Source organism: Lotus japonicus, chromosome 6 (assembly GCF_012489685.1).
Source record: "Lotus japonicus ecotype B-129 chromosome 6, LjGifu_v1.2".
In the NCBI taxonomy this organism is placed as follows: domain Eukaryota; kingdom Viridiplantae; phylum Streptophyta; class Magnoliopsida; order Fabales; family Fabaceae; genus Lotus; species Lotus japonicus.
Genome location: NC_080046.1, coordinates 53,601,543 through 53,673,631, shown reverse-complemented (window position 1 = coordinate 53,673,631; position 72,089 = coordinate 53,601,543). Strand labels below are relative to the sequence as shown.

The following is a 72,089-nucleotide window of genomic DNA, read 5'->3' as shown; positions in this document are numbered from 1 at the left end:
TTTCTGGACCACAAGATAATTGCCTTCTAATTTCAAGCCATGAAACATACGAATCGCCTTCCATGCCTCATCATCGCTTTTGAATCTTATAAATCCAAAACGAAAGCGACGCAGATATTTCTTTTTCTGCTGAATGAAAACATCATGTAGCCTCCCTGCCTTCCCAAAAATTGCTCTTAATTTCTGTAAAGTTATCCTATCTCCTAATCCATCAACAAAAACCGCAAAGGATTCACCTTGTTGCTTGGTTTTGTGAATGGCAGGGCCTGTGGCCTAAAGGCGTGGATTGTGCTGCTGTTTCGAATTAGGGATAAAAGCACCCCTAGTATGAAACGTTGTTCCCCTAAGCACATATGGCTGTTGCTTCCGTTTCTGATCATAGCTCCCCCTAATTTGGCCCCCATCCTCTCCATATCTGCCATATCCCTGAACTGTACCTTGCTGCCACTGCCGAGAGAAACCAGACCCATTCCATTGCTGATGTGATCGATTAAAGCCCCAGCGGTAATTTGCAGATCTCTGTTTAGGACGTTGCACCTCCCAGTGACGTTCAAAGTTACTCTCTGATCGCCTCCATGGCCGCCGCCCTCGTGCCGGAGGTTACTTCGCAGAGCTTCTCATACCGCTGAGATCCTCATTGTGTACGGAAAGAGTCTCCTCTAAATTCTGTCAATTATAAGATAAAAATTCAGAACAATTCAGTACACTCAATTTCCATTGCAGTCATAATATGAATTTTGGAATCATGAATTGTAAAAAAAATTAATGGACGTTATTAAGGAATTAAAACTTATTTGAACTAACAATTTTTTATTAATAAATTACCATTATTAATGCATTAAATTTTTAATAATTAATTTAAAAAAAATTGATGAACTTTATGTTGGCTCGGCATTAATGCTATAACTAATTGAAATCTTGACTTTGTATTAATGTGTAATAAATTCCTTATAATTCAATTCAATTAAATGTCCTTTCAAGCTGTTAATACATGATAATAATTTTATATAGTAATTATTTAATTCTTTAATTTGTGCGTGGACATTTATACTCTCATCATACATTAAAAAAAACGTTTTGTATATGAAAATGGAAATAAAGATGGGATGTTTATTAAATAATTAATAGGTACATTGTTTAATTTTTTTAAAAAGTATGTTTTCTATTAACAAAAGGTAAAGAAGATCTCATTTTTATTAAATAATTATTAGTAGACTTAGAGTAAAGGTTTTTACATAGAAATGAATAAAGGTAAGTAAGTTACGAATTTTTTTTTTGAAAGTAAGTTACGAAATTATTAATAACTAATTCGAATTTCAAATTTAAGATTTTTGTAGCATGGTTTTTTTTACCGTAAAAAAAAGCATGACATTTTAAGAATTATTTTATTACACACTTAATAACATAATTAAGACATTAATTTGGAATAATGAATTTAAAAATTAACTACATAATTAAATGAAATTTTAACTAAGTATTAATGTGTAATAAATTTTCTTATAATGTAATTCAATTAAATGGCTTTTATAAAGCAGTTAATAAGTAATTTAATATGGAATTAATTTTTTTTAGAACAAAATGGTTTTATTGATAAGAAAGTACAGATCATGAGAACAATCCTCTCATGTGGAGTGAGAGAGAACATCTAACAGCCATATCCCGTCCTGCACTATTTGGTGATAAGCAGTAATATGGAATTAAATATTATTCCTTAACCCAAAGTTTCAGCCTCAATTTTTGAAAATAACACAAAACTACTAATTTGAACGAATGAAGATTTGAAAAAAAATGTAACTACTGCATTAAATTTGAAATCATTAATTTTAAAAATAAATGGACCTAATCTTGGCAAAGTATTATTGGTATAATTAATTGAATGTTTTACTGAGTATTAATGTGCAATGAATTTCTCATAATTCAATTCAATTACATGTCATTTTTTAAAGCAGTAAATACCTGATTATTGTTTTTAAATAGTTATTATTTAATTCTTTAATCACGTTATTATTTAACTCTCATAATTCAATTCAATTCCATCAGATTTTTTTTAATAAATTACGCTATGTATATACAAATGGAAAGAAAGATGAATTTTATCTTTTAAATAATCAATGGGGATACATTACATTTTTTTTTAAATACGTTTTGTATATGTAAAAGGAAAAGAAGATCACATTTTTATTAAGTAATTAATTGTTTAATTAAAACTAATTAAATATTATTAGAGTTAATGGTATAATCAATTGGAAATCTTTTTGAACGAAAAAATGGAAAATTAATTGAATATTTGACTGAATGTTGATGTGTAATTAATTTCACAAAATTCAACAAAAAATAATGCATTTTGAAACGCAGTAAATACATGATTATTAAATATAAACTAGCGGAATTACCCGTGCCCTGCACGGGTGACTTTTGTTATGTTTTCCAAAAATAGAAATATATATAAATGATGGAATAAGACATGAATACACAACCCTTAAGAAAGGTGAAAAGACCATCCAAAAATAAGTAAAATCAAGGACCATCCAACAAAACCAATTGTCCATCAAAACACGCATAAAAAGCGATATATAATGGTGAATCGAGAAGAATGAGTAAATAATAGGATCATGAAATAGGGGTATTCATAACCGAACCAAAGGAATTAAAACAGCTCAAACCGATCCAAAAAACCAAAACCGATAACCGCAAAAACCGATATTTTGTTAATGGATCGGTTTGGTTTTTAGTTCCCATGTTCAAAATCGAACCGATCCAAACCGAACCAAAAGTATTTACTTATTTAAGTTTTGACATGCATTATTACCCATTTAACCATACTTATAATGTTTTATTTCATGTATACTCAAACATTTACAGTAATGTGTTTAACCTTTTTCAAGTTAGGAGACATATGTTTTCTTTTCATTCAACGAAAGTGAAACCATCAATGTTCTACTTCTTTGCCTCTTACTCAAAACAATACGTTTGTAACATTGATTGATAATCAACTTAGATAGAGTTAATTAGATATTGTCCATGAAATGCAGTAATGTTACAAATTACAATCATCATATCAAAGCGTACTTAATTCATTTTTTACAATATTGATGATATCTTCTTTCTGAACTTTTCCAGTGCTTCTTGTTTTGTTTTATGATTTTATTTTCTATTTCGTTATTTATTTCAAGATTCTTAGTTTATTTAAAAAACTGAAATCCAATCTAATCCGATCCAAACTAATAAAAATTGGGTCGAATCAGATTGGATTTGGAAAAAAAAAGATTGAATGATTAAATTATAAAACTGAAACAATCGGATCGAATGAATTTTTCCTTTAAAACCGAACCGCGAGCACCCTATCATGAAACATGAAATAAATCATTTTACACAACAAATAAAAATGAGTGAATAAGAGGATAATAATAAACTAATAATATTGCGATCAGACAGTGGTGGTGGAGAATTATAAAATAAAAAATGGAATAAAACTCTGAAAACAATAAATCAAAATACTTATTAAACAATGTCACAAAGAACGGGTGAAAGAGAATGTTATAGATTAAAGAAATAATGTGAAAAATGTCTCAAAAGAGCAAATGAATTCTAAACAATGTGCATGTATAGCAAAATTAATTATTTTCGCATTAAGATAAAAAGCATTACCTTGCACAAGATTGATAAATTATTTTTTTCTATAGTTGTTTCAAATGAAAGAAAATTTGAAGGTGAAAGTTCATAAACATGAAATCGAATAACGAATTGAGAAATAGAAAAATGAAAGGGAGGAAAGAGTAGAGTATGGAAAATATGGAAGAAGGTTGAAAATACTTACCATGGAGTAGACGAACGGAGAAAAAAAAAACAGGATGAGTTTTTTTTTCATAAGAAATCCCAAAAATGGGAAGAAGAATTGTAGGATGAATACAAAAAGGAGGAAAATGGAAGTCTTTGTCTTGTTGCAGAGGAGATATGCACACACTGATGCTGAAATTGTTACTAATGCTATAAATTTAACATGTAATTTTATTTCATAAATTAATAATCTTGATTTATTAATGCTTAATTTTTTCCTAAAATGAAATATTCATTATTTGTCAATGAAAAATTAATCAGAAATTAAACATATCAACAAAATTGTAAGTATTAATGTTCTAAGGATTCATTAATTAAATTATATCAATTTATTTTCGAAAATGTGGAATATTCCATTTTGAAAATTCAATTCTTTAATTAATCTTGTCTAATATAATTAAATTTTTTCATTATTTATTAAAAAATATTTCATTGTTCCAATAAATTATCAATTCTTGAGCAACAACGTTTTTAAAATTTGAATTTCAAAAAGATAATGAATTATACTCATTAAATTTAGGAATTAATTAGAGGCATTAATTTCAATTATAAGAAATATAAATTAGGGGTGTAATCGGACTGGATTGGTTCGAATTTATGATTTTTACTTCTAACATGTTCGGATTGGTTCGGTCCGGATGGTCGGATTTGAAATAAAAAAAATATTATTTGGAAATATGCACGAAAATTATTCTAAAAACGTGAAAAATTATAAAAAAAACTATAGAAAAATCTATCATTTTCAAAGAACAGAACATTCAATAATGACATAATCCATATAATCTAAATAAAAATAACATTTCTAATACAAATATAAATATTTAATGTAATGGGCTGAAAGTGTTTCAATCCCCAAATATGATACCCGAACCGATGGTGATCAGATTCAGTAAAAAAATCTGAACCGAAATCAATGATCCAATCTAACCCATCATAATGTGTTTGGTTCGGATCAGTTTGATCGGGTTCATGGATTAGACCATACCCGTTTACACCCCTAATAAAAATTTTAGTATCTAAAATAGGAAGTATTTATTCAATTGGAAATTTTTTTGAAATTCAAAATAAAAAGTAATGATGCTGAAAATTTAAAAAATTCAATATTTATTTTTATTTGAAATAATTACGAAGATTTATTATTAGTATTTACTATATTATTAACTAAAATAAAAAAGGATTCCATTTTCATGAATCATATTTTCAAAGTTGTAATATTTTTTTTAATATTTGATATATCTTAAAAAAGAATTTAAGGGAAAATAAAAAATTGAATTTTTTTACAATCAGAATTGATTAATTTGCAAAAAAATTAAATCCAATAAAGATTTTTTATTCATGGATGAAATGAAATAGGTTCAGAGATGTTCATGTATTGTATCATCTTTTCAAAAATTTGGAGGGGCTGAAAATAATATTATTTGGAATTTATATCCTTACTTTGATAGTTTTTATAAGTATTACTTATGTTTTATTATTAAAAAAGAATTTACCTCGGAGTGTAACAAAAAATAAAATAAATGTGGTTACTGGTATGTGGCAATTTACTTTTGTTGATATATTATTATTTTTATAAACATTTTTAAAAATTATTAATGTATTGTGTATGTGGCCATAATATTATTAAACTTAGCAATTCATGTGATAAAAAAAGTTGAAATAATTTTTATTGTTTTCGAGGGAAAATAAATTTTTTAAGAGGAGACATGTGGCATAGGTCTTCTAGAAGAAAACATTCTTTTCATCTTTATATAGATATAGATAAATTATTATTTGGAAAACGTAGCTTTTAAAATAAACTCTGAAGGAAAGAATCACCTTCTTCAAAACATCTAGTTAATTATCATGAAGCATCTGCTACCTGGAAGAAACATTAAAGAGGAAAAATTTGTATGACACTAATTTTAGAGGTATATTGTCCAAGCAAAAACATTTTAAAGAAGTATCTATAGTAAATCAACTCTGCATATGAATGAAACTGTTGGAAATGGGTGAACATGAGTATGGTGGAGTGAATGAAAGGGGAAGAGAACGTGAGTGAAAAAGAATGTACCTTTAAGAAATTGTTATTGCATCTGAACAAACTCCTTAATGCAACCAAAGAGAAACATGAATGAGTAAAAATAATGAAGAAACGTGAGTTACAACGAATGGGAAGGTTTCGCGTTTATAATTTATAGTAAACATATAAAAATTACAATTTAAATTAGTGTGTCTTAATTGCTAACAAAAAATATATTCTGATTTGATTTTTTATTATATTATATTAATTAGAATAACCAAATAAGGAATTATTAATAGTTTATGATTAGGAGTTGATATCCATGAATAATGGAAAACATTTAAAAATGCATTTTTATAATTGAATCACAAAATTGATTGTGTTAAAGAAGTGATTTGAATTTGAAACACTTGTTAATTTAAAAGTTTAAAGTATTTATAAAATAAACTAAATAATTAAAATATGCGAAGTAGAGAACTTGAATACGGGGCATTACAATTTCTTGACCAATATATGCACATATATCTTTGTAAGAATAAGAGTCATAAATGTAGTAAAAAATATTTGGTTTAAATTGCTCTTTATATTCCTTAATTAACTAATTTGAATTCAAATTTGAAAAACTTTACTTATATAAATTATTTAATATTTATAAATTAATTAAAATAAATGATATAATATTTATATGTTGATATTTTCGAATTTCTTATTTTTCTTATAATATTTGATATATTTAAAAATATTTTCAAGTAAATTTTAAATTAAAAATATGAAATTTTATAATAGTAGAGGATATTAAATAGGGTGATAGATGATCATATGAAATAAAAAATGTGGGAGTACCAAAATTAAAACTTTAATTAAATAAGACAATAATAAATAGGGTGAGTCTTGATTGTATGTTGTGACAAAAAAATAGAAAGATTTTTTTTCTTAGAGGGAATATGGATGAATTTGGGGGTGCCATGTTGAAAACCATTAGAATTAGTATTCAATTGTTAATAACCACTGCATTAAAATACGTGTTTAAATTCTTTTAAAAAAAATCAATAAAAAAGAATCTAAGTTTCAATACTTTTTTTTGTTAATATCTCTTTTTACATAAAAAAAAACTTAAAATGAAAATTGTAATTAAATTAGCCGTATTGTTTAATTTTTTGAATGTTAGGCATGTGTTTTGTTTAGCATTGATGATTATTAAAAATAGGAAAACATTTCTAATTTAGGTAGAAACTTAATGAGTTTGGCGGTATTAACAATTGTTGTTTAGATTCAAAAAAAAGAAAAAAACAATGGTTGTTTAAAATAGGAATTTTTTTTAAATTATTTGAATGAATTTTTTTAATATAATTGTATTGCAAATCATCTTTTCTTTGGTATTATTTTAAAAGCTGTGCTGTATTTTTTTTTTTGTAAAATACAAATATAGGGTTTTTTTCTAATAAAAAACGGGGTTTTAACTTATAATTTTGCATTATTTATTTATAATGTTAAAACATTATGAAATTTTTATTTTAAAAGCTGTGTTGTAATAATTTTGTATAAAAAAAAGCTGGGTTTCAATATATTTTGCTGTGAAAAAAAAAATAATAAAAAAGAATTTGGGTTTCAATCCTTTTTTTGTTAATATCTCTTTTTACATAAAAAAAAGAAAACTGAAAATGAAAATTGTAATTAAATTAGCCGTATTGTTTAATTTTTTGAATGTTAGGCATGTGTTTTGCAATTGTTTCAAATTTATGATTACAAAAGAAAACTGAAAATGAAAATTGCAATTAAATTAGCCCACAACAATTATGGTGAGTCATGGTTTTATGTTGGGACAAAAAAGTAGGATGAGTTTTTTTTCTTGGAGGGAAAATAGAAGAATTCGGGGGTGTCATGTGTCATAGGTTTCTAGAAGAAAACCTTATTTTCATATATATACTAGTTGAATACCCGTGCACTGCACGGGTGACTTTATGATTAAATTTGTGTAGTATTATATTTTTTTAAGTTTTGTAATTTTAATTGCACAAATATTTTTTAAACAACTTTTTATTGCATAAATATATAAATGTTTGTTAGAAATATATATTTAATGAATTAAATCATAAAAAAAATTAGTTTGCTTATGAATTTATATATTAATATTTTCTGAAAAATAATAGATGTTAATGTTAATTTGAAAAGATCTTTAGGATGATAATTTTACGTATGATATTTCAATTTAATATCATAATAATAAAAAGAAATAAAATTAAGGGGTTAGAATGATAAACTTTCTTGGTAATTATTTTCATAATTATCAATATATAAAATTGATGTGTCCTGCATTTAAAAAAATCATAAGAGGAGCCCGTTTTGTCATTTGCTGACCACGTTAAGTTCCGTAGAGGACGAACAGGGGTTGATTTGCTAGTGTGAACATCTTTTAAAAAAATATATACATTTCTTTTGTTGAATATATAGTATTTTTTTGGTACATCGGAAAGTTAAATTACACTTGCGAGAGATTGATCGTAGAACCTTTCTAGCACTTACCACCTAAGCTAACATAATATGATGAAAAAATAAAATAAAATAAAATAAATTAAAAAGTAAGTTGTTTTCTTAATTTGATTTTCTAGGATAAAGTTTATTTTCGAAATGTTGAGAAACAACCCCAAATGGCAACACATAACTTTCATAAATCAACTAAGCTCATTCATCACTCATCAATCACCGCAATAACCACATGTTCTGGATTTGACCATCGAATTAAGCAATTACAGTAATCACACACCTGCCCCGACGTGACTAACCCCAAGAAACCATATTCGATCCCATGAAACTGCTTGAATTGCAGGAGCTTTGACGAAAATAACTGGGTAGCGACATCATTGTCGCAGTAACCGTGATTGATAAGTAGTGTTACTAACAATCTTTTTAAAAAGAAATGTAATCAATTATTTTTGTCCCTACTAAAATTAAATATGTATACGAATGTTCTTTTAAAAAAAAACAGTTTTTAATCTTTATTTGTTTTTTTAATGCAGATTTTGATTTGTTTTAGGTCGGTAGTGGGTTTTATATTTTGTTACAAAATCTTTAATTTTTTTTTCAATGATGTATACGGATGGTCTTTTTTTTTAAAATAGTTTTTAATCTTTATTTGTTTTTTTTATGAGAGTTTAATTTCTATGCACCGACGGTGTAAAGTTTTTTTACACCGTCAACCAACTAAATTTCAAGGATGTGAGAAAATTTCTCATTTTATTTAATTTCATTAATTGACGTGACACATCCTTGAAATCTGATTGGTTGACGGTGTAAAAAAACTTTACACCGTCGGTGCATCAAACTTTTTCTCATTTAAAATTGAAAAACATGCAGATTTAATATTGAAAAACAAAATTTGTATATTTTTTTTTGGGGATGATATGGGAGTTTGAATTTATGCTGTCTTGTTCACTCATTTAGCATATGAAAAAAAAAAGTACAAAAATAAGAAATATCAAGACAATCTCACATACACATAATGGAGGAGATGAATCCACCATGCTTCTGCTTCACATGCAATGATTTTGGTGATTCACAAATTGCCTGCCGAAGAAGTAAGCAACCTTTCAATCACCTGAAAAATAAAAAATAAATAGCATAAAAGGTGATATTCACATTTTTTATTTGAAATCGATATTCTGATTTTAGATTTAGTCAATATTTTTAATCTAATAAATAAGCTTATAGGTTCAAAGAATCAGAAAAATTTGGTCATTGTTATTACAACTTAATTTTTAAAAACAATAACATGGACTTTTTTATATATGATGAATTTTTGTTCAATATTTGGTTTTAAGATGAGTTTTAAAATGTTGAAACAAATATAAATAAAATATTCATAAATATTGCACTTTTTTATAAAATTATTTTTAATATTTATAAAAGAAATATGTATATCGAAGTTAAGAAAAAAATTGAATGCAAATTTAGTAGTGTTTTGATTTAATCCTTGCGATTTGTGAAAAGGTCAAGCCCTTTCTTTCCTTTCTACAAACAACCTTCAGCCAAAAACATTATTTTAACAACTCTACTCCATAATTTATTCAAGGAATCAGAACATCTCTGACTATTTAGGATCAACTTCATATTGAACTACCACGACATATTCCTTAAGCTGAATATGAGCAAAGACACTATTAACCAAGTAAACTACATTTTGACTATCTAGCTCAATTGCTTCTACATATAGACCATTTGCTTGGGCATTTTTGGACCTGAAAAATTGGGGAAAAGTGCATTAGTATACTTGATCATTTTGCTTTGCATTGTTTATAGAGCAATATAGATTATACCTATATAAGACTGAATAGACTTTATAAATGACATCAACAAAAAAATAAATGAATTTAACCATTCTTTCAAACTTAACCAAAACCGAAAAAGAGTATGAACTTCTGTGATTATCAATTAGCTCCTAAAAATGCTACATATCCTGAATAAGTTTAAATTTAACATGATAATGATGGCACCAGATTAATGTGCACTGACTTGTTAGAGCGAGGGTTGTGGTTGGTGCTCTAAAATAATAATGTTGTAAAATAAAAAATCTAATATTTCATTTTTAATCTAAATAATTATGATTATTTTAATAAAAATTTCGAAAATTTCAAAATTAAAAAAATAGTGATCCTGAAAATTGAAAAAATATATTTATTTGATATACAAATATTAATTTTCTCATTATACACACTTGAAAACCAATATAATATTAATCACACAATAAAGAAAAAGAAATCAAATGTAATAATGCTGTAAATAAAAGATCTAATATTTCATTTTCAAACTAAATAATTATGATTATTTTTAATAAAAATTTCGAAAATAAAAAAAAATAGTGATCCTGGAAATTGAAAAAATATTTATTTGATATACAAATATTCATTTGCTCATTATACGCACTTGAAGACCAATATAATACGAATCACACAATAAAGAAAAAGAAATCAAATGTATTTTAGAAAAAAAAAATTATATTATTTTGTGAAAATATAAGTAAAAAAACATGTAATCAATTCATTAAATTATAATTTTCTGCCTGATTTAACTATGTTTAAGAATTAATGTGTTCTTGTTTTTTTTGTTTTGGAAGGAATTAGGATGATATGAGGGTGCCACGTGGCAAAAAAATTGATATCATGGTCATTCTATAAAAAAATTGTCTTAAATTACTATAATTAAATTATATATACACAATTTATAGCATCATAATAAAAAAGATTAAAAACTCATGGTCAATTTAAAAGATTTTATCTTAAGTTACTATAATTAAAGAGATGAGAAGTTTATTTTGATACAAAATCATGATTAAAAACTCATGATCAATTTAAGAGATTTTATCTTAAATTACTATAATTAAAGAGATGAGAAGTTTATTTTGATACAAAATCATGTTCATCTATCATCTATATAAAACAAATTGCTTTTAGTATAATGAGATCATTGCTCAAAACATGTTTATTTATTGAATATGTGATTTTATTATATTTCCATCAAATTAATGTTAATAATTTCTTAAAATTAATATTTCAAAACGATTTGGGGGTGCCACGTGACAAAACCTTCTAGAAAAAAACCTTCCTTTAGTATATTATATAGATATAGATAGATATATATAAATATAATTTTGCTTATAAAAAAAATCAAATTATTTAAATGATTTAAGTATTTATAAAATTAACTAAATAATTACAATAGTTGAAGTAGAGAATTTGAATAGGGGGCATTAACAAAAGTTGAAAAACCTTGCTTTTATGTAAAATGTAATAAATATAATAATTAATAAAATAAAATTTTGTTATATTTAATTATTGGTATTTTTCTGAAAATATAGAAAATACTTTTAATTTAAATTCAAATTATTGCTTTTATGTATTTGCTTTTAATATGTGGATTGTATCCAGCTTCAGGAGGTGTTGCTTAGGAGTGGTGATGTATCGAGCTATCGGCACCGTGAGGAGATTCTCGCTGGAAGAGCTTTGCTAGCCAGGAATTGGAGCGTCACAGTAGTCCACGTCCCTCGGGAAAGGAATATGGTGCTGATGCAGTGGCTAAGATTGTCTTCACAGCGAACTGGGATTCGAAGGAATGGAAGATCCCGCCGTCGACTGTGGTTCCCCCTGCTTTGTTATGGTGTAGTTGTTTAGTTTCTTTATTCTTGTTTATTTTCCTATTGTAACAAAAAAAAGATACAAAAAATAATTTTAGTATTTGAGTTTATAGATTTATTAGAGAATACCCTATATTTTTTTTTTCATACGAATTTAATGCTTAATTGTCTATCTTATTTTGTAAGGATTTATTTAAAGCATGATTAATATTTCCATTTTACTCCATTAATATGTTTCAAATTTGAATCATGTTTTCTTGAAAAAAAATATTGGCAGATGATGTTATTCTTTTCTTGGTGGGATTTTTCCGTTAATCTTTTTTATTAAAAAAATGATGGAATTTTGAATTAATATTTCACTTTTTCTCATTAATATGTTTAAGATTTAAATTTCTTTTATTTTCTTGTATTATTTTTTATTGGTGGTTAAAATTAAAGTAAAATAGTAATTTCCTCACCAATCTATATATATTTGGTATTAATTTCTTTATACATTCCTTAAAAGCCTTCCTTAAATAGATATTTTGAATTCAAATTTGAAAAACTTTACTTATATAAATCATTTGGTGTTTGCTGCTGATGTTATTGCTGTCTTAGTTGCTGTTGCTGATTTCTGTTTTGCTGCTGCTGTTACTGGTATTTCTGTTGCTGTCGTTGCTATGCTGTTGCTGCTGTTGCTGTCGTAGATATCTATTCTGCTGCTGTTGTTGCTGATATTGCTGTTGCTGTCGTTGCTATGTTGTTGCTGACGGTGCTATCCTATCATTGATGTTTTTCCTTGCTGTCTTGCTGATGCAAACCGCTCCTGTTTGGTTTATGTGATTTTGCTGTTTGGTTTTGGAGTTTGTTTTATTGATGACTATTTCAAGTCTGCTACTCTGCAAAGGAATATCTACAGCGTCAGCATTAAATTCGAGCTTGTTAATTAGTTTTGGTTTAGTTGCAGTTTGGTTTTCCCATGTTGGTGGTACTCTTTTTCCTTGTTAGGTTTTTATCCCATTGGGTTTTTCCTAGCAAGGTTTTAATGAGGCTCCTTCTTGGGATTCTGTTATATGCCATTCTGTGGGTTGGTGGTGGGTTTGTGCACTTTCAATTTGCACCTTTGCTATTGTAATGATCTTTCTTGGACATCTTGTACTTCCTTCAATCTTGGGTCATATTTTAGGCTCAGGCTTTATTATTAATAATATACATTTCGCTTTCAAAAAAAAAAATAAATCATTTGGTAGTATATACTAATTATTGTTCCAGCATGTTGTCAACTAATCATGGAAATACATTCATAATATTTTGCTTAGATGACAAAAGGATGAAATAATAATGAGTGTTTTTAATATATTTATATTTCAATATTTTTTTAAAATATATGGATTTCTATCTATAGTTTTAATAATTTCTTTTAAAAAACAACATTATTCAATTATATATATTAAGATATTCATTTTCGTAATATTGTAAAAAAATATCTAGAATTCAATATATTTTTTTGTTAATATATATTTTTTTTATTAAGAAACAACATTATTTTATAATCTTTATTTTCGTAATATTGTTAAATGTAAAATTAAAAGTTTAATTTATTATTTTTGAAATATTTTCAATTATGATTTGAAGTTATGGTTACATAAAAAAACTGAAAATTAAAGTTTTAATTAAATTAGACCATATTAAATAAGGTGAGTCATGATTGTATTTTTGGACAAAAAAGTAGAATAACTTTTTTTTTCTTGGAGGGAAAATGGATGATTTTGGGGGTGCCATGTGTCATAGGCTTCTAGAAGAAAACCTTATTTTTATATATATAGATAGATAGTAATTATTAATACATTTTCTATTAATAAGGAAATGAATTGAATACAATTAAAATTTATTAAATAGCAATAATGTCATGTTTTATTATGTTATAAATAAGTAAAGAATTAAAAATAATTAAGACTAGTTAAATAATAAAACAGAGAGTTATTGCTCAATTTTGACTAACAATTAATTCGATATAAATATTTTCAAATTTGAATAATTATTAATTGTTTTAACGAAATCCAAAAATTAAAATTTGAATCACTAACTAATGTCGTCATTAATTTTGCTACAAATAAGGAAATGAATTGAATACAATTAAAATTGATTAAATAGCAATAATGTCGTGTTCTATTTTACTATCAATAATGAGTGTTTCTCCCAATCTTATATATTCATGTTTCGGAAGCCATCATCTCCATCTCTATTGATCTATTCACACTCACATATTTCGAGTTTTGATTCATTCGCACTTCATTTTCTCTTCCATCCCATTTCTATTCTCATTCTTTACCTATCTCATTTCTTTCCCTATCATATCACATATCATATATCTCATTTCTATTTCATTTCTTCCATTTCTTTCTTGAGTGCAATGGAAAATCAATTGTGAACAAACACTTCATCTTTTATCTCTCTTAACTAGATCCATGTTAGAGTTTAAAGAAATGGCTAGAGAACATATACCACAAGAGATAGTGATGAAAATCTTTGTTAGGCTCCCCGTAAAATCTGTGCTGCGATTCAGAACCTTAAGCAAATCCTACAATGCTCTCACTAGAGAAACCAGTTTCATCACTGAACATCTTTCTCACTCCATTGAAAAGGCAAAAAGCAAGCCTAACTTTCTGACGTTTCACCAAACAAACAAGTTTTTCATTTCATTGGTCTCTAAGGATGAACAATTAATACCCCATGCAATTGATCTGAAGCCACCATTCATCTTCATACACAATGTAAACAATATCACAGCCCATGCTCATTCCAATGGCATTTTCTACCTTGAATTGTTGGGTGGTGTTCCCCACAACCCCAATCCAAAGATTCTCTGGAATCCAGCCACAAGAGAGGTAAAGTTTCTTCCTTTCCCTCCTCCAACGAGACATGCACACAACACTTTCTTCCATGTGGCACACGGGTTCGGCTTTGATCCCAAAACAAACGACTACAAGGTTGTGAACATTGTAGTGGGTGCATATTTTTTCTTGAAGGAATATGAAAAGCTCAGTGTTCAAGTATACAGTCTTCGTTCCGATTCATGGAAAAAGATTAATGTTGGTGTCCTTGCTAAATACATAGCTAAGTCCATGTTTAATGCTTATCTGAATGGAGCTTATCATTGGTTAGCTGAATCTGATAATGTTGAATTTGTGCTATGTTTTGACATGAGTGATGATGTGTTTTGGAAAATGAACCTTCCCCAAGTTATATCTCAGGAGGAGAACAACAAATTTTACATTAGGCATTCAAATATTGTTGTTTTGAATGATCGTGTTGGTTATGTTAGGGAGTACATGCGTTCTGAGTTTCGTTTTGAGATTTGGATGATGAATGAATATGGCGTGGAAGGTTCTTGGGTGAGAATGTTTAACCTTGCCCGTGGACCTTGTCCTGAAATTCTTTTGGAGTTCTGGAATAAAGACGATGAAGATATTTTTGTACTAGGAGGAGATGAGTATCAACCGTTGGTTTTGCACAAGATTGGTAAACAAGAGGTGGTGAAAGAGTTTCCTCTTCGCTTAGGAATTGAGAATCGTGCTTTTAAATATGTGGAAAGTCTTGTTCCTCTATCTGGTTTGGTTCATGAGGAAGCTTGAAGTTATGCTTGGATCAGTTCATGATGACATTAATTTGATGATCTTTGTAATGATTTATGTTTTCATGTATCATGAAGATACATATGATTAACATAGTACTTTTATCATCAACTTTTATAGGGTGTTTCGTTTGCTGGCCTTCCAAAGGGTGTTTCGTTTTTTGTATTCTCTTCATGAGAGAGTTGTTCTCATGGGCTTCTTTATTATTCAATAAAATTAGTTTGTTTCTAAAAAAATTTAGTGGAAAAGGAAAAATCATCCATGGTGGAGTTTGGAAAAAAACTGAAGCGATTGAAGGAAAAATTTATCACTCGTGCAAGGTTCCTATAATGGAATATGATTGTGGTCATTTGTTAAAATATTAATTAAGCATTATTTGGAATATGAGGTCAAAAATATTTATTAATAAAGTCACTATAGACATGCTATATTATTTGATTTTAGTCCTCTAGTCTTAAATTTATGCTTCCACCACCACTCGATGTGAACTTGTTTTGTTGGCCGCGAGGTGGATGCAAATTATTAGCATTGGTTTAGCCGCCTTTAGGCCAACGCTACACATGTACCACAACGACTAACATTGGCGTCTTGCATTTACTCCAAAAATTACGACATAAGCATTAATCATGGAGAGCGCTAATTATGAAAAATGTAAACAAATTAAATAATTGTACCAAATAATATAAAAATCATAAATTGAAAAACACAACGAAATGATCTAGATGGATGGAAATAGGGGAAATACTATCTGAATAGGCTCAAATGCATTTGTAGGGAACACACCTTGACAACCAACATGTGACACATTATACAATATAATTATTTTATTGATATGATAGAAAAAAGAGAAATTTAGTGAAAAAGAAAAAATCATCCATGATGGAGTTTGGAAAAAAAAAAACTAAAGGGATGGAAGGAATTTTTTATTTTTGAAAATGAAAATTATTATTGAAATGCCAAAAGCTTGAGAACAACTCTCTCAAGAGTGGGAATTACAAATCATCAACTAGCTAAGAACAAACTACTCGCAATGGAATTATTCCATCACATTTTGTCTTAGCAAAAAGAAACCCAAAAGATAAGTTCTACAACCCCCAGATACTGCAACTGTCAGATGAAAGTCATCACTCCTAATCCAGCCCTCTCAATAGCATTTGACTTGCGATGTAGTTTGGTTGCTGAAACCAAAGATACGTGTAGGACCAAAGCTTGGATAGCATCAACCTCAAAATCACTTGCCCCAAAATCACTTATTTGGCTTTCTGGTTCCAAAGATAAATTGTTTTATCTCTCGTGCAAGGCAATAAATTCTCATAAAATCTATAGCCCAGCTATTCCCACTTGGGAGTTTTCTCTCTATTTATAGGCTCATGTGATTACATAGAGTAAATCATTTGCAAATTTGGGCGGGGGAGCACACAAGATGAAAGGAAAATTCACTCGCTTAATTGGTCATGACTATGAACCCAAAGAGTGAGGGTGGCATGGGGCTATGTTCCATAGCTTCAATTCTTTTAATGATGCCCTCTTAACTAAACAAGGTTGGTGATTGCTTACACAACCAAATTCTTTGATGGCCTAGTGTTTAAAGTTAAAATACTACCCCTGATCCAAATTTTTTCTAGCAAATTAGAAGGCTTGTGAGTTAAACTTGGCGATGAAGAAAGCAACATGAGTTGTTGCAACATGGAATTTTTTTGTGTCCTAACTCCTAATGACTCATCTACCGTTGAAGCAATGACGATACTTCTAGAAATGTCTTTTGCTTTAGAAATGACATTTTGCAACCTTGAAACAGAGACATGAATCCCTTGAGTTTGTTTCACAAGCCCTTCAGTCCAAGAAAGTATGCAAATCTTACTTTGGTTCTATTACACATAATTATCTGTGTTTAGAATTTATTTTTATTGAGATCAGTTTTGGTCATATAGGTAGAAAATAAAATAATGTCGCACATGGTTTAGCCAAGTTTTCATTTTAGTAACTCATATAGTCATATTATGTTTGGTTAGAACATCGAAGATCATCTTTAATAGATTTGAATTTGCTTCCACGCTAACACCCTAAATCCTCTAACTAATACATGATTCCATAACGGATCCATGCACAAATCCTCTTATTGCTCAGCAACAACAAAATAATTAATCACATACTAGTTTTTATAAATTTATTTTTCCATTGATTGATTGATGTTAACCATTTAATATAACAATAACAAAATATTTCACACTCAAGAGGATCTAATCAACTCTTCCATTTCTTTATTTAATACCAAAATCTAAACAATATAAATTAAAATGTCCCAGATAAATTTTTGTAAAAGTCAATAAAAAGTACACAACTAATAATGTACCTTTATGACAGTAATAACATCAATCATCAAATAAATATCACCATAAACTAATCTGATTCGAACATCAAGCTTCCTCATCAACCAAGCCAGACAAGCGAAGAAAACTTTCCACATATCTAACTACACGATGCTCAGCTCTGAAGCAAACATTAAACTCTTTCACCACCTGTTGTTGACCAATCTTGTACAAAACCAATGGATGATGTTCTTCCCCTCCAAGCACAACAACATCATCATCATTATCATCTTTCCAGATCTCCAAAATCTTGCCCAGACCGGTTCCACGCGCAATGTTAAACATTCTGACCCAGAAACCTTCCACCCCATAGTCATTCATCACCCAAATCTCAAACTGAATTTCAAAAGGCATGGTGTACTCCCTAACATAACCAATACGATCATTCAAAACAACAACATTATGATTGGATACGCACAATTCATTATTCTCCTCTTGGGATGGAAATTGGGGCAGGTTCATTTTCCAAAACACATCATCACTCATGTCAAAACATAGCACGAATTCAACATGATCACGTAGAGAAGATATGGCTAACCAATGATAAACCCCATTCAGATAAGCTTTAAACATGGATTTATATATGAAATAAGCAAGGACACCGGCATTAACCACTTTCCATGAATCAGAATGAAGGTTGTATACCTGACCAATGAGCTTTCTATCACCTCCATCCCAAATCTCTGCATCCACTATAATGTTTACGACCTTGAAGTCATTTGTTATGGGGTTAACACCGAACCCGTGTACCCCATGGAAGAGGGTAAAGAGCGTGGGTTTCATTTGAGGAAGGAAAGGTGGAAACCTTACTTCTCTGGTGGCTGGATTCCAGAGAATCTTTGGATTGGGTCTAAGAGGAACACCAAACAGTTCAAGGTAGATGATGCCATTGAAATGAGAGCAGGCTCCGATGTTGTTTACATGTACTGAGATGAATGGTGGATTCAGATAAATGGAATGGGGTTGTGATTGTTCATCTTCAGAGACTGTTGAATTGACAAGCTTGTTTGTTTGGTGAAAGATCATAAAGTTAGGATTTTTTTTTGCCTTTTCAATGGAGTGATAAAGATGTTTAGTGATGAAACTGGTTTCTCTGGTGAGAGCATTGTAGGATTTGTTTAAGGTTCGGAATCGCAGTATAGACTTTACGGGGAGCCTAACAAAGATTTTCATCACTAACTCTTCTGGTATATGTTCTTTAGACATTTCTTCAATCTCTAGCATGATGCTAAAAAAGATAGATAATATGAGTGAGGGTAAATCAAAACTCAGCTCATATCGAAAAAAAGATTAACAATGGCAGTGGCTTCCAAAACATGTATATATAGAACTGGTGGAATACGTATAGAAGAGAGAGAGGACAATGGATGTTTGCGAGGCTATAAAAATATTAATTTTTCATTTAATTCATATATTAATATTTTAGTTCTTTACAAAAGAAGATAATAATTAAATGCACTTATTGATATTAATGAAGGTTTGAAACTTTCAATCCATATACACCTTTAGGAATTTATTTGTGCAATCAATTAATAGCTGCTACTTTAAAATATTTAATTGATCATAAATATTTATCTATTACTTAAATATTTTCTAAAAGGCCATATTAATTTTGATCGTATCTTTACTTGTTTGGTGGACAGGATAAGCATATAAGATAAGATAGTCTAATCATATTTTATTCTTATATGTTGTTTGTTGTGCTAGCAGGATATGACAACTCATTCATGCCTCTTATCCAATCTTGTCCATCATGTGTAAAAGTTATTCTGATAGGATATGATAGTAGTTTGTTATTTTTTTATCACCTAACCATAAATTCAATTATTTCAATATTTATCTTTTTATACAATTTATAATAATAGTAATTAATAAATATAAAAATATTAATTTTAATAATATATTAATTTTATTATTTATCAATTACTAGTTATTATTTTTAAGTTAACATCATTATTTAGTTACTCATAAATTTAATTAAAAAATGAGCTAATTTTTTTTTTTTTTTGAAAGATGAATAATATTGATTGGAAAAAAGGCAAAGCCAAAGGATACAGACAAAGATAGAGTTCCAACGAAACCAAACAACAAGGGAAGAAAGATGAAAAACAATAACATAAAAGAAAGGGAGCACAAGGTGTGGCAGAGTCATCCAAGACCACCCGCATCACAGGAACCGCCACCCACCTCAGAACGAAAACGAAAAAACAACCAACCACTGTGAGACCGGGTCTTAATGGAATCCCTTAACGGTTTTCAGAGCACCACCACAGCGCATTCGATCTCCCGCACCCTGCTAATTTATTAATGGTGAAAATTTTGAATTTACTCATATAAAATAATTAAGTTATCATTATCACTTGCTACTACGCATTAGTCTTTATTTTCCCATTGATTGATTGATGTTAACCATTTAATATAACAATAACAAAAAAATTCACACTGAAGAGGATCTAATAAACTCTTCCATTTCTTTATTTAATACCAAAATCCAAACAGCATAATTAAAATGTCCCCGGATAAAATTTTGTAAAAGTCAATAAAAAGTACACAACTAATAATGTACCTTCATGATAGTAATAACATAAATCATCACAAAGATCATCAAATAAATATCACGATAAAATAATCCGACCTGAACATCAAGCTTACTCATCAACCAAGCTAGCCAGACAAGGGAAGAAAACTTTCCACATATCCAACTACACGATGCTCAGCTCATAAGCGAACATTAAACTCTTCCACCACCTGTTGTTGACCAATCTTGTACAAAACCAATGGATGATGTTCTTCCCCTCCCAGCACAACAATATCATCAATATTATCATCTTTCCAAATCTCCAAAATCTTTCCCAGACCGGTTCCATGCGCAATGTTAAACATTCTCACCCAGGAACCTTCCACCCCATAGTCATTCATCACCCAAATATCAAACTGAATTTCAAAAGGCATAGTGTACTCCCTAACATAACCAATACGATCATTCAAAACAACAACATTATGATTGGATACGCACAATTCGTTATTCTCCTCCTGAGACGGAAATTGGGGTAGGTTCATTTTCCAAAACACATCATCACTCATGTCAAAACATAGCACAAATTTGACATGATCACGTAGAGAAGATATGGCTAACCAATGATAAACCCCATTCAGATAAGCATTAAACATGGATTTATATATGAAATAAGCAAGGACACTAGCATTAACCACTTTCCATGATTCAGAACGAAGGCTATATACCTGACCAATGAGCTTTCTATCACTTCTATCCCAAATCTTTGAATCCACTACAATGTTTACGACCTTGAAGTCATTTGTTATGGGATTGACACCGAACCCGTGGACCCCATGGAAGAGGGTAAAGAGCGTGGGTTTCATTTGAGGAGGGAAAGGTAGAAACATTACTTCTATGGTGGCTGGATTCCAGAGAATCTTTGGATTGGGCCTAAGAGGAACACCAAACGGTTCAAGGTAGATGATGCCATTGAAATGAGAGCAAGCTCCGATGTTGTTTACATGTACTGAGATGAATGGTGTATTCAGATCAATTGCATGGGGTTGTGATTGCTTATCTTCAGAGACTGTTGAATTGACAAGCTTGTTTGTTTGGTGAAAGATCAGAAAGTTCGGATTGCTTTTTGCCTTTTCAATGGAGTGATAAAAATGTTGAGTGATGAAACTGGTTTCTCTGGTGAGAGCATTGTAGGATTTGTTTAAGGTTCGGAATCGCAGAACAGACTTTATAGGGAGCGTAACAAATATTTTCATCACTAACTCTGCTGGTATATGTTCTTTAGCCATTTCTTCAATCTATAGCATGATGCTAATCAAGATAGATAATATGAGTGTGGGTAAATCAAAACTCAGCTCATATCGAAAAAAAACTGACAATGGTGGTGGCTTCCAGAACATGTATATATAGAACTGGAAGGAATACATATAGAAGAGATAGAGAGGACAGTGGATGTGTGTAAGGCTATAAAAATATTAATTTTGCATTTAATTCATATATTAATATTTTAGTGTTTTACAAAAGAAGATAATAAATGCACTTTATTGATATTAATGAAGGTTTGAAACTTTAAATCCATATACACCTTTGGGCATTTATTTGTGCAATCAATTAATAGCTTCTACTTTAAAATATTTAATTGATCATAAATATTAATCTATTACTTAAATATTTGCTAAAATGCCATATTAATTTTGATCTTATCTTTACTCGTTTGGTGGACAAGATAAGCATATATGATAAGATAGTGTAATCATATTTTTATTCTTATATGTTGTTTATTGCGCTAGCCGGATATAATAACACATTCATGTCCCTTATCCAATCTTGTTCATCATGTGTAAAAGTTATTCTGATAGGGGAGCTATAATAGATTATTTTGATAGGATATGATAGTAGTTTCTGATTTTTTTATTACCTAACATAAATTCAATTATTTCAATATTTATATTTTTATACAGTTTATAATAATATTAATTAATAAATATAAAAATATTAATTTTAGTAATATATTAATTTTATTATTTATCAATTAAAATTTAATATTTTTAAGATAACATCATTCTTTAGTTACTCTTAAGTTTAATTAAAAAAATGAGCTAACTTATTAATGGTGAAAATATTGAATTTACTCATATAAAATAATTAAATTATCATTATGACTTGTTACTAATTTTTTTTTATAAAATCACTTGCTACTACTTAATTAGCATTATTCTTTATTAATTTATTAGAAGTAAATATATACTAATTTTATCAATTCCTATTTTTTAAAATTTTTTCACTACTTATATAATAATTTTAATTATTTTATATTTTCTATCACTTGCCACTACTAATTAAAAGTAATTGGTTCAATATATAATTTTTACTTTTACTTAAAATAGACTTCTGTTGGGAAAAAAATTAAAATAGGCTAATTAATAAAAATTAAATAAATTTTATTTAATTTTAAAATATAGGCTTTAGAAAATATTAAATTTAATATAATAAACAATTTAAAAAAAATTAATTTATAAAAAAATTATTTATTTATTATTTAAAGGAAAATTTGATATACTTTTCACTTTTTTATATTATATCCAAACATTATTATATCCACCTCAAACATATGATAAGATAAAAGTCTATCTTGCTCTTATCGTATCCCACCTTAATCCAACTCTTTATTCTATCTTGCTCTTATCCTATCTTGAGCAACAAGCGGACAATAAATGTTGAAATTCTGGTTCTCGCACAGGACAGATGTCGAACGCGATGTTGGGACAATCGGTTCGACAATTGCACAACAGTACAGAAATTAAGCCACAACGTTTAATACAGTAGAAACAACACAGTAGCAACAATAAATCACTAAAAAACACAGAGAATTGTTAACCCAGTTCGGTGCAACATCACCTACATCTGGAGGATACCAATCCAGGAGTCAATTCACTATCAAATAATAGCTCTCAGGTCACATGAAAGTCCCTCCTATACCTAAGTATTCCCCCTTAGTATAGAGCCTCTTCAATGTCTACCACTATTACATAAGTGAATCTAGCTTAGCCCTTCTCCTCTAAGCTATGAGGAAACTTCCTCTAACTCCTAATGACCACTGCCACAGCGATCAAGACATGTTTATCAATAAACAAGTTTGATGAGATTACAACTCAACTAAACAAACCAACTCTAAGCCATATGATTATCAATGGAGGCAGTAGAGAGGTGTACAAAATAACAGAACAAGGACTCACAAAACAAAACCCTAAAAACCCAATCCTTGGGTGCCCAACGCACACTTTGCAACTAGGGTTAAGCCTCCTTAAATAGTCATTCTTCAGGTCTTGATCTTCAATGGGCTTGCACGAAAATAGAGTCCACAAAACAGATCTGGAACAAATCTTTTAAACCAGTAACAAATCTTATCAAATAAGATTTGAACAAAAGATAGCAACTTTCACAATTTAAACCAAATCAAATCCTCTTCAACAGATTTGATTCCACTATATTATATTCCAGATAGCACAGAGAAGCTTCTTCAATAACCCTAACTTGATTATCACGAAATCCATCCAAAGCTTCTAGAAAAATCAGCCAAACACACAGCAGATCCGCAGGGACAAATGTCACAGCACGATGTTACAACATCAGCTTCGACATCAGGTTGTTTTTGAAAAAATGCAGACAACCAAAAGTAACAACAATCTCCCCCTTTGTCAAATTTTGTCTAAAACAACTTGAGATTCAGAGAAGATAAACATAACTCCCCCTCAGCAGCGGAACTCCCCCTCAAACGGTGCACATCATTGGGTTGCATATCAGAGACACAACATAAACAGCAGCAGATACATGAGATCACAAGATCAGATCTATTTATTGATCCCTCTTCCTTGGCGTTGTCCATGAAACCAGAATATATTCCCTGGAGCTCACCCAACAGAATTGGGTGCCTGCTCTGATACCAATTGAAATTCTGGTTCTCGCACATGACAGATGTCGAACGCGATGTTGGGACAATCGGTTCGACAATTGCACAACAGTACATAAATTAAGCCACAACGTTTAATACAGTAGAAACAGCACAGTAGCAACAATAAATCACTAAAAAAACACAGACAATTGTTAACCCAGTTCGGTGCAACATCACCTACATCTGGAGGATACCAATCCAGAGTCAATTCACTATCAAATAATAGCTCTCAGGTCACATGAAAGTCCCTCCTATACCTAAGTATTCCCCCTTAGTATAGAGCCTCTTCAATGTCTACCACTATTACATAAGTGAATCTAGCTTAGCCCTTCTCCTCTAAGCTATGAGGAAACTTCCTCTAACTCCTAATGACCACTGCCACAGCGATCAAGACATGTTTATCAATAAACAAGTTTGATGAGATTACAACTCAACTAAACAAACCAACTCTAAGCCATATGATTATCAATGGAGGCAGTAGAGAGGTGTACAAAATAACAGAACAAGAACTCACAAAACAAAACCCTAAAAACCCAATCCTTGGGTGCCCAACGCACACTTTGCAACTAGGGTTAAGCCTCCTTAAATAGTCATTCTTCAGGTCTTGATCTTCAATGGGCTTGCACGAAAATAGAGTCCACAAAACAGATCTGGAACAAATCTTTTAAACCAGTAACAAATCTTATCAAATAAGATTTGAACAAAAGATAACAACTTTCACAATTTAAACCAAATCAAATCCTCTTCAACAGATTTGATTCCACTATATTATATTCCAGATAGCACAGAGAAGCTTCTTCAATAACCCTAACTTGATTATCACGAAATCCATCCAAAGCTTCTAGAAAAATCAGCCAAACACACAGCAGATCCGCAGGGACAAATGTCACAGCACGATGTTACAACATCAGCTTCGACATCAGGTTGTTTTTGAAAAAATGCAGACAACCAAAAGTAACAACAAATGTGGTAGGAAATAAAGTAACTTTTTTTTATTTTTATCTTTAAAATAATTTTGTTGGATCACCAAGCACGTAGATAAACTCTTATGAATTGTTGAGAGTTTCCAGTAAGAAGGATATTTTTTATAGGCAATTATCATTAAAAGAGATTCAAGGGGTACTCCAACCCTAACAAAAGATCATATATAATGGTAAAGCATTGTTTACATCACCAACACCTTTGTCTTCCCATCATAGCAGATTATAAGGAATCGAAACATAAGACTGATTAACCATACCACTCCGAAATAGCATGGTGGAAGACTCTTTCCATCGCTTTGAGCCACACCTACGCCTTCAATCGGGCTAGCTCAAAGATGCTCCCAGGATCCATCGCCTCTTCTCAGAAGACCTTGGAGTTTCTTCCATTCCACAGCTGCCAAATCATAGCTAACCAGATCACTAAAAGGCCCAACCTTAGCTTAGTTGAACCATCCCCCATGAACTGAAGAAAGTGGTCATTTGTTGACTCTAGCAACACCACACACTGTCCCAACCAGTTTAATATTAAGGTCCACACCCGCCACGCAAATGAACAAGTAAAATAGAGATGGTTTGTGGGATTTAGGGATTTAGGGTTTAGGTTTAAGGTTGGACACCAAGTGGGATTTAGGGTTTAAGTCTTTGTCGGGTAAACTTTAGGGTTTTGGTCGTTATTAAGTCAGATTTAGGGTTTTGGTCGTCATTAAGTCAGATTTAGGGTTTAGGGCGGCGTCGAGGAAAATTTAGGGCTTAGGTTGATGTTGGGTTGGTTTATGGTTTTGGTCAACGCTAGGTCAAATTTAAGGCTTAAGTCACATGGTGCAATTGCTATGAACAACGTTAGATGAGAAGCCTTGGCCGATTGCAGAAGCGTGGTGCAGATTATGCCATGAACACGATGAGATGGTGTGATTCATGGAAGGGAGTGAGAGGGAAGACAACGCTATCTGAATGACCAGAAATTGGATGTCGCCGCGCGGAGGAGACATTGAATCTGTGCCTGGACGACAACTTTAGGGACGACACAAGGTGCATGGGCTGGGGCGGTGTGCTTCGCGACTCGCAAGGAAATTGGATGCTTGGGTTCCATGGTTATCAGGCGGGAGGAAATGCCCTGTTAGAAGAAGCTTATGCTCTCAAGTATAGCCTGCAATTGGTGTGGGACAAAGAATACAAGAAGGTAATTTGTAATGTGGATTGCAGAGATCTTCTTCAAGTCTTGCAAGATAAGGAAAGCATAATTTTCTTCCCCATTCTGGATGATATCCTTAAGTTGTTGGGGAAAAGGTGGTCGATGACAGTAAGTAGTATTGGTCGAGAGTGCAACAAACCGGCAAATTGGTTGGCAAAGAGAGGGGATTCGTCTTTGTTTAATGCCTGGTGCCTGATGAAGGATCCACCTGAGAATTTGAGATTCTCATTTTCAGGGATCGCTTAGATTTTGTGTCACTTTTCCTTTATCATTTAGTTTTCCAATGTATATAAAAAGGACATATAAACGGCAAACAAGACACCAAAACGCAATGTTAGAGCTGGTTTGCATTTCGATTCTTTTTTGGTTCTTCACATGCCACGACTCGTTTCTGATAAGGCTAGCTTTTTCGAAAATCCACCTGTAACCGCTCCCTCACTCACACACATAGCGTGAGCTCGTAATGCTAAACACGTCGTCGTTTCACCACTCAAACGCCATGAACATCGAGTGACAGGAGAATCACCGCCGTGAAACCACAAAACGACGACGAAGAATCTCATCTCAACAACGACGACGACGGCAACAAACAATGGCGTTTTGTATCAGTCCTTCATTGAGGTTGCGGTTACGACAGAAGAAGCTCTTGGGAAGACGAGCATTGTCGTCCAGCCTCTCCGTTCGCTGGCGGTCGCATTGTTTGGAGGTGGACGCCAAGGCCGCCGCCGGCACGGGGACGAGCAGTGAGAGCTGCGTCGTCACTAAGGAGGAATTCGCCGACGAGGAGGATTATGTTAAAGCTGGTGGCTCTGAACTTGTTTTCATTCAAATGCAGCAGAGGAAATCCATGGAAATGCAATCCAAGCAAAAGTTCAATTTGTACTTTTTTTTTTATATGCAAATGTTAGTTGTTCGTAAATTAGTAATTCCTAGCGGGTGCAATTTATCTTTTCGGTATACCAAAAAATTAGTACTAATTATCCCTCCTCAGAGTTCGAACCCTTCAACTGCAACTCAATTAGATTCTATCCTTTTGGAACAATTATTCGTTAATTCATTTTAAAATTAGTAGCTGCGTATAAATATATATGTAGTAAAACATTAATGCATAGGTATATTTAAAATTGTTATTTTTTAATGAATGGGATACATTCTTTACTATTTTTGGCACGGGTTGAAAATAATCAATTAATAAAAATCAAAGTATTCAAAAGACCGTCCCTAAGGTCTTAAATAGGGTAATTTTTTTTTGAAACTAAATATGGTAATATTTATAAAAAAATGCAATGAATGCGAGTATTAAATATGACTAATAATTAACAACTTTTAAAACCATTAATTAGGTGTATTAATGTTTTTTATCATTGAGGAAAATTTGAATGTTGTAAATCAAATAAATTTAATGTATCCATAATTTCGTTGACTAACAGTAATGTATTTACAAACATTAAATTATAATAAATTATAAACCCCATTTTAATTTAATTACACATGAATAAAAGAGTTAATTTGCATTTATAATTTTGAATTTAAATGTTTAAAAATGATATTTAAAATCATTTTTTTCCTAAAACGTAACAGAATAATCGAAATTAAAGTTTTGATCATTAACTAAAATTAATGTACTTTTAAACACAATAAATAGGTGTGGAAATTCATTTATTTTTAAGGAACGGATTTTCTGTAGTTAATGTTTTTATTTTTTATTGACTAATAATTAATGATTTTTAAAACCATTAAATAGGTGTATTAATGTTTTTTATCATTGACTAAAATTTGAATGTTGTTAATCAAATTAATTTCATTAATTTAATGTATACGTAATTTCGTTGACTAACAGTAATGTATTTACTAACATTAAATGATAATCAATTATAAACCCCATTTTAATTTGAATACACATGAATGAAGGACTTAATTTGTATTTATAATTTTAATTTAAATCATTAAAAATGATATATAAAATCGTTTTTTTTTTCTTAAAACGTAACAGAATAATCGAAATTAAAGTTTTGATCATTGACTAACATTAATATATTTTTAAAAACAATAAATAAGTGTGGAAATACATTTATTTGTAAAGAAGTGAGCTGATTTTCTGTAGTTAATGTTTTTGTTATTTATTGACTAATAATTAATGATTTTTAAAACCATTGAATAGGTGTATTAATGGATTTTATCAATGACCAAAATTTGAATGTTGTAAATCAAATTAATTTAATGTATACGTAATTTTGTTGGCTAACAGTAATATATTTACTAACATTAAATGACAATCAACTATAAACCTCATTTTAAATTAATTACACATGAATAAAGGAGTTAATTTATTTTATAAAGGAGTTAATTTCTTAAAACGTAACAGAATAATCAAAATTAAAGTTTTCTTAATTTAATGTGTTTTATGATTTTATTTAAGGAAAATTAATATAATTAAGTGGTTTATATAAGAAAATTGAAACAAATAAATAAATAATTTCAAAAATTAATTTCCATATATAAAAAGTGGATACCAAATTTAGAAAGTAATTAATAATTTTTGAATTTTTTCTATCATTTTAAAATTTGAAATTATTTTAAAACCAAGGTAAAGGAGATTCAAATCATTAATTTTTATATATAAGGAAATTGATTATTTAATACGTAATTAATTATGTAAATGTTTTTTTTGTCATTTTGAAAATGGAAATAATTTTCAAAAGATAGAAAACACGTTTCACGTAATTAATTGTTTTATATAAGAAAATAGAATGAATTATTCAATTAATTTTGAATAATATTTTCCTACCCTAACAAGTCAATGAATTAAATGTACTTAATTATTTTAAATGATGTTTAAAAGACACGAAAATAGCATTTATTCTATAAAGCATTTAATGTGTTTTATGATTTTATATATGGAAATTTATATTTTATATAATTAAGTGGTTTATATAAGGAAATTGAAGGAAATAAGTAAATAATTTCGAAAATTGATTTCCTTATATAAAACATGGCTATAGAATTTAGAAAGTAATTAATAATTTTTGAATTTTTTGTTCATTTGAAAATTTGAATTTATTTCAACGTTTTTTTTTTTTTCATTTTGAAAATGGAAATAATGTTAAAAGAAGGAAAACGCGTTTCATGAAATTAATTTTTTTATATAAGGAAATAGAACGATTTAATCAATTAATTTTGAATAACATTTTCATTATATAAATAGTCAATGCATTAAAATGTATTAAAAACTTTAAAATATAAAACATAATTTCTTTAGTCGTGAATTGACCAAAATGGCTAATACTCAAAGAGCAAGGTGAATCGGTAATTCCAAGTAATGTTCCTCATAGTCCTATATATTCATGTTTTAGAAGTGACTATCCCCATTGTTACAGTCTTTTTTTGATATGAGTGGAGTTTTGATTTACTCATATTCACTTGATCTCTCTTAATTAGCGCTATGTTAGAGATCAAAAAAATGGCTAGGGAACATATCCCAGAAGAGATAGTGATGAAAATCCTTGTTAGGCTCCCCGTAAAGTCCGTGATGCGGTGTAGAACCTTAAGCAAATCCTACAATGCTCTCACCAGAGAAACCAGTTTCATCATTGAACATCTTTCTCACTCCAATAAAAAGGCAAAAAGCAAGCCTAACTTTTTGATCTTTCACCAAACAAACAAGTTTTTCACTTCACTGGTCTTTGAGGATGAACAATCACAACCCCATGCAATTGATTTGAAGCCACCATTCATCTTCATACACAGTGTAAACAATATCACAACCCATGCACATTCCAATGGCATTATCTACCTTGAACTGTTGGGTGGTGTTCCCCACAACCCTAATCCAAAGATTCTCTGGAATCCAGCCACAAGAGAGGTAAAGTTTCTTCCTTTCCCTCCTCCAATGAGACACGCACACAATATGTGACGGCCAAACTCACACCCTACCTAAACTATAAAATAAGAATATCTTCAGAAAACAACACTTTTATTGATGAACTTTGAAAAAAGTACAAGACCTTTGGGTCAGAATTCATCGATGTCCAATTGATAGTCTGAGAACGTCTCCAGGAAAGTTAGTCGCGCTATGCGTCATTAAAAGCAATTCCTTTCCTTAGACAAGACGTCCCAGAGTCTCGCATGGACTCCTCTGAATCTTTCCCGATTACTTTGACAAACTTAATTACAAAAAAACCCACTGCTTTCATACTTATTTTACAGTCTGATAGAGTACGAGTCCAGTCGCACACGTCTTCTTCCATCGGCTAGTCTTTATTCTACTCGAACACTCTCGTATATTCACAACTATTTACGGCTCTTCCTGCCTTGGTCACTTTTTCATTCTAGTTCTTTCTCCTCGGTCTCCGTCCCTAAGTTGTTCAATTAGAACAACCAACCAAAACAAGAGGGGTGAGAAGCAATCCAACACACTCGAGCAAGAGGAATAGTGTAAAATAAATAAGCAAGTAAATCAAGTGAAAAGTAATAGCATAATCAAATAAATCATAAAAAAAATTTAATTAGAAATAGTTTCGGTCTCTAGATGAGGATGTGGGCCCAACATTCTCCAGGAAAGTCACCGAGAAGCCGCTCGGCTGGGACGATCATCAGGGGGCCTGTAGTGTGATTAGGTTCCGGATGGGACAAACCTCATCTCCAACCTGTTGGTAGGTCCCACCTAATCACACCCCAAGGACCGCAACCATAAAGGTATCCCTTAGATCTCACAGCGTTGTAAGATCAAGATTTGGTCATGTGGTACAACTCTATGTTTTGATGATAACAAGTATTTATTTGTGGATGAACAACTATGATACTCTAATGTTTGTCTTGAGTGTTTTGACAAACAGGTTCTGATTCTGACACCAGAAGATATATTCGTCAGAAGTTCTGAAGATCAGAGGATCTGAGGATCAGAGGATCTGAAGATCAGAAGATCTGAAGATAAGAGGATCAGAGGATTAGAGGATCAGAAGATCTGAGGATCAGAAGATCTGAGGATCAGAGGATCTGAAGATCAGAGGATCTGAAGACCAGAAGCTCTGAGGGACCAGAGGCTCTGAAGGTCCAGAAGCTCTGAAGGTCCAGAAGCAGAAGTTACGAAGGTCAGAGGATCCAAGCATCCCTCTGACTCTGATCACCAAGCTTCACAAGTTCCAACACGAAGCATAACTCTGATCAGAAGTCAATGGTTAAAGGCAAATGTCTCTATCAAGAAGTACAAGAGCAGTGTACTATTCTGAAAAGCCTACCTACCAAGGTTCAGCCACAGCAGGTTCTGGAAGTTCCAGAAATGCCCTCCAACGGTCATATTCTCTCAACAGAAATATCCTTTGCACCTTGGACTATAAAAGGCTGAAGAAAAAGAAGAAAGCCAAGAGAGAGATCAAGAGCTGCAATACAAGAAAAGATTCAAGCCTCTACTTTCTTCATCTGTTCTTATTTAGTTTACACTCAGCTTATTTAGAAGCAAACCTTTGTAAACACCAACCTCAAACAGTTGTTTGATTTTCCTTAAGGGGCCGGGTAGGTCAGTATCCTTAAGAAGACTAAGAGAGTGAATCTTAGTGGTGATTCCTTTAGGAGATCAAGGTTGATCGGATCCTAGAGAAGACTAAGAGAGTGAATCTTAGTGTGAGCTAAGTTAGTGTATTGTTAGTCACTTGTAGGTTTCAAGTGCAGTTGTAACAATTATCTGATTAGTGGATTGCCTTCATTCTAAGAAGGAAGAAATCACCTTAACGGGTGGACTGGATTAGCTTGAGGGATTTATCAAGTGAACCAGGATAAAATACTTGTGTGCTTTTCTCTTCTCTCTATCTTTATCCGCTGCACCATCTATCTCAGAGAAACCGAAAAGATTTACTTTAAATCTTAAGGGGAAAGTTTTTATATTCAAAACTCTATTCAACCCCCCCTTTTAGTAGTTTTTCACACCTTCAAGCGTTACCCAATGGCACAGCCTGGCCTTGACTGTCCAGTTGGGGCCACTGACCTTTCCTTTTTATAGAGTACCTGCAAGCCGTTAAAAATCTCTTGGAAATATTCTGGGAATTTATCAAATAATATTTTCTTTAAAAATCGGGATGCCTCGTAAAAAAATGTTTAAGAAAAGATTCGGAGGCTCCTATCGAATCAATTCCCAGAAATAAATCCTGTTTACAATAATCATATTTCAATAAAACAAATAGGGACCCAAGGGAGGTCCAACACCTATTTATTTACACTACACTCTCTCATGAGTTGAGCATTCTCCCCCCCTTACCTTTCTTCGGAAAAATCCTCCAATTAATGATTATCTGCAATAATAATATCGTAGGGCATTTTAGTCAATTTTTCACTTTAAAGTTATAAAATTCCATGTTATTCTTCATAATTTAATATTTAATTTCGTTTTTATTTTGTAAGAAATCAAATAATTAGGCAGCAAGGCCGACCATCATTATATAACTTTAAATAAGGCGGTATAGCTGACTATGTATTTTTGGTAAGGCGACAGAGCCGACCATTAGTTTTTAAATGAGGCGGCAGTGCCGGTCCTTTATATGTGTGTGGCGGCAGAGCCACCTTTATATTCATGCGGCGGCAGAGCCACCTTTATATTTATGCGGCGGCAGAGCCACCTTTAAATTCAAGCGACTTAACCAATTAAATAAGAAAATAAATTATAAAATTAACTATTTTAGCTTAAACTTAAAAATTTCTTAACTTTTGTTCTAGACCTCCAAAATTCATTCTGTTTCTTTCTAAATGTTCATTTTAATCCCATGAATCATAGTCAACTCTTACTTTGCATCGAATCATTAAGAATAGTGAGTTATAAGGCCGGGAAGTTGCATACCTTCTCTCCTCTTAAAACCTTATCAAACCAAGTTAATTTTTCCGAACCAAATATGTATATGGAACCTATGGAAGACAAGGATTCGAACTATGCAAGATAATCCAAGTTCTGAGCAGTTTACCGGTGAGCTCGCCGGAGAAGGTGGTGGTTGGCGGCGGAGCTCCGGCGGGAGGGTGGAGTTAAGGGTGGAAACCAGTTGGAAAAGCTTCCTCTCACTCCCAGGAGCTCAATGGTATAGGTGGGTAGCTGAGAAGGTCTCTGGTTTGGCCAAAACGATGAGCTCCATGAAGCTTTTCCGGCGAGGAGCTCGGCAACAATGGTAGAATACAATCTAGGCCTCCAAGCTTCAAAATTCTTGCACGAATAGTTTCCTGGTGAAATTATAAGCAAGATAGACTCTTGATTCGACAAAATTGATGGAGATTTGAGGGAGAACCGAGAGCTCAAAGTTTCAGAACTTCTTGAGCTCGGTTGGGCTATTTCAGGGCAATTTGAGCTTGGTTCTGGATTGGTTCACACTCTAATGGACTTAAGGAAGCTAATGGAACAAGAATTGGGAGGTGAATTGGTCTGGAACTCGATTATGCAAGGTTTGGCCGTGACTGGAATTTTGGCCGTTAACCACCGTCTCTGTGGTGATTGTTGGTGGCTGAGGGTGGTGGCTGAGGCTTCAGGGGGTGGAGGAGAAGGTTTATGCCAAGTTTCAAGGCTTGGGTTGCTCTAATTTGAGCTGGTTTGAACTTGAACTTCGTGGTGGTATTTATAGACAAAACCAGGGACCTGAATTTGAATTAAAACTATTTCTGATGTCACAGTTAGGTCCCTATAGAATAGGTCGGTTATTAACTTTGGTCCTTAAGAGTTAAGTCAGTTTGCAGTTTAGTCCTTCCTGAAATAATTTTTTATTCTCATCTTTATCCTTTGAATTCTCTAGAACTTCTAGGACTTGATTATTTATTTTAATTATTTATAATAATAATATTAATAATAATAATACTAATAATAATACTAATTAAAATACTCCTATTATTTCTAGTTGAGGGAAAAATTTAGGTCGTCACACAATACTTTCTTCCATGTGGCACACGGGTTCGGTTTTGATCCCAAAACAAACGACTACAAGGTTGTGAACATTGTAGTGGGTGCATATTTTTTCTTGAAGGAATATGAAAAGCTCAGTGTTCAAGTATACAGCCTTCGTTCTGATTCATGGAGAGAGGTTAATGTTGGTGTCCTTGCTAGATACATAGCTAAGTCCATGTTTAATGCTTATCTGAATGGAGCTTATCATTGGTTAGCTGAATCTGATAATGTTGAATTTGTGCTATGTTTTGACATGAGTGATGATGTGTTTTGGAAAATGAACCTTCCCCAAGTTATATCTCAGGAGGATAACAACAAATTTTACATTAGGCATTCAAATATTGTTGTATTGAATGATCGTGTTGGTTATGTTAGGGAGCACATACGTTCTGAATTTCATTTTGAGATTTGGATGATGAATGAATATGGCGTGGAAGGTTCTTGGGTGAGAATGTTTAACCTTGCCCGCAAACCTTGTCCTGAAATTCTTTTGGAGTTCTGGAATAAAGACGATGAAGATATTTTTGTACTAGGAGGAGATGAGTATCAACCGTTGGTTTTGCACAAGATTGGTAAACAAGAGGTGGTGAAAGAGTTTCCTCTTCGCTTAGGAATTGAGAATCGTGCTTTTAAATATGTGGAAAGTCTTGTTCCTCTATCTGGTTTGGTTCATGAGGAAGCATGAAGTTATGCTCGGATTAGTTCATGATGGCATTAATTTGATGATCTTTGTAATGATTTATATTTTCATGTATCATGAAGATACATATGATTAGCATAGTACTTTTATCATCAACTTTTATAGGACTATATATATTTCTGAATATTTTAGTTGATGCTCTTTGGTTGTTAATGTTTGAATGTTCAAGAATCATAGTTATTGTTTTGGCCCCCAAACTTTTTTTTACGTATAACTCACTATAGACATGCTATATTATTTTATTTTAGTCTCTGTAGTCTCAAATTTCTGCTTACGCCACTACTCGAAGCTAACTTGTTTTGTTGGCCACGAGGCTAATTCAAATTGTTAGCATCGGTTTAGCCGACTATAGGTCAACGCTACACATGTACAACAACGAGTAACGTTGTCTTCCTGCATTTACTCTAAACTTTACGACGTAAGCATCTTTCATGGCCAGCGCTAATTAGGAAAAAGTGTAATCAAATTAAATAACCGTAACAAATAATGTAAAAATCATAAATTGAAAAACTTAACAAAATTATCTAGATGGATGGAAATAGGGGAAATACTATCTCAATAGTGTCAAATGCATTTGTAGGGAACACAAACCTTGACAACCACCATGTGACACATTATACTTTACAATTATTTTATTGATATGATAGAAAAAAGAGAAATTTAGTGAAAAAGGAAAATTCATCCATGATGGAGTTTGAAGAAAAACCCAAGGGATTGAAGACTCTCCTACAATGGAATATAATTGTGGTCATTTGTTTTTTTGAAAATGAAAGTAATATTATTGATAATAAAGGATCAATCACGAGCAAAAAGTTCTCATGATAAAACATAGTACAAAAGATCACCCATCCAATGAAAACATAGTACAAAATATAACACTAATCCCCCCTGAGCTGACTTCCCCACGAAACGGCTTAAAGAAAATCTTAAGGAAGAGTCTCATAAAACCTTGTTAAGAAAAACCCTGTGGGAAAAATCTAGCAAGGAAAAAGAGTTATTAATTAAGAATTAATTGGAGTATGAGGTCAAAAAATATTTATTAATAAAGTCACTGTAAACACACTATGTTATATGATTTTAGTCCCACTAGTCTCAAATTTCTGCTTCCGCCACTATTCAATACCAACTTGTTTTGTTGGCGAGGCTGATGCAAATTGTTAGAATTGGTTTAGCTGTCTTTAGGGCAACGCTTTACATGCACCACAGCGACTAACGTTTTTGTTATGCATTTACTCCAAACTTTACGACATAATCATTGGTCATGGAGATCGCTAATTAGGAAAAGATGTAAACAAATTAAATAACCGTATCAAATAATATAAAAATCATAAATTGAAAAACATAACGAAATTATTTAGATGGATGGAAATAGGGGAAATACTATCTGAATAGGCTCAAATGCATTTGTAGGAAACACACCTTAACAACCACCATGTGATGATGGAGTTTGGAAAAAAAAAAGGGTGAAGAAAAAAAAATTCTCTAGTACAGGGCGAGAAAATCTCATAAAGTCTATGGCCCAAAGCCATTCCCACTTCTCATGGGTCTTTTCTTTCATGTAAGTACATAGAGCAAATCATCAGTAAACTCGAGTGGGAGAGCACAAAAGATGAAAGGAGAATTCATTAACTTAATTGGTCACGACTATGAACCCTAAAGAGTGAGGGTGGCATGGGGCTATGTTCCATAGCTTCAAATTTTAAATGATGCCCTCTTAACTAAACAAGGTTGGTGATTGCTTACACAACCAAATTCTTTGATGGCCTAGTGTTTAAAATAAATACTTCCCCTGACCCAATTTTTTTTTCTAGCAAATTATAACTTTAGAAGGCTTGTGAGTTAAACTTGGTGATGAAGAAAGCAACATGATAGTTGCTGCAACATGGAATTTTTTTGTGTTTTAATGACTCATCTACCACTGAAGCGATGACGATACTTCTCGTTCTAGGAATGTATTTTGCTTTAGATCGAAATGACATTTTGCAACCTTGAAATTGAGACATGAATTCCTTGAAATTGAGACATGAATTCCTTGAGGTTGCACATGCCCTTCAGTCCAAGAAAGTATGCAAGCCTTACTTTAATTTTACTACACATAATTATCTGTGTTTAAAATCTATTTTTATCGAGATCAATTTTGGTCATATAGGTAGATAATAAAATAATCCCGCACATGGTTTAGCCAAGTTTCCATTTTAGTAATCCATATTATATCAGGTTAGAACTTAGAACATAGAAGAGCATCTTTAATAGATTTGGATTTGCTCCAAGCTAACACCATAAATCATCCTAACTAATATACATGATTTTATAACGGGTCCATGCACAAATCATCTTGTTTTACAGCAACAACAAAACAATTAATCACATACAAGTTTTTATAAATTTATTTTTCCCATTGATTGATTGATGTTGACCATTTAATATAACAATAACAAAAAAATTCACACTGAAGAGGATCTAATAAACTCTTCCATTTCTTTATTTAATACCAAAATCCAAACAGCATAATTAAAATGTCCCCGGATAAAATTTTGTAAATGTAACACCCCGATTTCGGTGGCGTCACTTTAGTAACCAAAATAAACTTAATGCGGAAAAACGTGAACATATTTTTTTTTTTCGATAATAACTAAGACAAGACTGAATTAAATAAAACCCAAAAGCGAAAAGCAATAGAATTAATATACAATATATAAACAGCCCCCGCTGTAAGTAACAACCTCGTCACGAGTAACCTCCAGTGACGGAAAGAAAAGTGCGACGCCCGTAGGCAATATATACAAACCAAATGAAAAGGGTGAAGTGCCCGCAACACCATCCCTCAAAACTGAGAATCAGCTGACCCAATGGCCTGAAAATAAGACCTCCTAAGTCCAACCAACTCTCTGTGATTCCCGTAAGGAAACCACACAAAAAGCTATAGGCGGATCTACCCTGTCCCCTAAGTAACAAATGAAGCAAGACTGTCAGAGCTAAAACTCTACTCCTACACTAATCCTAACTCGAGGAGCTCATACCAACACTCAAAACTATGTGCTGGCATGATCGTCGTCTGAATCAGAATCCAGAACGACCAAGTCTACTAACCCTATCCGTCCTCCCCTCGCAACCGCAGTGCGCTCCGATGCTGGACTCACGGGCTTAGGGCCCGAACCCTGATCATCAATGATCGCAACAGAGGGTGCACTAGACCCTGCCGAAGGCACTCCCACTGGAATCTCCTCTGAGGGATCCTCCCCCTCTGAAGATGACGGTGGCGGCGGTGCTCCTCCGAATCCTGGTCCGCAGTGAACGCCCGGTGGCAAGTTGAAGCTGATAGAGCATCGCCTCAACACTCCTGACCTCAGAAGTCCTCCACTATCCACGTGATCCTCCATGATACGCCCCGAATACGTCGCTCGGTGGCTCGCGGGGTCAACCACCCACGACCCGGGGTCGTCCTGATCGATCATCTCATACCTAATCCCCCCGAAGGGTGGACCATGGTGTACCAGTCCGCAATATTCATCTGACAAAAGGCGTTGTCCGCCAAAACACACACAGAAGACGCGAGGGTCAACTCTAAAGAACTATGTAGATAATAAACCCAATAGGTACAAATAATAGATAGCCACTTAGGCTTATAACTAGAGATATCATTCCTAGGGTTGCATGTTCCACAAAATCATAACGACAATAATAACAATTAGCATGTTCCAAGTAAGTTTATCAAATAGCAACCACACTCATCAACTAAGTCAGTATGCATGTTGCGTGATATGTATGCAGGTTAACCCAGTCAACCAATATGCAATCCGGAACGGATGGACATCATCGGATCAGCCCTTCACCAGCCACGGTGGTGCCATTTCGGCCCGTGATGTCTCTTACTCCAACAGGGGTAGTCAGATCAGCAGTAAACCCGTAGGTCTGCCATTTCGGTCTGCTACAAGAGACGTCTACAAACGCTCTTTCACGGCATTCCGGGTCTTATGACCATTTTGGAAACCGACGAGGTCCAGAGTACGTCCTGTGTTAATACCTCATTAATGTTGCATGTATGCAAAATGATTAGTCAAACAACGTCTCCGACCTCACTCGACACGTCGCCACGTGTTCTAGGGAAGTTAAAGTCTCTAAAAGCTTACCCTAAGGTAAAGTCGATTCTGCGACCAAAAGACACACTTCAAAACGACACATAGCTGCTCCAACAGCACCACAACACACGCTGCTCCAACAGCACAATAACACACGCTGCTCCAACAGCACAACAATAAACGCTGCTCCAACAGCACAACACCAAACGCTGCTCCAACAGCACAACGACAACATACTCAACACTTGGATCCGACGACACTCCTCGTTTTCCAAAATTAAGATTTTACTTCCAATGCCTTCCTTCGAGGTTGTTATCATTACTTAAAGATTTAGAGGTTATTTAAGGTCTTATGAGTTTTCTTTATAAAATAGATTCCATTTGGTCTTATCGCAAGTCTTATACATTTGCAGGATCTCCCAATCCCAAGTCGCTTCCAGAGGATGTCTCGATCCACTAAACAAAATCAAGGCCCGAACCTCGTTCGTCCTATCAAACTTTCTCAAAACTCTCAAAATAAAATCGGCATGACCTGCCCGCTATTCTCACCATTCAGAATCTCAGATTTCCAGTATAAAGCATATTTAAATCATCACAATCAACAACATGTCATATATCAAGAAATCTAAACATTAACACTTAGCACTTAGCATATAAAGCATGCACCACACATCCTAGATTACCCACATAGCACATAGCATGTAAGTCAATCTTCAAAAACATTCAGTAGATGAATCATCTACATTGTCAGCCGAAGCCTCAGAAAACATTTTCAATCACACACAATCTCAGTGCATAAACAGTAAACAATGTCGAAACATCGACCCTAAGCATTAACTAGAGATTCAGTGAGAAGCCCTCACCTGAAAGTTCTCCAGAATGATCAACTAGTGCTTCCTCGCACTCAAAGTGTTGGTCCTCAGAGAAATCCTCAAAAGCACCTTTACAACAAAATCACAGAATACTATAAGAATCTATCGAAAACTAAGCTATCGATACTTACTAAGGTTACTCGAAGTAATCTATACTCTAAGGTACGATAATCTAGCGCGAAAAGACAAGTTTTCGGAAAAAGGAAATTTCTTCCTCCCCCTCTAATAGGGCTCGGCCACTTTGGCTAATTATGGGGCTCGATTTTTCTTCGATCAAACTTGGTTCCTATGCTTTCATAAGCCGTAACTAAGGGTATTCTGAACTCGGAAAAATTATCGGATCAAAAACTGTCGCAGGGGTATTTTGGTCATGATTTTTAACTTAGGATTTTCAAAACTGAAATCCCAAAAATAAAATTTTGCAGGGACGTCACCAACGACGTTTATGACAACTAATCCTACTAGCACTAAGCTAAGGCGATAGTTTTCAGCCTAAAGGTTGGAACTTTACTCAAAAACTACATAAATGGGTATTTTAGGTTAGAATTGATTCCGGCGGAATTCCGGCGACATAACGGAAAATCTAATCCGGCAGAAGTGATCTTGGGCACATATAGAAGAGGTTTAGAATCAGAAATGAAAGATTCAGGATAGTTTTGCAAAAACCCATAAACTATCCACTCAGAAAACTCTACAGAAAAGCTATGGAAAAAGCGATCGGAGGTAAGGATTAGCGACTATACCTCGAAGCCTTGAAGCAGCAACTGATTGATCGACGATCAAGCAAGGTTTGAACAAAAACTCTTCTTCCTTCTTCCTTGTTCTTGGCCGCGGGTTTGAAGAGAGAAAATGGAGGAGAATTTGAGTTTTTCTTCCTTTCTTTGCTATATATAAAGGTTGGAAATTCGCGGGAAAATGAAAGTTTCGCGAATCTGATTTTTACGGCGTCATTCTCCATGAATTATTAGATATGTTTTGGCAAAAGAATTCCAAAACTATAAAGAGGTCTCCTTGTATTTTTGGCAACTAAAGCATAGTCGGTATAAAACTATTTTACCCGATAAGTTGCTTTTTGCATCGAATGTCGGAATAGAAAACTTCCTTCGGAAGAAAGATTGAAATCATCAAGAGAAATGGGTGTACGCGTGTAGAATATTCATTTGAAGTTCTGAATAGATAAAGTCCCCATAGTCGGGTGATTCTAGGGTTTTGAAATACCAGGGATTCGGTTTCGGCAAACTTCCGATGATTGGAATCGGACGTTCGTAGATCTTAGAGTTTCGCCTCGAAACGATTGTGATATATGGAAGAAGAGAAATTCTAACATTTCTCTGAAGATTTTTGGAATTAACTGCCATCGTGCCTAAAAGTGAAAATTAGCTATATACTAGGGTTTCTGACCTAGGTTTAAGCGTGTAACGATCGTGCTATAACTTTTATCGATCATAATACAATCCTTGAACTTTTCCTGAACTTTCTCCTTCATAAATATATTTCATTTAATAAACTTTCGTTCAGGTTTCCCTTCACATTACATCAACCCTAATCGTGAATAAGAAGTTTATTCACTTAGCATGAACTTAAAAACTCGGGCCTTATAGTAAAAGTCAATAAAAAGTACACAACTAATAATGTACCTTCATGATAGTAATAACATAAATCATCACAAAGATCATCAAATAAATATCACGATAAAATAATCCGACTTGAACATCAAGCTTCCTCATCAACCAAGCTAGCTAGACAAGGGAAGAAAACTTTCCACATATCCAACTACACGATGCTCAGCTCATAAGCGAACATTAAACTCTTTCACCACCTGTTGTTGACCAATCTTGTACAAAACCAATGGATGATGTTCTTCCCCTCCCAGCACAACAACATCATCAATATTATCATCTTTCCAAATCTCCAAAATCTTTCCCAGACCGGTTCCACGCGCAATGTTAAACATTCTCACCCAGAAACCTTCCACCCCATAGTCATTCATCACCCAAATATCAAACTGAATTTCAAAATGCATAGTGTACTCCCTAACATAACCAATACGATCATTCAAAACAATAACATTATGATTGGATACGCACAATTCGTTATACTCCTCCTGGGACGGAAATTGGGGTAGGTTCATTTTCCAAAACACATCATCACTCATGTCAAAACATAGCACAAATTCGACATGATCACGTAGAGAAGATATGGCTAACCAATGATAAACCCCATTCAGATAAGCATTAAACATGGATTTATATATGAAATAAGCAAGGACACAAGCAATAACCATTTTCCATGATTCAGAACGAAGGTTATATACCTGACCAATGAGCTTTCTATCACTTCTATCCCAAATTTTTGCATCCACTACAATGTTTACGACCTTGAAGTCATTTGTTATGGGATTGACACCGAACCCGTGGACCCCATGGAAGAGGGTAAAGAGCGTGGGTTTCATTTGAGGAGGGAAAGGTAGAAACCTTACTTCTATGGTGGCTGGATTCCGGAGAATCTTTGGATTGGGCCTAAGAGGAACACCAAATAGTTCAAGGTAGATGATGCTATTGAAATGAGAGCAAGCTCCGATGTTGTTTACATGTACTGAGATGAATGGTGTATTCAGATCAATTGCATGGGGTTGTGATTGCTTATCTTCAGAGACTGTTGAATTGACAAGCTTGTTTGTTTGGTAAAAGATCAGAAAGTTCGGATTGCTTTTTGCCTTTTCAATGGAGTGATAAAGATGTTTAGTGATGAAACTGGTTTCTCTGGTGAGAGCATTGTAGGATTTGTTTAAGGTTCGGAATCGCAGAACAGACTTTACAGGGAGCCTAACAAATATTTTCATCACTAACTCTGCTGGTATATGTTCTTTAGCCATTTCTTCAATCTCTAGCATGATGCTAATCAAGATAGATAATATGAGTGTGGGTAAATCAAAACTCAGCTCATATCGAAAAAAAGATTGACGATGGTGGTGGCTTCCATAACATGTATATATAGAACTTGAAGGAATACATATAGAAGAGAGAGAGGACAATGGATGTTTGTAAGGCTATAAAAATATTAATTTTTCATTTAATTCATATATTGATATTTTAGTGCTTTACAAAAGAAGATAATAAATGCACTTTATTGATATTAATGAAGGTTTTAAACTTTCAACCCATATACACCTTTGAGCATTTATTTGTGCAATCAATTTATAGCTTCTACTTTAAAATATTTAATTGATCATAAATATTAATCTATTACTTAAATATTTGCTAAAATGTCATATTAATTTTGATCTCTTTTTTTTTTTTGAAAGTAAACATGAAATATATTAAACGCCAACTAGCTCAAGGTTTATTACATCAGCATCAAGCAACGGGAGCGCGGCTAAAGGAACCTCTTCCACCCAAACCGTATTGGCATAAGTGTCCACGTTCCGAGCCAAAAAGTCAGCAACGGCATTACCCGTGCGACGGACAAAACAAAGAGAAACAAACTCAAAAGCAGAAATTAATGAACGACAATCTCTAATAAGAATACTCAGATAAGACCGATCCTCCTCAATCGTCCTCCAAGCGTTAAAGAGATTCAAGCAATCCGTCTCTAAGACAATCCGACGAAAACCCAAGTAAATTGCTAACTGCATCGTCCATCGCATAGCCATAGCTTCCGCCAAAAGAGGGGAGTTAATAGGGACAGGAAAAGAGCATGCTGCAGCCATTGCCTCGCCCTCTGAGTTGCGAGCAACCATGCCAAGGCCCGCGGTGCCACCCCCTCGGAAAGAAGCATCAAAATTGCACTTTATGGTACCTGGTTGTGGCCTCCTCCACCGTGCTGGCCTGGAACCCGTCCGTGGACCACCGTCGCTCTCTTGAGACGCACTACTCGTTTGGTGGACAAGATAAGCATATATGATAAGATAGTGTAATCATATTTTTATTCTTATATGTTGTTTGTTGCACTAGCCGGATATAATAACACATTCATGTCCCTTATCCAATCTTGTCCATCATGTGTAAAAGTTATTCTAATAGGGGAGCTATAATAGATTATTTTGATAGGATATGATAGTAGTTTCTGATTTTTTTATTACCTAACATAAATTCAATTTTTCAATATTTATATTTTTATACAATTTATAATAATATTAATTAATAAATATAAAAATATTAATTTTAGTAATATATTAATTTTATTATTTATCAATTAAAATTTATTATTTTTAAGATAACATCATTATTTAGTTAGTTATAAGTTTAATTAAAAAAATGAGCTAATTTATTAATTGTGAAAATATTGAATTTACTCATATAAAATAATTAAATTATCATTATGACTTGTTACTAATTTTTTTTTATAAAATCACTTGCTACTACTTAATTAGCATTATTCTTTATTAATTTATTAGTAGTAAATATATACTAATTTTATCAATTCCTATTTTTTAAAATTTTTTCACTACTTATATAATAATTTTATATTTTCTATCACTTGCCACTACTAATTAAAAGTAATTGGTTCAATATATAATTTTTACTTTTACTTAAAATAGACTTCCGTTGGGAAAAAAATTAAAATAGGCTAATTAATAAAAATTAAATAATTTTTTTTAATTTTAAAATATAGGCTTTAGAAAATATTAAATTTAATATAATAAAAAAATTTTAAAAAATTAATTTAAAAAAATATTATTTATTTATTATTTAAAGGAAAATTTGATATACTTTTCATTTTTTTATATCATATCCAAACATTATTATATCCACCTCGAACATATGATAAGATAAAAGTCTATCTTGCTCTTATCGTATCCTACCTTAATCCAACTCTTTATTCTATCTTGCTCTTATCCTATCTTGAGCAACAAGCGGACAATAAATGTGGTAGGAAATAAAGTAACTTTTTTATTTTTATCTTTAAAATAAATTTGTTGGATCACCAAGCACGTAGATAAACTCTTATGAATTGTTGAGAGTTTCCAGTAAGAAGGATATTTTTTATAGGCAATTATCATTAAAAGAGATTCAAGGGGTACTCCAACCCTAACAAAAGATCATATAATGGTAAAGCATTGTTTACATCACCAACACCTTTGTCTTCCCATCATAGCAGATTATAAGGAATCGAAACATAAGACTGATTAACCATACCACTCGGAAATAGCATGGTGGAAGACTCTTTCCATCGCTTTGAGCCACACCCACACCTTCAATCGGGCTAGCTCAAAGACGCTCCCAGGATCCATCGCCTCTTCTCGGAAGACCTTGGAGTTTCTTCCATTCCAGAGCTGCCAAATCATAGCTAACCAGATCACTAAAAGGCCCAACCTTAGCTTAGTTGAACCATCCCCCATGAACTGAAGAAAGTGGTCATGTGTTGACTCTAGCAACACCACACACCGTCCCAACCAGTTTAATATTAAGGTCCACACCCGCCACGCAAATGAACAAGTAAAATAGAGATGGTCCGTGGGATTTAGGGATTTAGGTTTTAGGTTTAAGGTTGGACACCAAGTGGGATTTAGGGTTTAAGTCTTTGTCGGGTAAACTTTAGGGTTTTGGTCGTCATTAAGTCAGATTTAGGGTTTTGGTCGTCATTAAGTCAGATTTAGGGTTTAGGGCGGCGTCGAGGAAAATTTAGGGCTTAGGTCGATGTTGGGTTGGATTTATGGTTTTTGTCAACGCTAGGTCAAATTTAAGGCTTAAGTCACATGGTGCAATTGCCATGAACAACGTTAGATGAGAAGCCTTGGCCGATTGCAGAAGCGTGGTGCAGATTATGCCATGAACACGATGAGATGGTGTGATTCATGGAAGGGAGTGAGGGGGAAGACAACACTATCTGAATGACCATAAATTGGATGTCATCGCGCGGAGGAGACATTGAATCTGTGCCTGGACGACAACTTTAGGGACAACACAAGTGTAAGATCAAGTTTTGATCTAGTAGTACAACTCTATGTTTTGATGATTACAAGTTAACCTTTTGATATGAACAATTGTGGTACTCTAACGTGTTTTTCTGAGTGTGCTATTTACAGGCTCTGACCTCAACTCAATCTCACACAAATCAGAAGCACTGTGTATAAAGGGTAACCCAAGCAACGCTTTCGCATTCACCATGTTCAGTATGAACAGTGGAAAAGCTTCAGAAGTTCTGAAGCTATACAAACTCTGATGTGGACTCAGTCGCTAGAAGCTCTGAAGATCCAGAAGTTCTGATAACCAAGAAACACTGAAGGTTCAGATGTTCTGATGGTGTAGAAGACTCTGAAGATCCAGAAGCTGAATAGTGGAAACTCTGAAGTCCAGAAGCAAGAAACTCTGAAGGCCATGTTCTTCCCTCTGAGTTCAGAATCAGAAGATACAATGGTCAGAGGATCTGTGCTTTCCCTCTGACTCTGATCAACCGGCTTCACAAGTTCCAATATGAAGTATTCCCCTGATCAGAAGTCTCCTAGGTTAAAAGGTCAAGTCGCTATCCAAGTACAAAAGCAAGTGTACCTTCCTGACGACCTACCTAACGTTCTCAGCCACAGCAGAAGCTGGATTTTCCAGAACTGCCCTCCAACGGTAGCATTTCCCATGCAACGCTTAACCCTAATCCTTGGAGTATATATAGAGGCTGAAGATTGAAAGAAGCGGCTAAGAAAAAGAAATACACACGCGCAAGACATATTCAAAATATTCTAAGCTTTCTTTCATCTGAAATTCATTGTGTTTACTATTAGCTTTTTAGAAGCAAATCTCTTGTAAACAATTCTTTGATAAACAGTTTGTTTAGTTCCTTTAGGAGATCAAGGTTGATCGGATCCTAGAGAAGACTAAGAGAGTGAATCTTAGTGTGAGCTAAGTCAGTGTAATTGTTAGTCACTTGTAGGTTTCAAGTGCAGTTGTAACTCTTACCTGATTAGTGGATTGCCTTCATTCTAAGAAGGAAGAAATCACCTTAACGGGTGGACTGGAGTAGCTTGAGTGATTTATCAAGTGAACCAGGATAAAATCCTTGTGTGCTTTTCTATCTCTTATCTTTAGCACTTAAGTTCTCGAAAGATTTGTCAAAATCTTTAAGGTGGAAGTTTTGTTCTGAAAACGTTATTCAAACCTCCCCTTTCTACCGTTTTTCATACCTTCAATTGGTATCAGAGCGCAAGTTCTGATTACCACACCTAACAGTGTTCAGTGATCCGGGCCGGTGTGAAAAACAATGGCTGCCACCACCAGTGAAACTCAAAGAGATGGTTACAACGCAAAGCCTCCTATGTTCGATGGTCAAAGGTTCGAATATTGGAAAGATAGACTGGAAAGTTTCTTTCTGGGTTTCGATGCAGATCTCTGGGATATTATTGTGGATGGCTATGAGCGTCCAGTTGATGCAGATGGCAAGAAGATCCCAAGGTCAGAGATGACTGCAGATCAAAAGAAGCTGTACTCACAACATCACAAAGCAAGAGCAATTCTTCTAAGTGCTATTTCCTATGAGGAGTACCAGAAGATTACAGATCGTGAGTTTGCTAAAGGCATTTTTGAATCTCTGAAGATGTCTCATGAAGGAAACAAGAAAGTCAAAGAATCAAAGGCATTGTCTTTGATCCAAAAGTATGAATCCTTCATCATGGAGCCAAATGAGTCCATTGAAGAAATGTTCTCCAGATTTCAATTGCTTGTAGCTGGCATACGACCTCTCAACAAGAGCTACACAACAAAAGATCATGTCATAAGGGTCATCAGGTGTCTTCCTGAAAGTTGGATGCCTTTGGTGACTTCAATAGAGCTCACGAGAGACGTTGAGAATATGAGTTTAGAAGAACTCATCAGCATTTTGAAATGCCATGAGCTGAAACGCTCAGAGATGCAAGATCTGAGGAAAAAGTCCATAGCCTTGAAATCCAAATCTGAAAAGGCTAAGGTTGAGAAGTCAAAGGCTCTTCAAGCTGAAGAAGAAGAATCTGAAGAAGCATCAGAAGATTCTGATGAAGATGAGCTGACTCTGATCTCCAAGAGACTCAACCGCATCTGGAAGCACAGGCAGAGCAAGTTCAAAGGCTCTGGAAAGGCAAAAGGAAAGTATGAGTCCTCAGGCCAGAAGAAGTCTTCAATCAAGGAAGTCACATGTTTTGAGTGCAAAGAATCTGGGCACTACAAAAGTGATTGTCCAAAGTTGAAGAAAGACAAGAAGCCAAAGAAGCACTTCAAGACGAAGAAGAGTCTGATGGTGACATTTGATGAATCAGAGTCAGAGGATGTTGACTCTGATGGTGAAGTCCAAGGACTCATGGCAATTGTCAAAGACAAGGAAGCAGAGTCAAAGGAAGCTGTTGACTCTGACTCAGAATCAGAAGGAGATCCTAACTCAGACGATGAAAATGAGGTATTTGCTTCTTTCTCTACCTCTGAACTGAAACATGCTTTGTCTGATATCATGGATAAGTATAACTCTTTATTGTCTAAGCATAAAAAGTTGAAAAAGAACTTATCTGCTGTCTCCAAGACTCCTTCTGAACATGAGAAAATTATTTCTGATTTGAAAAATGAAAATCATGCTTTGGTAAATTCTAACTCTGTGCTTAAGAACCAGATTGCTAAGTTAGAAGAAATTGTTGCCTGTGATGCCTCTGATTGTAGAAATGAATCTAAGTATGAAAAGTCTTTTCAAAGATTCCTAGCTAAAAGCGTGGATAGAAGCTTAATGGCTTCAATGATCTATGGCGTAAGCAGAAATGGAATGCATGGCATTGGCTATTCTAAACCAATTAGAAATGAGCCTTCTGTGTCTAAAGCTAAATCCTTGTATGAATGCTTTGTTCCCTCTGGTACCATATTGCCTGATCCTGTACCTGCTAAAATTGCTAAAAACCCTCTTAAAAAGGGATCTTTCTCTATGACTAAATATCATGCAAATATTCCTTTAAAATATTATGTTGAGACACCCAAGGTGATCAGAACCTCTGGGGTAACTAACAAAAGAGGACCCAGAAAGTGGGTACCTAAGGACAAGATTATCTATGTTGCAGATATCCTTGATAGCTCCACTGAAACACCAATCATGGTATCTGGACAGTGGATGCTCGCGTCACATGACGGGAGAAAAGCGTATGTTCCGAGAGCTGAAACTTAAGCCTGGAGGCGAAGTTGGCTTCGGAGGAAATGAAAAGGGTAAAATTGTTGGTACTGGTACTATTTGTGTAGATAGTAGTCCATGCATTGATAATGTTTTATTGGTAGACGGCTTAACACATAACTTATTGTCTATAAGTCAATTAGCTGACAAGGGTTATGATGTTATATTCAATCAAAAGTCCTGCCGGGCTGTAAGTCAGATCGATGGCTCTGTTCTGTTAAACAGCAAGAGGAAGAACAACATTTATAAGATCAGATTATCTGAGTTGGAGGCTCAGAATGTGAAGTGCCTTCTGTCTGTTGATGAAGAGCAGTGGGTATGGCATAGACGGTTAGGGCATGCCAGTATGAGAAAGATTTCTCAGCTGAGCAAGCTAAATCTTGTCAGGGGCTTACCCAATCTGAAGTTCGCTTCAGACGCTCTTTGTGAAGCATGTCAGAAAGGCAAATTCACAAAAGTCCCTTTCAAGGCAAAGAATGTTGTCTCAACCTCAAGGCCGTTAGAACTTCTGCATATCGACCTGTTTGGACCAGTGAAAACTGAGTCTATAGGTGGCAAGAGATATGGGATGGTTATCGTTGATGACTATAGCCGCTGGACATGGGTAAAGTTTCTAACCCGCAAGGATGAGTCTCATGCTGTGTTCTCTACCTTCATTGCTCAAGTGCAAAACGAGAAGGCTTGTAGGATTGTGCGTGTCAGAAGTGACCATGGTGGAGAGTTTGAGAATGACAAGTTTGAGAGTCTGTTTGATTCCTATGGAATTGCACATGATTTCTCTTGTCCCAGAACTCCTCAACAAAATGGTGTTGTTGAGAGGAAGAACAGAACTCTTCAGGAGATGGCTAGAACCATGCTCCAAGAAACTGGCATGGCTAAGCACTTTTGGGCAGAGGCAGTAAATACAGCATGTTACATTCAGAACAGAATCTCTGTGAGACCAATTCTGAATAAGACTCCTTATGAATTGTGGAGGAACATAAAACCCAACATTTCTTATTTTCATCCTTTTGGCTGTGTTTGTTATGTTCTCAATACTAAGGATAGATTGCATAAATTTGATGCTAAGTCTTCTAAGTGTCTATTACTTGGTTATTCTGATAGATCTAAAGGTTTTAGATTTTATAATACTGATGCCAAGACTATTGAAGAATCTATTCATGTTAGATTTGATGATAAGCTTGACTCTGACCAGTCAAAGCTAGTTGAAAAGTTTGCAGATTTAAGCATTAATGTTTCTGACAAAGGCAAAGCTCCAGAGGAAGTTGAGCCAGAGGAAGATGAACCAGAGGAAGAAGCTGGTCCCTCTAACTCACAAACTCTGAAGAAGAGCAGAATCACTGCAGCTCACCCTAAGGAATTGATTCTGGGCAACAAAGATGAACCAGTCAGAACCAGATCTGCCTTCAGACCCTCTGAAGAGACCTTGCTGAGTCTGAAAGGATTGGTGTCCTTAATTGAACCCAAGTCCATAGATGAAGCTCTTCAGGACAAGGATTGGATTCTGGCCATGGAAGAAGAATTGAATCAATTTTCCAAGAACGATGTTTGGAGCTTAGTGAAGAAGCCTGAGAATGTTCATGTTATTGGAACGAAATGGGTATTCAGAAACAAGCTAAATGAGAAAGGAGAAGTAGTCAGAAACAAGGCAAGGCTAGTTGCTCAAGGCTACAGCCAGCAGGAAGGAATAGACTACACTGAAACATTTGCTCCGGTAGCAAGACTGGAGGCAATTAGACTGTTGATCTCCTTCTCAGTAAATCACAACATAGTTCTACATCAGATGGACGTAAAGAGTGCCTTCCTAAATGGTTATATCTCAGAGGAAGTCTATGTTCATCAACCCCCAGGTTTTGAAGATGAAAAGAAACCAGACCATGTGTTCAAATTGAAGAAATCACTCTACGGTCTGAAGCAAGCTCCCAGAGCATGGTATGAGAGACTTAGCTCATTCCTTCTGGAGAATGAGTTTGTAAGGGGTAAAGTAGATACAACTCTTTTTTGCAAGACTTATAAAGATGATATCTTAATTGTGCAAATTTATGTTGATGATATTATATTTGGTTCTGCTAATCAATCTCTATGCAAAGAATTTTCTGAGATGATGCAGGCTGAATTTGAGATGAGTATGATGGGAGAATTAAAGTACTTTCTGGGAATACAAGTTGATCAAACACCAGAAGGAACATATATCCATCAGAGCAAGTACACTAAAGAACTTCGGAAGAAGTTCAATATGCTGGAATCTACAGTGGCCAAGACTCCAATGCATCCTACATGCATTTTGGAGAAAGAAGATAAAAGTGGTAAAGTATGTCAGAAGCTCTATCGTGGAATGATAGGTTCACTTCTATACTTAACTGCATCTAGGCCAGACATATTATTTAGTGTTCACTTATGTGCTCGTTTCCAATCAGATCCAAGGGAAACCCACTTAACTGCTGTTAAGAGGATCCTAAGGTATCTGAAAGGCACCACTAACCTTGGCTTGATGTATAAGAAAACATCAGAGTATAAGCTTTCAGGTTATTGTGATGCTGATTATGCTGGAGATAGAACAGAGAGAAAAAGTACTTCTGGAAATTGTCAATTTCTGGGAAGCAATCTAGTCTCATGGGCAAGCAAGAGGCAATCAACCATTGCACTATCAACTGCAGAGGCAGAATATATCTCAGCAGCAATATGCAGCACTCAGATGCTCTGGATGAAACATCAGCTGGAGGATTATCAGATCCTTGAGAGCAATATCCCAATCTATTGTGATAACACTGCTGCAATCTCATTGAGTAAGAATCCTATCTTGCATTCAAGGGCAAAGCACATTGAGGTAAAGTATCACTTTATTAGAGATTATGTACAGAAGGGCGTACTTCTTCTGAAGTTTGTTGATACTGACCATCAATGGGCAGATATCTTTACAAAGCCCTTAGCAGAGGATAGATTTAATTTTATTCTGAAAAATCTAAACATGGACTTTTGTCCAGAGTGAAGATGGATCAGAACCTCTGACTATGATACTTCTTGATCAGAAGATGTCTAGTCCAGAAGGTAACTCAATCAGAGTGTGTGTGCCCACTGGTACTGACTCTGAAGCTGAGACAACAACACGTGTGTCAGAATTTCTGATGCATAATTCCTTGTGCCCGTGTGACAGTCTGTTATGATTGCGTGTAGATATGCTTATCTCCTGTGTGTGATTGTGTATTTTACTGTTACTATCTATCTTTAATTTTCAACCGTTGATCTTAAAGTGCTTTTTGAATCAACAACGGTTATTTGATAAAACCCACTATACACACACGTTCTCGTTCACTTCCAGTTTTCACTCTCGCACTCTCTGCTTTTCAAAACCGCCTCTTTCTTGATTTCTCTCTCGATCTCTCTTCATCCTTCAAACTTCATCTTCTACCTAAAACCTTCAACCTCTTCAAAATGGTGAGATAAACCAGAAGATCTACTGCAGATGCACCTCAGTTCCCTCACATGGTAGTTGGTTTGGCAACGGGTCAAAGGGGCTCTGAGAACCCGGCACAAGAACAAGTTCAAGCTCAAGAGCAGATTGTTCCAATTGCAGAACGGGGCTGTGCCGTTCACTGCGTATTTGCTCCTGAGGAACTCCAAGTCCTGGCAGAATGGAGATTCGACCTCGACAACCTGGCTGCAAATGGGTTTGATCTTCGTCCTGAAGTCCAAGCTCAAGGTTGGGGAAACTACTTCAACCGACTTCGAGGACCGGTGTATGAGAAGTTGGTCAAGGAATTCTGGAAGCACGCCGACTGCGATGATACTCAAGTGGTATCTCATATTCTTGGCAGGAAGATCATCATCACGGAGAAGTCATTCGTGAATCTGCTAGGTGCAGACACTGCTTATGGGTTTCGATTCCAATTCACTGAGTCGAAGCTGAAACCCAGCACCAAAGACAAAACCAACCAGGCCCTGTACACCACTTTCAAACCGGGCAAGACAAGTTACAAGGTGATGGACCTTCACCCCAAACTCAGGATCTGGCACAAGATCCTGCTCAACTGCATCAATCAGAGACCGAAGGGCAGTTCCCCAGATTACATCAACTTCAACCAGAAGGCGATGCTGTTTTTCATTCAAGACAAGAGGAAGATCTGCCTTCCCTACTTCCTGTTCTCCTACTTGAAGGAGTGTATCCGGAAGTCTAGGACTACTGCCTCAATCAAGTCAGCAATCAAGTATATCCCCTTTGGGAGACTGCTGTCTGATCTCTTCATTGAGAGTGGCCTCATTCAAGACCTGATCAATGCTGGTTGCACAGAGGACTTGAGCACAATTGTCAGCGATGTCTTCACTGCCAACTCTCTGAAGAAGATGGGTTTGGTCCAGAAGAAGATTGCTCCTGCTCATGAAGACACATCTTTTGAGATCAGAGGAAGAAGGATGCCTCTGAATGACTACCCACTGTGGACTCAAGCAGACAATCCTGAAGCCATCAGATGCTATGTTGAAGACCTCAGGGCTCAAGGATTCGAGATTGATCTTGATGATTTCTTCAGCAGACTGCCGCCAGCTCCAGAGTTTCCTTCTCCTCCCAAGAAGAAAGCTCAGAGGAAGATGGTTCTGGAAGAATCCTCTGAAGAATCTGATGTCCCTCTGGTCAAGAAGACAAAGAGAAAGCCTGATGATGGTGATGATAGTGATAGTGAGGATGGTCCTCCAAAGAAGAAGCAGAAGAAGGTCAGAATCGTGGTGAAGCCTACTCGGGTGGAACCAGCTGCTGCAGTGGTCAGAAGGACTGAACCTCCTGCCAGAGTGACTCGATCATCAGCACATTCAAGTAAGCCTGCACTTGCTTCTGATGATGATTTGAATTTATTTGATGCACTTCCTATTTCTGCCTTGCTTCAACACTCCTCAAATCCCCTCACTCCTATTCCTGAATCCCAACCAGCCGCACAAACCACCTCTCCACCACATTCCCCACGATCCTCCTTCTTTCAACCTTCTCCTACCGAAGCACCTCTCTAGAACTTGCTTCAGAACCCAACCTCTAGGTCAGAAGATCCAACCTCTCTCCTTACCATTCCGTACGACCCATTATCTTCTGAACCCATCATCCATGACCAACCAGAGCCCAACCAAACAGAACCACAACCCAGAACGTCTGATCACTCTGCTCCCAGAGCATCAGCACGTCCTGCTGCCAGAACCACGGATACAGACTCTTCAACAGCCTTTACACCTGTATCCTTCCCAATCAATGTTGTTGATTCTTCTCCCTCCAATAACTCTGAATCAATTAGAAAATTCATGGAGGTTAGAAAAGAGAAGGTGTCTGCCTTGGAAGAGTATTACCTTACCTGTCCAAGCCCTAGGAGATATCCTGGCCCTAGACCTGAACGTCTAGTTGACCCAGATGAACCTATCTTGGCCAATCCTATCCAAGAGGCAGACCCCTTAGTTCAACAAGCTCACCCTGTCCCTGACCAACAAGAGCCCATTCAACCAGACCCTGAACCCGAACAATCAGTGTCTAACCAATCCTCGGTTAGATCACCTCACCCTCTGGTTGAAACTTCAGACCCTCACCTTGGAACCTCTGAACCCAATGCTCCCATGATTAACATTGGTTCTCCACAAGGTGCCTCTGAAGCTCATAGCAGCAATCACCCAGCCTCTCCTGCACCCAACCTCTCCATAATTCCTTATACTCACCTTCAACCCACATCTCTCTCTGAGTGCATCAATATCTTCTATCATGAAGCCTCCTTGAGGCTCCGCAATGTGCACGGTCAGACTGATCTCAGTGAGAATGCTGAAAATGTGGCTGATGAGTGGAACAATCTGAGCACTTGGCTAGTGGCTCAAGTTCCGATTATGATGCAGCTCCTGCATGCAGAGGGCAGTCAGAGCATTGAGGCTGCAAAGAAAAAGTTTGCTAGAAGGGTGGCTCTTCATGAACTAGAACAGAGAAATAAGCTTCTTGAAGCTATTGAAGAAGCCAAGAGAAAGAAAGAACAAGCAGAAGAAGCTGCACGTCAAGCAGCAGCTCAAGCTGCACAAGCCAGACTTGAGGCAGAGCGACTTGAAGCTGAGGCTGAAGCTCTTAGATGCCAAGCACTTGCACCAGTTGTGTTTACTCCTGCTGCTTCTGCTTCCATTCCAGATCCTCAAGCTGCTCAGAATGTTCCTTCCAGTTCTACTCAGACAAGCTCATCCAGACTCGACATCATGGAACAACGTCTTGACACTCATGAATCCATGCTGATTGAGATGAAGCACATGATGATGGAACTTCTGCGACGCACTGACAAACCTTAGTTTTAGGATCTCTTCTTTTTCTTCTTTTTCGTTACCTTTGTTTTCCTTTGTTAAACTCTGTTTCTTTTTATTTATTTATTCTCTTTTGTTCGTTTGTGATTATATATGCATAACTATATACTTATGTCACATATGTTTGCTAAACTCGTTTTATTCATAATTGTTTTGTGTTTACATCATATTTCTTTCCATCATATAATCTAGAATGGAGGATCTCTCCTCATTCTTCTGCACTCCTGGCGCTGCTCTGACCTATCCTTCTCCAGACGCTCCAGTACATGCTGGATGTTGCTGAGCCTGATCTTTAGCTCATCCCTCTCCAGAATCTCTTCTGAAGTCTTGAGCTTCTCTTCCAAACTCTCTTTCTCTTCCAGCAGCTTGAGTTCAAGCCGGCTGAGTTCTTGCACCTCCTCCACGAAGGCAAGAAATTCCTTCAGGTCTCTCTCCAACTCTGGACGCAGGTCCTCTTCCAGCAGTGTCCGTGTCAGCTCCGCGATGGTAGTTGCACCCTCTGGATGCCTGATGTTCAGGAACAAGTCCTCTTCAAAGGCCTTCTTCCTCAGCTCTTCTAGTGCTACGTTGTATGATGCCATTTTTTTTACTGAAAATTATTCGAGGTGTGAAGCTTACCTTTCTCTCCAACGCTTTTTATAGGCTTCACTTTCTCTCTGAAAGTTAATGCTCTTACAGTTTCTCGAGGTTAAGTTCTTGGTAACTGACCCTTCTATTTACTCACTTGACCGGTGGTAAACGTTCATCCCTTGCATTAACTCTTCTATTTATTTTCGCCTAACTCTGTTTCTTACATCGTTTTCATTTTCTTTTAAACTTAGACCTTCTCTAAGGGGGAGTACCTTGTACTTCAAGCTAAGTTTTTCACACCCCAAGCTTTTTGCTTATGACAAAAAGGGGGAGTAAACCCAGTTTTTGATTTGTAAGATGTGTTAGTGTGACTTATTTTTCTTTTGGAGATTTTAAGAGTTCCACCTTCATGACCATAGATGTGTCACTAGGCAAATACAAGGAATACATTTCACTTCTTCTGAAGTGATTCTAAGTTGACTCTGATACCCAAGACTCTGATACCTTGTCCCTGACTCTGATCACTTATGCGCTCTGATTATTCGTTTTTCATTTATGTCATAAGCTTTTCACTCTGAACTCTTATATTTTTTAGCTCAGAATCTAGACTTTACTAACGTTTTCATCAAGTATTAGATTCAGGGGGAGCTAAGCTCAGAATCAAGCAGTGACTTGAATTCAGAATGAGCAAGATAAACTATTCACATCAGGATAAGTCTTATTCTATATCTCTAAACTCTGAGTGAATTCAGTTTAATGTTTAAGAATTGTTCATCAAAAATCTTAGTTTTGTCATCATCAAAAAGGGGGAGATTGTAAGATCAAGTTTTGATCTAGTAGTACAACTCTATGTTTTGATGATTACAAGTTAACCTTTTGATATGAACAATTGTGGTACTCTAACGTGTTTTTCTGAGTGTGCTATTTACAGGCTCTGACCTCAACTCAATCTCACACAAATCAGAAGCACTGTGTATAAAGGGTAACCCAAGCAACGCTTTCGCATTCACCATGTTCAGTATGAACAGTGGAAAAGCTTCAGAAGTTCTGAAGCTATACAAACTCTGATGTGGACTCAGTCGCTAGAAGCTCTGAAGATCCAGAAGTTCTGATAACCAAGAAACACTGAAGGTTCAGATGTTCTGATGGTGTAGAAGACTCTGAAGATCCAGAAGCTGAATAGTGGAAACTCTGAAGTCCAGAAGCAAGAAACTCTGAAGGCCATGTTCTTCCCTCTGAGTTCAGAATCAGAAGATACAATGGTCAGAGGATCTGTGCTTTCCCTCTGACTCTGATCAACCGGCTTCACAAGTTCCAATATGAAGTATTCCCCTGATCAGAAGTCTCCTAGGTTAAAAGGTCAAGTCGCTATCCAAGTACAAAAGCAAGTGTACCTTCCTGACGACCTACCTAACGTTCTCAGCCACAGCAGAAGCTGGATTTTCCAGAACTGCCCTCCAACGGTAGCATTTCCCATGCAACGCTCAACCCTAATCCTTGGAGTATATATAGAGGCTGAAGATTGAAAGAAGCGGCTAAGAAAAAGAAATACACACGCGCAAGACATATTCAAAATATTCTAAGCTTTCTTTCATCTGAAATTCATTGTGTTTACTATTAGCTTTTTAGAAGCAAATCTCTTGTAAACAATTCTTTGATAAACAGTTTGTTTAGTTCCTTTAGGAGATCAAGGTTGATCGGATCCTAGAGAAGACTAAGAGAGTGAATCTTAGTGTGAGCTAAGTCAGTGTAATTGTTAGTCACTTGTAGGTTTCAAGTGCAGTTGTAACTCTTACCTGATTAGTGGATTGCCTTCATTCTAAGAAGGAAGAAATCACCTTAACGGGTGGACTGGAGTAGCTTGAGTGATTTATCAAGTGAACCAGGATAAAATCCTTGTGTGCTTTTCTATCTCTTATCTTTAGCACTTAAGTTCTCGAAAGATTTGTCAAAATCTTTAAGGTGGAAGTTTTGTTCTGAAAACGTTATTCAAACCCCCCCCTTTCTACCGTTTTTCATACCTTCAACAAGGTGCATGGGCTGGGGCGGTGTGCTTCGCGACTCGCAAGGAAATTGGATGCTTGGGTTCTGTTATGGGAATGAACATTGAAAGAAGGGATAGTACCTAAAGAGTGGAAGAATGTGCTAGAGAGAGAATGAGAATACTGAATTTCATGTGTTATTTCATAAAGTGAGCCAAAAGTCCCCTACAATTGGTAACTACCTCCTATTTATAGAGCTTGGGCACTACCTATTGGGCCAATTGGGCCTCCGAGGCCAAGGCCCAACTTAAGGCCAGGGCCTCGCCTCGGGGCGGGCTACATGCTGGGCGTTGCCCCTCCAGGGGCTCGCCCAGTCCACTAGTCCACAAGACACCGAGCTCGAAGTATGAGAGCTAAGTGTGTCTTTTAAATGCCTTTACATGTATCCTATAGTACACTGGGATCTAAGCTGCCAACATGGCTTGAGAAAAGAGAAGTAAACTACGTCGCCAACATGGCGTAAGCAAAAGGAAACAGGCATTTTTGGTCTTGGCGAACAGCCCAAACCGGCAAGTCCACAAGTCCACAAGTCCGCAAGCCCACAAGTCCACAAGCGACGAGAACGATCGCTCCGTACTGGCGATTGGTTGGAGTAGGTGAGCGATCGTTCGCCGGCGAGAAAGGTGGTAAGCATTGGTCAGGTACTGATCACCCAGGTGTTGGCTGGTAATGTCCCCGGCGAGTGACTGAACTTTAATGCTGGTATTACTTGAAAGGCGATGGCGTTTGGTTTCTATGGTGGCGAGGCTTTTCGCGCTTCTTCTTATTTCAAAAACCTTTCAAATCCCTAACTGCCCCACGTGACGCGTCAGTTACATCAGTTTTCCCCTTTCTTCGGAACCGACACTTCACTTTTCATAACTGTCCCATCGTGCGCAGTAAACCCCATCACACGCGTTCCACTTTGTAAGACCCAAGTTTTTAAGCTTAGAATAAGTGGAAGAGATTTCCATTTACGATTTGGCTTGACGTATCGTGAAGGAAAACCTGAACAAGAGTTTATCGGATGAAATAAATTCATGAAGGAGAAAGTTCAGGAAAAGTCAAAGGATTGTATCGAAGTCGATTTAAGTTATAGCACGACTAATATTCGCTTTAAAACCTAGGACAAGAACCTTAGGAAATCAAACTATGTTCCACCCTTGGAACACTGTAGGAATTTCTTCCAAAAATCTTCAGAGAAATGTTAGAACTTCTCTTTTTCCATATATCACAATCGTTTCGAGGCGAAACTCTAGAATCTACGAACGTCCGATTCCAATCATCGGAAGTTTGCCGAAACTGAAACCCTGGTATTTCAAAACCCTAGAATCAACTGACGATGAAGATTTTTTCTATTCGGAGCTTCAAATGAAGATTCCACACGCGTACACCCATTTCTCTTGATGTTTTCAATCTTTCTTCAGAAGGAAGTTTTCTATTCCGACATACGATGCAAAAAGTAACTTATCGGGTAAAATAGTTTTTACACCGACTTTGCATTAGTCACTTAAAATACAAGGTGACCTCTGTTGAGTTTTGGTATTATGTCGCCAAAACCTATCTTAGAATTCATGGAGAATGAAGCCGGAAAAATCGGAATCGCGAAACTTTCGTTTTCCCGCGTTTTGCCAACCTCTATATATAGCATTAAAAACAAGCCTCGAAAACCAAAAATCATACCGATATTTCTTTGAAGAATTGGAAGATTCAGCGGGGAGAATATCGTGTCTAAAATACGTTGGAATCAGTAGGAAGAATCGGAAATCGCTCTCATATTTTTATCTTAACTCTATGAGCAAAATCCTCCGATATCTAAATAAATCTGTACCGGTTTACAAAATATCTTCTCAAAATATCTGTTCATACTTATCCAATCTTGATAAATATCTATTCATACCTATCCAATCTTGATAAATATCTATTCATACTTATCCGATCCTTGCTAAATATCTTCCATTTCATTCCCTATATATATATGTTGAAGCTTGAGACAAAACCTCACAAACACACACACAACCCGCGGCTTAGAGAGAAGAGGGAGGAGGAGAGCTTTTCTTCATTTCTTGCTTGATCGTTGATTCAACAGTTGCTACTTGAAGGTATCGAGATTCGTTTGGAGGAACACTTGGAGCAGGAAAAGAGGATTGTGAAGGAGCCTTGCTTGAACACACTGGACGAGTTCGAGGTTAGGGCAACTTACCTTACTAGCTAATGCTTTAGGTGTCGACGAATTCGACTTGATTTACTGTTTATGCACTTGGTTGTGTTTGATTGGGAAAAGTTTTCTGAGGCTTCGGCTGACAATGTAGATGATTCATCTACTAACTGTTTTTGAGATTGAATTACATGGTACGTGCTAAATGGTTAATCTAGGATGTGTGATATTTGCTTTATATGCTAAGTGCTACGTGGTTATTCTAGGATGTGTTGATATATGTGACATGTTGTTGACTGTGCTGATTTAACTATGTCATTTCACATATATCTGTGGTACTGAGGAGTGAGAATAACGGGCAAGTCATGCCGGATTTTTATGAGATTTTGAGAAAGTTTGACGGGACGAACGGAGTTCGGGCCTTGTTCTTGTTTTAGTGGATCGAGACATTCTCTGGGAGTTATTTGGGGTTATGGGATCTTTGAAACTCATAGGAAATACGATAAGACTAAACGGAGACTATTTTTACAAGGAAAATTCATAAGACATTAAACAACCTCTGAACCTTTAAATAAGGATAACAATCTCAGGTGAAAGCTTAGGGTTTGAATCTTAGTTTTGGAAAATGAGAAGTGTCGTCGAGTCCAAGTGTTGAGGAAAACTAATAAGTTTGGAGTATGTTGATACTCTTTTGCTCGAGGAGCAGTTTTGTTGTTGGGCTATCTAAAAGATAAGCCGGGAAACGGGTAGTTCCGAGTATGTTGATACTCTTTGCTCGCTGAGCAGTTTTGACCATCGGATGGAGATGAGTCGGATGATTTGAGAAATCATCATGAGATAATGTTTATACCTTCGGGTACAGTTTATACCTTCGGGTACAGTTTATGCCTTCGGGTACAGTTTATACCTTCGGGTACAGTTTATGCCTCCGGGTACAGTTTATGCCTTCGGGTACAGTTTATACCTTCGGGTACAGTTTATGCCTTCGGGTACAGTTTATACCTTCGGGTACAGTTTATGCCTTCGGGTACAGTTTATGCCTTCGGGTACAGTTTATACCTTCGGGTAATTCGGGCATCGACGGGGGATATGATCGACCGTAAGGTTAGGATCGACCTGTTGATTGTCAGGCATAGCGGAGGGAAAAGTCGACCCGCAGGGTTAGGACTGATCCAGCTATGTCAAGGTTGTAAGTGACACCCGAGGGTTATGGTCGACACAATGCCAGTGTTAGGACCGACTCGATCGTGCCCAGCCTACTTCTTCCGGAACCGTTGAAATTGACGTTGCATTGACACACTATGCACTTAACTATATTCGTTGATATATTGCTTATCGAGTTTTCGAGATATAACTTATTGAACTGTTGAGATATTGAATATTGAATTGTTATTAGAAATCTGATAACATGTTATGTATATACCTTAGGGTAGACGATACAGAACTTATATGTCTATATACAACCTATATATATATACCCCTTTATTCATCACATGTTGCTTGTATTATCTATTATATTCCGTGAGTTGACCCTAGCGCCTTGGATTTGTGTGTATGGTTGTGTTTGGGCGGTCGGCCTGCTGCCAGACGTCCAACAGCTGATTCAAGATGGTTCGTCGTTCGGGGAGGATCCTGAGCACAATGACTACTACTGAGCCTTCGACGTGGACCCGGACTTCATGCATGATCGGATGAGGGTCGATGTTAGGAGTGTATTATATGGGGGGATTGTTTTCACAGCTCTGATTGTCATTTCCCGTTGGGGCTGACTTATCTTCTTGAAAACTGTATTCACAAAACTCATGGCTCTGACCATGGGATATACTTATTCGCCTGCGGGCACTATCTCCAATTACTTTATGTTTATTATCTTTGGGTTGAGTCTTCATTATGTTAAGTCTTCTATTTGAAAAGAAAACAAAAAAAAAAATATTTACGCATTTTCCGCACTATTGATTTAAAGTCACTAAAGTGGCACCACCGAAATCGGGGTGTTACATTGTGGTATCAGAGCTTGTCGAGTCTTTCGGGAGTCTTTGGGGAATAGGTCTTCTGTGCTAGGTTGTGTGACTCTGCAAAGAGTGAAAATTGATTGTCTGCAAGCGATTTTTTCGCTTAGAATTGATTGAAGTTATTGCTTAATCATATTGTATAGCATGTTAGATGCTATCTTATGATGAGTACTAACTGTTTGATTGACTTAACAGAACCTAGATGTTATCCTAGGAATGGATTGGTTATCCCACTATCATTGTCTTTTGGACGACAACCGAATAAGGGATTTAGTGGTGTTAGCATTTACGATTGTAGTTAAATCTCGGAAAGTTGAAGATGATATGTCTGTTGAGACGCCGTCGGTCAACATTGGGACTAGAAGAGTGAAACAATCGAAGGGGAAGCAGAGTGCTTTAGTAAAAGTTATTTGGAACAAAGACACGGACGGTGCTATATGGGAATTAGAGGATAAGATCAAGGGATAATATCCGGAGCTTTTACTGAACCCTAAGTTTCGAGGACGAAACTTTCTTTTTGGAGGGTAGTAATGTAAGACCCAAGTTTTTAAGGTTAGAATAAGTGGAAGAGATTTCCATTTACGATTTGGCTTGACGTATCGTGAAGGAAAACCTGAACAAGAGTTTATCGGATGAAATAAATTCATGAAGGAGAAAGTTCAGGAAAAGTCAAAGGATTGTATCGAAGTCGATTTAAGTTATAGCACGACTAATATTCGCTTTAAAACCTAGGACAAGAACCTTAGGAAATCAAACTATGTTCCACCCTTGGAACACTGTAGGAATTTCTTCCAAAAATCTTCAGAGAAATGTTAGAACTTCTCTTTTTCCATATATCACAATCGTTTCGAGGCGAAACTCTAGAATCTACGAACGTCCGATTCCAATCATCGGAAGTTTGCCGAAACTGAAACCCTGGTATTTCAAAACCCTAGAATCAACCGACGATGAAGATTTTTTCTATTCGGAGCTTCAAATGAAGATTCCACACGCGTACACCCATTTCTCTTGATGTTTTCAATCTTTCTTCAGAAGGAAGTTTTCTATTCCAACATACGATGCAAAAAGTAACTTATCGGGTAAAATAGTTTTTACACCGACTTTGCATTAGTCACTTAAAATACAAGGTGACCTCTGTTGAGTTTTGGTATTATGTCGCCAAAACCTATCTTAGAATTCATGGAGAATGAAGCCGGAAAAATCGGAATCGCGAAACTTTCGTTTTCCCGCGTTTTGCCAACCTCTATATATAGCATTAAAAACAAGCCTCGAAAACCAAAAATCATACCGATATTTCTTTGAAGAATTGGAAGATTCAGCGGGGAGAATATCGTGTCTAAAATACGTTGGAATCAGTAGGAAGAATCGGAAATCGCTCTCATATTTTTATCTTAACTCTATGAGCAAAATCCTCCGATATCTAAATAAATCTGTACCGGTTTACAAAATATCTTCTCAAAATATCTGTTCATACTTATCCAATCTTGATAAATATCTATTCATACCTATCCAATCTTGATAAATATCTATTCATACTTATCCGATCCTTGCTAAATATCTTCCATTTCATTCCCTATATATATATGTTGAAGCTTGAGACAAAACCTCACAAACACACACACACAACCCGCGGCTTGGAGAGAAGAGGGAGGAGGAGAGCTTTTCTTCATTTCTTGCTTGATCGTTGATTCAACAGTTGCTACTTGAAGGTATCGAGATTCGTTTGGAGGAACACTTGGAGCAGGAAAAGAGGATTGTGAAGGAGCCTTGCTTGAACACACTGGACGAGTTCGAGGTTAGGGCAACTTACCTTACTAGCTAATGCTTTAGGTGTCGACGAATTCGACTTGATTTACTGTTTATGCACTTGGTTGTGTTTGATTGGGAAAAGTTTTCTGAGGCTTCGGCTGACAATGTAGATGATTCATCTACTAACTGTTTTTGAGATTGAATTACATGGTACGTGCTAAATGGTTAATCTAGGATGTGTGATATTTGCTTTATATGCTAAGTGCTACGTGGTTATTCTAGGATGTGTTGATATATGTGACATGTTGTTGACTGTACTGATTTAACTATGTCATTTCACATATATCTGTGGTACTGAGGAGTGAGAATAACGGGCAAGTCATGCCGGATTTTTATGAGATTTTGAGAAAGTTTGACGGGACGAACGGAGTTCGGGCCTTGTTCTTGTTTTAGTGGATCGAGACATTCTCTGGGAGTTATTTGGGGTTATGGGATCTTTGAAACTCATAGGAAATACGATAAGACTAAACGGAGACTATTTTTACAAGGAAAATTCATAAGACATTAAACAACCTCTGAACCTTTAAATCAGGATAACAATCTCAGGTGAAAGCTTAGGGTTTGAATCTTAGTTTTGGAAAATGAGAAGTTTCGTCGAGTCCAAGTGTTGAGGAAAACTAATAAGTTTGGAGTATGTTTGTAATTCAGGTTCCCTCTGATACGATCGTCCTGCACGATGCTAAGACAAGAGGTTCGACAATCGCTTAACAATAAAACAGAACTTAACAACAAAACAATAACACTCAGAAGTTGTTCACCCAGTTCAGTGAAAACTTTCACCTACGTCTGGAGGGTTTGCACCCAAAGAAAGGAAATCCACTATCTCAAGATTCAGGAATTACAGACACTCATGAACGACTCAGTTCATAGTTCACTTCCTAATCTACCCAGTGTATTTCTACTTAGAATCCCAACCTAAGTATGAGAGCCCCTCTCACTTTCTCTCAATCACTGCCACAGTGATTGGTGAACACAATGAACAAGTAAAGTTTGAACGCAATCAAACAACACAGAACCTCTCTTTGCTTTATAGAATCAGTGAGCAAAGACAGATTCACAACTAACACAGGACGAAGCACAATAACAAATCCTAAAACTCTTAATCTCTCTTTCAGCTTCGGTTCTTTTCACGTTTTAGGTCTTCATCCTTTTATAGACTTCAGCAGCGGTAGCATGGGCTTTAGGGTTAGCACGGGCTGAAGAAACAGATTCCAATAACAGCAATTTGAAAACGCAATCTTGATAGATTCGGTTTCTTATTGCACAAGTAAAGATAGAAATCAATCTTTTAACAAAGATTGGTTCAACAAATAACAACCCAACAACTAAAACCCTTTTGGAATAGTTACTTGCTCCTCAAGTAACTCAAAAACATATCTTCAGCAAATCTTCAGAAGGCCCATAACAGAAACACAAGCTGAGGACTGATGTCCTAGCTTCACGAGGTCAGATGCCACGGCATCTGCTTCGACAATCAGTTGTTTTGACAAAATGCAAGGCAACATGTTCCAACAATCTCCCCCTTTGTCAAATTTTGTCTAAAACAACTCACAATCAGAGAGGATAAAAACTAGAGAAAAAAACTCTCCCCCTTAGTCAGAACTCCCCCTCAAACAAACGCATCTACACAACCCACTATCATACTTCAGAAGGCATAGTCGGAACAAAACACTTTAGCAGCACAAACACACAACCAGAGGTACAATCAGCCTTAGCACATGATAACATCAAAATGGATCAGTTTGAACATCATCGTATCAGAAATACTACCATCAGAAGTACTGCTCATCAGAGGCAACATTTCAGAAACAAACATAGCCATCGTCTTGAACTTGTCTTCAGACCAGAGCTAACACTATCAGAACACACATAGCACAGTAGAAACAGAAGCAACTTCTCACAACTTCTGAGAACATGAACATCTGAACCAAAACAAACTTCTGATCTGCGAACATCTGAACAAAAACAACTTCTGATCTGCGAACATCTGAACAAAACAAACTTCTGAACAAAAACAAACTTCTGATCTAAAACATCTTCTGATCTAAAACATCTTCTGAACTAAAACATCTTCTGAACTAAAACATCTTCTGATCTGCGAACATCTGAACAGAACAAACTTCTGAACAAAAACAAACTTCTGATCTAAAACATCTTCTGAACTAAAACATCTTCTGAACTGAAACATCTGAACAGAACCAACTTCTGAACCTCAAACTTCTGAACATAAACAACTTCTGAACCACAAAACTGCTCAAAAACAAATTTCTTCTGATCTGAAACTTAAAACTACTCCCCCTTTTTAGCACAAATTTGCAAAGGGTGCATCCAAAACAAAAGACAAGATCAAAATCAAAGCAAACTATGCTTCAGAACCGGACTTTTCCTTGGAACCTTCGGCACTTCTCTCTGTACTTGCTTCAGATCCTTCCTCCTCGTCGCTTTGTTCAACATCTTGACGTTCTTCTTCTTGTAACTTGAATAGCAACGCATCAACTTTGAGCTTCCTGGCAGTACTCACCCGGATTGTTTCTTGTAAAGCCTTGGAGACTTCCAGTAATTCAGCAATTATGGCCTTAGTGTCAGATGCAGTCACAGTAGGCGCAGATGTTTTGCTAGTTGGTAAAGCAATGTCGAGAACATGTGGGTACATAAACAAACGTTGATCCAAAGTGATTGGAACACCACAAGACATAGCCACATCATCAGCTCTGAGAATCTGAGGATGTTGCTTCAGAATGATCTCAGTAAGAAGTTATGGAAACGAAACAGGCAGCTTCACAGCACAAGTATCAGCATGCTTCAATGTCTGCTCAAACACAAAAGTTCCAAAATCAAAATCAATAGACTTGCCTATCCGATAGATTAATTTGGCAAGCGTTGCAGAAACTCTAGAAGTATGCTGAGTAGGAACCCAATTCACAGCACCAATCCTGTTAAGAATAGCATACTTCACACTCAGATTTCCAGTAGAGAGCAGCTTCTTGCTAGGCCACTTCTTCACATAACCAGCGCTAAGTTCCTTGGCCACAACATCCATGGACACTTCTTCATCAACAAAGGCAATAGCACTTCTGCCAAGTGCTTGATTGATCACAGCAGGTGAGAACACAACACATTCAGCTCTCACATAGACTTTCCTGAATTCTGCACTATCAGGACGTCCCACATCAATAGAGAGATTTACCAAGAACTCTCTCACAAGCCTCTCATAGCACCTACCAACATTCTGAATAGTCTTCATCAGACCTGCTTTCTCAATAAGTGCAATAACATCTCTACATTCAAGAACATCAGAGCCAACTTCCCTTTCCTTGGCCATTATCCTCTTGCAAACAAACTTCCACTTCTGAACATTCTCTTCTAAGTGAAAAGACACGCTATCAATAGGAACGGCAGGAACATTCTGAGGAATACGCTTACCAGAAAACTTCTTTTTCTCAGAAGATCGAATGTTCTGAACACCGACTTCAACATCTGATTCAGAGTCTTCAACGTCAACTGGAGTCTTCCTCTTCTTCTTCTCAGTGGGAGTCTTGTCTTCCTTTTGCTTTCCCTTACTCTTCACACTAGCCTGTCGGGACTTGTAGGTTATAGGTGAAGACTTGGATTTCTTTGATGGAGTAGGAGTGACTTCAGGAGAAGAAACCCTTCTTTTCTTCTTCATCCTCGCAGCAACACTATCAGTAAAGGACTCAGTCAGAGGAACATCATCAGAAGCATCATCAGAGATGTTCTGAACAGAGGCTGGAGCCTGGTTTGGCTCTTCAGAATTGGTACCCTCAGAGTTACCATTCTTTGGATCAGCATCCTTTGAAGAGGATGACACAGAGATGTCTGGCTGGGCAGCATTGCCTGAATCTTCATGAGAAGTGGAATCCTTTCCAGAATTTTCTTGAGCAGAACTTTCCTTAGACCTGGATGTCTCAACATTAGGTACAACATCAGGCACAGTAGAATCTTCATCATTGATCTCCTCTTTGTAAGGAACAATTGGGGCTTTGCTGTTCTTGACCTGTGATTCGTAGACCTTACACGTTGGGTTTTTTGATCGCATCTTCTTGAAGACTTTCTTGGACACAGAAGATGGTTGAGAAGTATCACTCTTCAAACCCATACACTTGACTCCTTTTGCAGTTCTCTCAATCTTAGCCTTGACAGATTCCTTCCTTCCTGAGCTTTGAGACATGATGAATCGAGAGTAAATACAAACAGAGTACAGAACAATGAGCACAACTTTCAGATGAACGATGATAAGTCTTGAAAAAGATAGATGCACAAGCGGTTGAGAGAACACAATTTGACCGTTGAAGGTAGTTATAGGATAAGCGAACCATGAAGTAACCTTCTCTCTGCTGATGTCACAACGGCAGTTAATGATGAACAAAAATAAACTAGCCGTTGACACATATGGACACGCTAATTGCTATGCATCAAAAAGGCAAATCCCTAGATTTCCTCTTAATTTTTCAAATGTAAGTGCATCAAGGGGTTTTGTGAAAATATCAGCCAATTGCTTGTCAGTTGTAACATGTTCCAAGTTGACAATTTTATCCTCCACCAAGTCTCTAATGAAATGATGTCTAATGTCAATATGCTTGGTCCTGCTATGCTGTATGGGATTCTTGGAAATATTGATTGCACTGAGATTGTCGCAGTACAATGTCATGACATCCTGCTCAACATCATACTCTTTCAACATTTGCTTCATCCACATGAGTTGAGTACAACTACTTCCGGCTGCAATATATTCTTCTTCAGCTGTAGACAATGAGACACAATTCTGCTTCTTGCTAAACCATGAAATCAGATTATTCCCTAGAAAGAAACATCCACCAGATGTGCTTTTTCTATCATCTGCACTGCCTGCCCAATCGGCATCACAGAAACCAACTAACGAAGAATTTGTATCATGAGTATAGAGAATACCATATTCACACGTGCCATTGATGTACTTGATAATTCTCTTGACTTGTAGCAGATGACTAGCCTTAGGAGCTGCTTGATATCTTGCACATACACCTACTGCAAAGGTGATATCTGGTCTGCTGGCAGTGAGATACAACAAGCTTCCAATCATGCTTCTATAGAGACTTTGATCAACATCTTCTCCTTGCTCATCTTTGGACATCTTGATGTGTGTAGCAGCAGGGGTTCTCTTGTGACCAGCCTTTTCAAGACCAAATTTCTTGACTAGGCCTTTAGCATACTTACTCTGAGATATGAACATGGAATCCTCCATTTGCTTGACTTGTAGTCCTAGAAAATAATTCAGTTCACCAACTAAGCTCATCTCAAATTCAGATTTCATTTGTTGAACGAAATGTGCCACCATTGAGTTAGACATTCCTCCAAAAACAATGTCATCCACATAAATCTGTGCTATCATGAGCTTTCCTTTGTCATTCTTTACAAACAGAGTTTTATCAATTCCTCCCTTGCAGTAACCATTGCTTACGAGAAACTCAGTTAATCTTTCATACCAAGCCCTAGGTGCTTGCTTCAAACCATACAAGGCCTTCCTCAACTTGTACACATGATCTGGATGATGTGGATCTGTAAATCCTTTAGGCTGTTCAACATAAACTTCTTCATTCAAATAGCCATTCAGAAAAGCACTCTTCACATCCATCTGATAAAGTCTGAACTTCAAGAGACAAGCAACACCTAACAAGAGTCTTATAGATTCCAGTCTAGCTACTGGAGCAAAGGTCTCATCAAAATCAACTCCTTCTATCTGAGTATATCCTTGAGCAACAAGCCTTGCTTTATTCCTTGTGACTGTTCCAGCTTCATCTGATTTGTTCTTGAAGATCCACTTGGTGCCAATGATGTTTACTTCTTCAGGTCTGGGCACTAACTCCCACACTTCATTTCTTCTGAACTGCTCTAGCTCTTCTTGCATAGCATTTATCCAGTATTCATCAGTGAGAGCTTCATTAACATTCTTGGGTTCTATTTTAGAGATGAAACAACTGTGAGCAATAATACTTCTGGATCTGGTAGTCACCCCTTCTTGAAGATTACCAATAATGTTTTCTTGAGGATGATTCTTCTGAACCCTGATTGATGGAGCTTTGTTTGATGTGATATCTTTGTCTTCCTTTTCATCAGCACTTGTTTCTGACTCATTGTCTAGGGCGGTTGCTGGAGCATTGGCTGGAACATCAGTACCATCATCATCTTCATTCAGAACTGCTTCTTCCATCTTGCTTGGTTCATCATCCACAGTCACATTCACAGATTCCATCATGGTCCTCGTGCGAGAGTTAAAAACTCTATAAGCTTTGCTGTTCATAGAATACCCCATGAAAATTCCTTCATCACTTCTAGGATCAAGCTTCCTCTTAGGATCACGATCTGCAAGAATATAACATTTACTTCCAAAGATGTGAAAGTATTTTACAGATGGCTTTCTACCTTTCCATAGCTCATATTGTGTAGAGGCTGTCCCTGCCCTGATGGTGACTCTATTATGTATGTAACAAGCAGTACTCATAGCTTCAGCCCAGAACTGGTGTGGAATCTTCTTAGCATGTAACATTACTCTGGCTGATTCCTGGAGAGTTCTATTTTTCCGTTCAACAATTCCATTCTGCTGTGGAGTGATGGGGGCAGAAAATTCATGGCTAATACCTTCTGTTCCACAGAACTCCAAGAATTTTGAATTCTCAAACTCCCTTCCATGATCACTTCTGATTCTTACAATCACACAGTCCTTCTCATTCTGAAGTCTCAAACATAGGTTCTTGAATATTTCAAATGTCTCTGATTTTTCTCTCATAAATTCAACCCATGTATACCTTGAAAAGTCATCTACACAGACAAACACATACCTCTTTCCTCCCAAGCTTTCAACTTGCATGGGACCCATGAGATCCATGTGAAGCAATTCCAGAACCTTCGTTGTGGTCTGATGCTGGATCATCTTGTGAGACACCTTGGTTTGCTTACCAATCTGACATTCTCCACATAGCTTCCCTTCTCCCAAACTCAGATTGGGCAATCCCCTTATTGCTTCATCAGCTATAACTTTTTGCATGCTCCTGTAGTTGAGATGTCCTAGTCTTTGATGCCATACATTCACCTCACCTTCTTTAGTTAACATACATCTGGAAACATGAGCTTTTTCTTCTGATGTCCACATGTAACAGTTGTCTTTTGATCTGACTCCTCTCATCACAACTTTTTCATCATCAGTGGTCACAACACATTCTATCTTATTGAACTTCACATCATACCCTTGATCGCACAGTTGACTTATGCTGATTAGGTTGGCAGTTAAGCCATTTACAAGCAACACATTGTTCAAGTTAGGAGATCCTGTGCTAACAAGCTTTCCTACCCCCTTGATCTTTCCTTTAGCTCCATCTCCAAAAGTAACATAGTTAGTGGAGTGACTTCTGATATCTTGCAAGAAGCTCTTGTTTCCTGTCATGTGCTTTGAGCAGCCACTATCAAAATACCAATCTTCTTCTGATGATGCTCTGAAGGACGTGTAGGCTAGCTGACATCTGACTTCACCATTGGGCTTCCATTCCTTCTTCATCTTAACAGGCCTTTTATCGTGCATCTGAGGATAGCCATATAACCTGTAACAGTAAGGCTTTATGTGACCATTCTTACCACAGTAGTGACACTTCCAAAGTACAATTTTCTCAAGCTTGAGCTGGGATTTCCCATGTTGAGGTACATGTCGAGGCAATGGATCTGACAACTGATAATTTCTGGGCTTCTTGAATTCAGTTTGTTTTGCAGCAGACACAAACTTCTTTGATCCTTTTTGACCTTCTTTGTTCGTTGTTCTGTAGTCAAAACCAATTCCCTTCAGACTCCCTCCTTGCTTGCTAGTTTCTTTCAGAATCTCATCAAGCATGTCAGAACCACTGTTTAGCATTCTAACAGATTTATGAGTGGCTTCAAGTTTTCTTGTCAGAATTGTTACTTCCTCTTGAAGTCCC

At 35.6% G+C, this 72,089-nt stretch overlaps 6 protein-coding genes and 1 long non-coding RNA gene across 8 annotated transcripts; 3 read left to right on the top strand and 4 right to left on the bottom strand.

Moving 5' to 3' along the window:
• The first annotated feature begins 14,428 nt into the window (after positions 1-14,428).
• On the top strand, positions 14,429-15,577 carry LOC130725564 (F-box/kelch-repeat protein At3g06240-like). Its single transcript, XM_057576782.1, has one exon. The coding sequence runs from the start codon at positions 14,429-14,431 to the stop codon at positions 15,575-15,577; it is 1,149 nt and encodes a 382-aa protein (XP_057432765.1).
• Positions 15,578-17,994: 2,417 nt separating this feature from the next.
• Positions 17,995-19,170, bottom strand: LOC130725563 (putative F-box protein At3g16210). Its single transcript, XM_057576781.1, has one exon. The coding sequence runs from the start codon at positions 19,168-19,170 to the stop codon at positions 17,995-17,997; it is 1,176 nt and encodes a 391-aa protein (XP_057432764.1).
• A 1,494-nt stretch (positions 19,171-20,664) lies between these two features.
• Positions 20,665-21,750, bottom strand: LOC130725562 (F-box/kelch-repeat protein At3g06240-like). The gene has a single exon (XM_057576780.1). The coding sequence runs from the start codon at positions 21,748-21,750 to the stop codon at positions 20,665-20,667; it is 1,086 nt and encodes a 361-aa protein (XP_057432763.1).
• A 4,679-nt stretch (positions 21,751-26,429) lies between these two features.
• On the top strand, positions 26,430-26,834 carry LOC130725561 (uncharacterized). Its single transcript, XM_057576779.1, has one exon. It carries the CDS (start codon positions 26,430-26,432, stop codon positions 26,832-26,834), a length of 405 nt encoding a protein of 134 aa, XP_057432762.1.
• Positions 26,835-30,379: 3,545 nt separating this feature from the next.
• LOC130724071 (uncharacterized) lies at positions 30,380-34,298 on the bottom strand. Of its 2 annotated transcripts, none has more exons than XR_009014424.1 (4): positions 33,415-34,298; positions 32,311-32,872; positions 31,826-31,928; positions 30,380-30,943 (listed from the first exon to the last, which is right to left on the bottom strand). It is a non-coding gene; the product is annotated as an uncharacterized LOC130724071 (long non-coding RNA). The 2 variants fall into 2 exon arrangements; XR_009014423.1 differs by having other exon boundaries at positions 30,381-30,943; positions 31,830-31,928.
• A 374-nt stretch (positions 34,299-34,672) lies between these two features.
• Positions 34,673-35,182, top strand: LOC130725560 (uncharacterized). Its single transcript, XM_057576778.1, has one exon. It carries the CDS (start codon positions 34,673-34,675, stop codon positions 35,180-35,182), a length of 510 nt encoding a protein of 169 aa, XP_057432761.1.
• A 6,754-nt stretch (positions 35,183-41,936) lies between these two features.
• On the bottom strand, positions 41,937-43,040 carry LOC130725559 (F-box/kelch-repeat protein At3g06240-like). Its single transcript, XM_057576777.1, has one exon. The coding sequence runs from the start codon at positions 43,038-43,040 to the stop codon at positions 41,937-41,939; it is 1,104 nt and encodes a 367-aa protein (XP_057432760.1).
• Positions 43,041-72,089: the final 29,049 nt, after the last annotated feature.

What these genes read in the sequence shown, in the direction of transcription:
- LOC130725563 (XM_057576781.1), bottom strand. Translation starts at nt 19,170, where the DNA reads ATGCTAGAGATTGAAGAAATGTCTAAAGAACATATACCAGAAGAGTTA.
- LOC130725561 (XM_057576779.1), top strand. Translation starts at nt 26,430, where the DNA reads ATGGGCTGGGGCGGTGTGCTTCGCGACTCGCAAGGAAATTGGATGCTT.
- LOC130725562 (XM_057576780.1), bottom strand. Translation starts at nt 21,750, where the DNA reads ATGGCTAAAGAACATATACCAGCAGAGTTAGTGATGAAAATATTTGTT.
- LOC130725560 (XM_057576778.1), top strand. Translation starts at nt 34,673, where the DNA reads ATGTTTAATGCTTATCTGAATGGAGCTTATCATTGGTTAGCTGAATCT.
- LOC130725559 (XM_057576777.1), bottom strand. Translation starts at nt 43,040, where the DNA reads ATGCTAGAGATTGAAGAAATGGCTAAAGAACATATACCAGCAGAGTTA.
- LOC130725564 (XM_057576782.1), top strand. Translation starts at nt 14,429, where the DNA reads ATGGCTAGAGAACATATACCACAAGAGATAGTGATGAAAATCTTTGTT.